Below are 72,089 nucleotides of genomic sequence, written 5' to 3'. Positions count from 1 at the left end.
AAATACTACCTGAAAAGAATCTCGGATATTATTCCTTTAACTAGATCTAGTACTCGAGAGGACATTGCTAAAGCCAGAACTACTTTTGCCAAAAGCATGTGATCAGGTCTGGTCATTAGTGCAGAACCTCAAAGACATATTGGCCACAAGAAAAAGATGCCTGGCGAAAAGGTGAACATTCTGTAGAAACACAAAAGAAAGAGCTACGAATGGAAATGTATTCTTTATTGGATGGGCTAGTTCAAGAAATAATCATCCAATGTGAGCAATATCATGATTTGGTAGTTAAATATGTCGCCATTCCAACTATTGAATCCTCAGATCGAAATTGATCCCAATAATGCTCATAGCGACATTGACAAAACAAATTAATACTGGCTATAGCAATGTCCTCTCGACAACTAGATCTAGTTAAAAACGTTTAAAATGTTTTCATTTTGTCGCAGTTTCTTAAGAAACCTCTGAGCTGCTTGTTAAAATCTTGAGTTAAAATAAAAGATATCGGCTAGATGATTCAGTTCAGTTTGCATATTTCTGACTATTGCGGTAATTGTGGTTCTATGCGAGAGACTTTTTTCAGACTTGATCAAGAATTAATTGCGATCAACGCTGGAAAATTTACGACTCTCTAAATTGGCAGTTGGTGGAATAAAATAGGCCTACATTTCTAAAAAAAAATGGTGATAGTTTTGCGAGCAAGAAAGAACGTACAATTTATTTCTAGTATTTTTTTTGTTAAATTAATATTTTTGTTGCCAATTAGTAATACTTTAACAATGAATACACAATAGTTCGAAAATGGTTTTTCGCTGTTCATTTATTTTATTTTGCTTTTGGGGACTAAAGGAGGGGCATCACGAGGAGCTGCCTCACTGGGCATCTTGTAACCTAGTTACGCCACTGTTCTACACAGACATTTCTTTCTTAGATCCGATACATGAAAACTTTATTTACTATATTACTCTTTAATATAAACTTAAATATCCACTGCTTTAGGAGCTCGGGTTTCTTAATTTTCCCTGGAAAAAAAAATATATATATTGGCCTCCTTTAGTCGTAGAACCACTATGGTTAATCTCGAACACTTTGTATATGGCTGAGGAGCCTATTTTGAAAAGACATTCTATTTCACATATATTGCCGGTATAAGTGGCTTTTGCTTTGGTGATATAGGAACTATTTTCCGTGTGGCACGCTTTTCTTCAAGAGCTGAGGCCCATGTTTTCTCGCTATCCATAGCGTTCTTGTTCACCGTCTCTCTCCAACTAGTTCGGTCTAAGGCTATGTCTTCTCAATGGTCAGTATCAATGTTCACTGATTTTAAATCCCGTTTTATTACATCCACATAACGGAGCGACCAGTTTTTCTTCAGCCAGACGCAAGTTGCCTGTACAGTATGATTTTCGGGATGCGATTGTCCTGCATCTGGCGAACATGTCCGAGCCAGCGCAGGCGGCGTTGCCTCGAGACTGTAAAGATTCTGGGAGGCGGCGTTGCCTCGAGACTGTAAAGATTCTGGGAAGGCCCGTTCTCGCGAGGTTCTCAGTATTACACATTCTTTCTTTCCATGTTATTTTCAAGATCCTTCGAAGACAGCGAAAGTGGAGTGAGTTAAGTTTTCTCTCTTGCTTTGTGTAGGTAGTCCACGACTCACTCATATATATATATATATATATATATATATATATATATATATATATATATATATATATATATATATATAGAGAGAGAGAGAGAGAGAGAGATAGATAGATAGATAGATAGATAGATAGATAGATAGATAGATAGATAGATAGATAGATAGATAGATAGATAGATAGATAGATAGATAGATAGATAGATAGATAGATAGATAGATAGATAGATAGATGGATGGATGGATGGATGGATGGATGGATGGATGGATGGATGGATTGGTGGATGGGTGGATGGATGGATAGATGGATAGATGAATGGATAGATAGATAGATAGATAGATAGATAGATAGATAGATAGATAGATAGATAGATAGATAGATAGATAGATAGATAGATAGATAGATAGATAGATAGGTGTAAATTATTAAATTAAACCATTTTATAACTAATAACAGATTTCCTGCGGCCTCTTGATTTACCAGGAGCTCCTGGAAATTTCCTGAAATTGCAAAATATACGAAAAAGTAAGGGAAATGTCCGGAAATTATTAAAATCTTTTGAAAACTCAAAAAAAAAAAATATTCCTGAAAATATACAGACAAAAATTGTCATTTTGGAGTGTCATTCAAAATGGAAAAAGCCATAGAAAATGACATTATGCTTCTCGCGCCTCAAACTAATGAAGAATTATTTGAGGTCAACAATTCTCGAAGATTGATTGAAACATTTGGTAATTCTTGCTATTGAGCTTGATCTATGTAGGAAACATAATTTTTATGATATACTGTATGGCTTCCCTACACGCATGGCTCGTATAGTAATTCTGTAAGTAGTAAAGAATGAATAAAATGCAAAGACAAATTTATTTTCTAATACAAATTCTTAATTTTCACTTATTATCTGTATCCCTACCCAAACCTGGCCCCGCAAAATCCGTTTCGCTTAGAGCCCAACAACGGTTAAGTTCGGCCCTGCTATTTAGTGACTGGTGAATACAGAGTAGATTACTTGTTCTCTCCTCCCCCACCCCTCTTTTTTTTTCGCCGCTAATGTTACGTGGGGTAACTCTAGTGCGACTTGCAGAAATAAAAGAGTGATCTTTCCATGACTTTTAGGTTGTGAGGTGGGGAGGTGGCAATAGGATCAATCCCGCCCCCCCCCCACCCACCATAAACTTTCGAGTGGGGGGCTGTCCAATTTATTTGTAGAAATCACAGCTTGTTAACAGAATCAATTAAATATCGATATGATATGATAGTTGTTATTGATATTTTTAACCGATCTTTATATTATGACGTTCTTCTGTTAGCCGATTGGGTAGGGTGGAGGGGGGGGCGAATACATCTACTGCCCTTCCCACCTAAGCCCTTTGAGTGGGGGGGGGGGGGCGGTCCTACTTTTATGGAGAAATCATAATTTGTGAACAAAATTAGTTGAATATCTATATAATATAAGCTACACATTGATGTTTTAACCCATTTGTATATTATGTCGCGCACACACTCTAATCTCAAATTTTATCATTTGTAAATGTATATATATATATATATATATATATATATATATATATATATATATATATATATGCTGTACGCGCGTTTATGCATAGGGTTAGGGTTTATTGGGCGTGAGGGTTAGGGTTTGTAATAAAAATTGCCCCCCCCCCCTCTGAAGTCCTGGATCCGCTAGTAGAATGAGAATAACAGACTTGTATATGCACATACAAACAGTGACTTATATTTCGTCTGAGTTTTGAAAGAAAACAAGGGAGAGAAATACAAAGCATGGCTAGGTTGTTGAATTAAGTTTATTCCATAAAGATTTGAACTTTATTTTTCTTATCATTACATTGGTCTACATTGAGATGTGGCTATTCTGGCTTAATACTAGGGCAACGTTTGGCACATTCTTCTGGTGTTTTAAATCTGTTTGCATTCCCCCCACATCCACCGTATATGAACTGAATACACTTGTTCTCCTTGAGGTCGAAGTACCACATTGGCATGTAGGCCTCACAAAGTCCAGGGTCAGCCTGAAGGGAACAAGTATCGCCTGCAACATAGTCAAACGTAAAATTAATAATTGAAACTGGTTGTTTTTTTCCTTTCCTATTATTATTATTAGGGTCTTATCTTATAAAATACAGACGTTACTTCAAAAAAAAAAAAAAGATGATGATTACGTCCTATGCGTCATGCATCTAGTCATGCATGTTAACAATGACTTAAATTCTGCCATGTCATTGGTTTTCCTGGCTAGCTCAGGCAACCCATTCCATGTTCTAATAGCACCAGGGAAGAAAGAGTATTTGTACAAAGTTGTCCTAGCATATGGAAGAAGGAATGTGCCTTTATCTTTGTCTTTCGGTGTATTTTATTAGGTTTTGTTTTTGAAGATTATGGTTCAATGTTTTATGTATAATTGCTACTTTAATTTTAAGTCTTCTATCCTGAAGGGTTTCTAAATTTAGTGATTTTACTAAAGGTGTTACTCTAGTCAAATGTGAATATTCTTTTGTTATGAAACTCACTGCTCTATTTTGTGTCTGTTAAAGTTTCCAGCTTGTTCTATTATTGGCCTACTCAATGTTAAACAACATTTTAGTCCGAGGAAAAAGCCGTGTCCATGTGTCGCACAAAACTTAAAAGCATTTTGGAAAATTTAATATCAGGATTTCAAAATAGCTCCAAAGTTTTGGTTTTAGGAAGGCATTTTATTGTCTTTGTTATATCATGTGTGTGGATACGTATAAACTATTTTCAGAGCATGTTAATAACAATTTCAATTATTGTGCTCAGTTAGGTTTACAGCTATTTACATGATACCCAACGTGTGTTCGCTGTCTTCAATAAAATAGCAAAATTTTTATTGGTATATAGCCATAATACTGGTCTTTTTTCTTTTCTTTTTTTTTTGCCTATTATTGTAAATGCCAGTTTTATGTAAATTAGAACTTTTGTGTGAAGTAATCTGTAAATTAAATTAATTATTGTCTTCAATAAAATGATTGACATTTATTTCAAATGTGTATAAACATATTCGAGTGTAGTTTGATTTTGAAGAACTGAAAACTTCTTTGATGCGCACGAAATGCACTTGAGTTTTGCCATTTTATGGATACATGAATTTGTACTAAAAAAATATGATGATGATTCTTCATTTGAATAACAACTAGAGAACCACGGATGAAAAATTCAAATAGTTAATATAGAAAATGCAGATTTATACTTGAATGCCTTCAACACCTCATACAATGCTGACTTATTTAAACAACCTTTTACTTGAAAGTTCGTTTAAAGTATTTTTTTCAACAGGACTTACTTAGATTTTCAATAAAGCAACTACGATATTTCTACTTTACTTAATAATCATAACTTCTACATTATTAGCTCTTTTTAATAACTAGTTAACTCTGCAACAGCTATATCCTTGATTCAGTAAATACTACTCTACATGAGCTCTACTTAACTTCACTTTTTCATTGATTGATACTTCCGGTCATGATCATCAGTCACACATTTCTTTCATCCTTTACTTACATAAATATGGCTTAGTCAAAGAGTGGTGGCTACACGTTTATATAGCACAACTCTCAACATCATCCAACTTCACACATCTCTCATCATCATCCAACTTCACACATCTCTCATCATCATCCAACTTCACACATCTCTCATCATCATCCAACTTCACACATCTCTCATCATCATCCAACTTCACACATATCTCATCATTATCCAACTTCACACATTTCTCATCATTATCCAACTTCACACATCTCTCATCATCATCCAACTTCACACATCTCTCATCATCATCCAACTTCACACATCTCTCATCATTATCCAACTTCACACATCTCTCATCATTATCCAGGCTCACACATCTCTCATCATTATCCAACTTCACACATCTCTCATCATTATCCAGGCTCACACATCTCTCAACATTATATTATCCAGGCTCACACATCTCTCATCCTTATCCAACTTCACACATCTCTCATCATTATCCAACTTCATACATCTCTCATCATTATCAAGGCTCACACATCTCTCATCATTATCCAACTTCACACATCTCTCATCATTATTCAGGCTCACACATCTCTCATCATTATCCAGGCTCACACATCTTTCATCATCAACCAACTTCACACATCTCTCATCATTATCCAACTTCACACATCTCTCATCATTATCCAACTTCACACATCTCTCATCATTATCCAACTTCACACATCTCTCATCATTATCCAACTTCACATATCTCTCATCATTATCCAACTTCACACATCTCTCATCATTATACAACTTCAGACATCTCTCATCATTATCCAACTTCACACATCTCTCATCATTATCCAACTTCACACATCTCTCATCATTATCCAACTTCACATATCTCTCATCATTATCCAACTTCACACATCTCTCATCATTATACAACTTCAGACATCTCTCATCATTATCCAACTTCACACATCTCTCATCATTATCCAACTTCACACATCTCTCATCATTATCCAACTTCACATATCTCTCATCATTATCCAACTTCACACATCTCTCATCATTATCCAACTTCACACATCTCTCATCATTATCCAACTTCACACATCTCTCATCATTATCCAACTTCACATATCTCTCATCATTATCCAACTGCATACATCTCTCGTCATTATCCAGGCTCACACATCTCTCATCATTATCCAACTTCACACATCTCTCATCATTATCCAGGCTCACACATCTCTCATCATTATACAACTTCACACATCTCTCATCATTATCCAACTTCACACATCTCTCATCATTATCCAGGCTCACACATCTCTCATCATTATCCAACTTCACACATCTCTCATCATTATCCAGGCTCACACATCTCTCATCATTATCCAACTTCACACATCTCTCATCATTATCCAACTTCACATATCTCTCATCATTATCCAGGCTCACACATCTCTCAACATTATATTATCCAGGCTCACACATCTCTCATCATTATCCAACTTCACACATCTCTCATCATTATCCAACTCCCACAGCTGTCATTGTGTTCTATTTGTCACACATAAACGAAAGTCTATGTTGTTAATTTTAGTGTTTGTGTATTCGATGATGAGCTAATATTGTGTTGTCTGTTATTAAAATAGGCACTTTGAGTTTTTCTTTTAACTGGCTGCACTGTTGTATGCCTAATGAACATTCTACTAAACCATCGAGAAATTATAATCGTAACAACCTTCAAATAAATGTCATTAAAAATCGTAAGCATTAATTAACTTGAAAATGTTTCTACAATGTTAAAACTGTGAAAAGAACAAATCTAAATATTAATTCTGTTTCTTGCATTAAAAATAATACTTACCACAATAATTTTCATACGAAGAGACAATCAAAGTAAACAAGACAAGTATAAACATGCACTGTGAAGTAGCCATGATTGACTTTGCACTGAAGTTCACAAGTGTTAATTTATACTTGCAGGAGTGAGTGTAGGTTTCATTGATTTCATTGTCAATATCTCGTCTTTACACTATTCTCTTTATTTAAAGGTGAAGAGTACACTTTAACAGGGGCAGGGTGAATAGTACACTTTCACAGGGGCAAGTTAAAGAGTACACTTTCACAGGGGCAAGGTTAAGAGTACACTTTCACAGGGGCAAGGTTAAGAGTACACTTTCACAGGGGCAAGTTAAAGAGTACACTTTCACAGGGGCAAGATGAATAGTACACTTTCACAGGGGCAAGGTTAAGAGTACACTTTCACAGGGGCAAGGTTAAGAGTACACTTTCACAGGGGCAAGGTTAAGAGTACACTTTCACAGGGGCAGGGTGAAGAGTACACTTTCACAGGGGCAAGGTTAAGAGTACACTTTCACAGGGGCAAGGTTAAGAGTACACTTTCACAGGGGCAGGGTGAAGAGTACACTTTCACAGGGGCAAGGTTAAGAGTACACTTTCACAGGGGCAGGGTGAAGAGTACACTTTCACAGGGGCAAGGTTAAGAGTACACTTTCACAGGGGCAAGGTTAAGAGTACACTTTCACAGGGGCAGGGTGAAGAGTACACTTTCACAGGGGCAAGGTTAAGAGTACACTTTCACAGGGGCAAGGTTAAGAGTACACTTTCACAGGGGCAGGGTGAAGAGTACACTTTCACAGGTGCAGACAAATAAAGGAGAAGCCTTAAAGTCTGTCATTTTTATAAAAAAAAATTCTCTCGAAAATCTCTTCACTTTATTGAAACCCTGCGATACACTAGACTACCAATAATGTAAAGAGCCATCTGGGTGGTCAACAGAGATGAAGCCCGTTGTTAAGATGACTGACTCCACCCATCAATACAGAATATAAAAGACAACATATATAAGATAATGCCCCAATGTCTTTGATTCCGAAGACTACCCAAACACAGTAGTGACCTTCATGTTTTACACATCTAAGGAAGGCAAGACATATTTATATATTTCCTTTATTCACTTGATCAATTTTTAAAGTTGAATATTTATATAACGACAATGTTAAATATCAATAGAAATGTATCATTAAAAAAAAACGCTGATTGAGAAGACTCCCTAAAAATGTCAACTATAGGGACGAACAGACTTTGTACACAGAGATGCAGTACTAGTATTGTATCTGTTACAATGAAATAAAACGGCCTGCCAATTTTGTTTTGATTTTTTAACACCGCGAACGGGAAATAGTTTAATCTCCTACTTTTCGATATGTCGACTTCTTAAAAAAAAAACATTGGATCGAAATTGTGGATAAAGAATTTTTTTGTTAAATTTAACTGCTACTGTTGTTTTAGATCCAAGCTAAGTAATAACAGGTTAATTTTTCGTATTTTTTCATCCACTGCAAGTGGGAGAAATAATGTAAGGTGATTAAAGGCTTTTGTAATACGGATAAAAACAATACAAGTAAATCTACGAAGCGAAAACTCACCAGATTTCATCTTATTGACTGTAAAAGACTGTTCTCTCACACAGGTAACTTATTGACTTGTAAAGACTGTTCTCTCACTAAGGTAATTTATTGACTGTAAAAGACTGTTCTCTCACACAGGTAACTTATTGACTGTAAAAGACTGTTCTCTCACACAGGTAACTTATTGACTGTAAAAGACTGTTCTCTCACACAGGTAACTTATTGACTGTAAAAGACTGTTCTCTCACACAGGTAACTTATTGACTGTAAAAGACTGTTCTCTCACACAGGTAACTTATGTTTGTTTTAAAAATGTTTTACATGTTTCGGATGTTCCTTCCTTTATTGACTGTAAAAGACTGTTCTCTCACACAAGTAACTTATGGAGACACTACACATGACATCGTTCCATTGCTCAATATCTTTGTTGTACTGTACACAGTCTTCATTGTTGTTGAAATTATTTGGTTCATCTGAAAGATGGATAGGAAACAAATATTCTATTGCAAAGATCATGATTCATGTAGAGAATTGGCTTTGCATTACAGCTGTTCAACTTTGTTAGATACCTAAACCTTTTTCCCCCCTGAAGAAATCTCCAATATTATCTAGCAAAACACTTAGAGATGTATTGTTTCAACTAGACCTAGCATTTAAGGCGGTGCACACAGTGCAGGTTCTTAGAGACATACCTCTACATTTATAAATATAAGCAGTGGCGTCAGTGTCACTCGCGCGCCAGGCGCTTTTCTACATTTCTGAGCTTCAGAAACGCTTTTCTCCGGCGTCAACTACGCATTATTTTCTCCTAATACAGGGGTGGGCAACCTTTTTGTATCGAGGGTGGCATTAAAACAAGTTTGGGAATGGCGGGCAGCATATAGCCTATGTATATATCTTAGAAAGATACGCACGCTTACTGTGTAGAATGTCTTTTAATTCATATTTACACTCACTGTATTATAGTCACGTGTCTTTCTTTTTTTTTCACACTCCGCGTTGAAAAATTAGAACAAGAGGTAGCAATTTTTTAAACCAATTTTACGATTTTTTAAAATTCCTGTTGTCTTTTTATATCACAATATCGCCACAAATATACAGTTGTACTTAATGTGCAGTATTTTACTTTTTACACTTGTTCCAGAAATGTAAACTTACCTTACTAGTTGTTACACCTGTGACTGTTGTCAAATTACAGTCAGTCAACATTGACCAGTGACTATACTTGTTTAGTTTCCACAAAAAAATGATTGCTCACTGAATTAGACAATAATATATGTTCATCGCCAAGGCCAGTGCATCCTATGGCAGACTGTCTACAAATGTCTGGAACAGACGCAGTATCACCACACATACAAAGCTAGGGGTCTATAGAGCCGTCATCCTCCCTACATTGCTCTATGCCTTAGAAACATGGACAGTGTACAGAAAACTTGCAAAGAAACTGAACCACTTCCACATGACATGTCTGAGAAAAATACTGAATGTCAAATGGCAAGACAAAATACAAGATACTGAAGTCCTTCTAAGAGCGTGTCTGCAAAGCATCCACACAATCCTGATGCATTCCCAGCTGCGATGGGCAGGTCACGTCTGGAGAATGGAAGACCACCGCATCCCTAAAAGACTCTTGTATGGCCAACTAAGCGAAGGAAAGCGCTCGCAAGGTGGTCAAAGAAAGCGCTTCAGGGACACCCTCAAAGCTTCTATGAAGGCGTTCAGCATAGACCCACGCACCTGGGAGACAGAGGCACATGACAGAGCATCATGGCGTCGCGCTGTGAAAACTGGCGCACAGGTTGCTGAGGAAAAAAGAACAATGCTGGCAGAAGAAAAACGCCAGAGAAGAAAAGCAAGACGCACGACACTAGCTCCAGCTGGAATAACCTGCCCAGTGTGCGGCCGAACATTCCGGGCTCACATAGATCTCACCAGCCACACGAGGAGGCATAAAATCCCAGTGCAAGGCCCTCAGCCCCCTGGATGACAAAGTGGCCATCATCGAACCACGATGGACGAACTATATATAAATATATAAATATAAATATATATATATATATATATATATATGTTCCGGAAGTTAAATGTCGGGACGAGGGAAACCTGCCCTTGTGGAGCATCACCAGAGAACAAGACTCTCCAAAATCTATTCGGAGAACTGCCTGATCTGGAAATTACTGCGCGGTTCATCTCAGATATTTAATTACTGATCTGAACTCTCCAACATGTAAAATGAGAACGAAGAAGAAGAACAGCTGTATGTGTACCCAAATAGTGTGAACAGCAGCAAAGTTTTTTTTTTTTATTTTGAAAATACAGCTTCTGGCACCCATAAGACTTCCGTGGTAGTACTGACTGGAACTTCTCTTTGCTTGGAGTTATGTCCTCAGGAGCTGAATCAGCTTCTGCGATAAATGGTGAGCTGATAATATTGAAAACTGGTTCTTGACGTCTTAAAGTTTGCTTTTTATAAATTGCACAAATAAGGAATCTTAATAAGTGTTGTACTTTTAATCATTTCTGTAAAAGTAGTTTCACTTTCTGCAAAGGAAAATGACAAAAACTATTTTCTTTTGCTTGCCTGTAGAAATGGGAAAGCCTTGTTTGAAAAGATTTAACATGCATTTATATTTCATATATAAACAACAATTTGCAATAGCAGTTATAAAAAACATGAAATCTGTCTTTCACTCTTTATTAGAAATATTAGTAACAAAGTCACAGTCAATGTCCTTCAAGTAACAAAACAATTTCTTCCTAGAGTTTTATATTCTTCTCATTCCCATGCTAAGCTAGCGGATGCATTGTATTATTTTGTTCATAAATCGGAACTACCCGTGGTTGACATTCCTAGATCTAATAATTTTATTACTATGTTTGTACTTTCTATATAGGCCTAATGACGAAATTGTATGCAGCTTTGTGCAAACTTTCCTGTTTAGAGTTTATGGTTGGGATATTTTAAAAAAAATATTTTTCTCAGTCGTGAATCGAGTTCCATAAGTTTTTACACTTGCCATCGTGTTCCAAGCCTACCCAACACTCAAGAGATTGTGTTTTGAATCGAATTTATTGATGTATAGCTAATAAGCATAATCTTCGTTTACTTAAAACTTTTATAATGAGACAGTTTCAATAATTTATATAGATATTATTTTTAATATTTGCATTTTTATATGTATATACCGTGGGCACACCTGATTTTTATAGGTGTCGGCTGGCCGCATAAAACACTTCGGCGGGCCGCATGTGGCCCGCGACCGTAATCTGCCCACCCCTGTCCAAATAGGAAGATTACAAGTCAAATAGAATTCAATTCAGAAGCTTTGGGACATGTTCATGTTAAACTGTTAGAGACATTCGAGGAAATAATTTTTATTTGTAAAAGTTGCACTTAATATAAGTATACTTATTATAGAAAAGATGAAAAATTATATCAAAAGGACAAGTACTCAAATGGGTCATTACTCTATCATTTGTGTGTACATTTTCAATATGTCTTCAATAGAGGGTAGTAGCCTCCCACGGACTTGAATCTGGCGCTGCCTACATGAATACCACATCGAAATAGGAACTTGTTAAACATCCATAACTAGCTACGAAATTGAGATTTCTGACAAACTGAAATCCCTCATTATACCTCTCATGGTTTAAAATAGAATCCCAACATTTTGTGAAATGTGTCAATGTAATCAGCTCAAAATTGACCTTAAATAGCGATTCAATTTGTCCTGAGTTTCCCTTGTGAGAATATCTGTCGCATCAAGTTTGTGTCAATGATTGTTTTATCGTCGTTCCATCTGTAGACGCCCTCTTGTTCTAGATCGCTAAGTCCAATCCAGATTTGACCAAAATAATTTTGAAGAATCCACAACTTTTCTATCGATTTGACAGTGTAAAAGTAAGCTGACATACCTAGAAGTACAAACACACACACAAAACAAATGTTGTTGTTTTGTATCGAAGTTATGTACTTCTCTCTACTTAATATAAAAACTATGAATAAATTCTACGAGAAATGACAAATGTAAAGCTTCCTGCTATAACAAATTATTGCTCTAAATCTCTCTGATTGTGTTGTAAGTTCAATTCCGACTTCGCTGCTTTTATTTACGACGAAATATGTTTTAGTCACTCCTAGGCTGGTCAAGCCTTAACTTAGGCCTACCTAGTTAAAAAAGTAATAATAAAGAAAAACAAACAACATATTTAAAAGGGCAAGAACTCTGCCCTTACAACTATATCTATCAATAATTCCGTATTATTTCCCTTATTCGATATCAAACAAAATAATTATTTACCAATAATGAATTGACTAAATGAGTATTTTTGTTTATTGTTTCATGTTTTGTTAGGCACAATAAATCAACTTGATCGGAGAGTGCGTGAGGAAGAAATAGCGTTAGCAATTATATAATTGGACTAAATCCAACAAATTTAGCCATATCTGAGAATACTGAAGGATTATTTTCCTTTGTTGGTATGAAACAAAATAATTATTTACCAGTAATTATTTGTCTCATTGTTGTTGTTTATTTTAGTGATCCATGTCTAGTCTATGCCAATGAAGGATTGTGCGAAGTTTCAACTTGATCCGAAAATGGGTGTGGAAAAAATAACGTGTAAACACTTTTTACCAGACTGACAGACAGACAGAGTGAGTTGATATAAGCTTTTGGCCAGAGAATTCTAGTATCTATTACGTCGACTTTGGACCGGCCGGTAAATTCGAGTATCCCTCCCCCCCCCCCCCAACTCTCCGCCTTAACAACTAGCTTTATTTACACTACAGTAGAACGTTGATTATTCATATTAATTGGAAACAGAATCTGTCCGGATAATCGATCGCCCGGCCAATTGAATTTGGAATATTAACAGTTCGTTTCACCAACAATATAAAGAAAATTCATATGGGGTATCGTGAAGTACGTAAGTAAAATATACAGAGGAACAATGTTGAAAGTAGTAGCCTACCTTTATTGAGAGAATCACTAGCTGCTTGATTCGCTGCACCAACGTTTATCATCGTACAAGAGCACTTCATTCCAGTACTGTACAACAAAACAGGCAGATCGGATAGTCTACGTTCCGGATAACTGAAGTCCGGATAAACGACGTTCTGCTGTCTCTAGATATTCTTCTTCTTTTCAGTTCTTTTTCTTGTTAGGTTCTATGATATTCTGGGCCCTTTTTGATGCTTATTTAGTGCTCACTTTGGCCTTAACACCTCACCATTTTTTTTTTCACTTTCAATAAAACTGTCCGCATTTCAACCTTCCCCTTTCAGACAGTGTATTCTAATATACTTTTAATTGGAACAGCCCCTTTTAAAACGCCCGCCTAAACACACTGATTTCTGGAGTGTGAAATCTACATCACTTTCTCTCCCAACACCCCCCCCCTTTTTCGCCCAGCCCCCGCTCCTTAAAAACTTTAATTTTAGTAGGCCTACCTGTTGCGTCTAATTAGCACGGACCGCTTTATATCACTCTCCTAAAAATATACTTTTTGCCCATGAATCTGATTACCAATATGGTTTATTCCCCCTCCACTTAACGCCTTGGTGAAAACGTCCTACTTACAACCGAGTCTTCGACTTTTCACATCATAGTTTGGATGATTTCCCCCCCCCCCCCAAATAGAACGCTCCCCAAACCTAATTATGGCCCATAATTGAAAGAATGTGACATTGAATTAGAACGGTCAGCTTTTATCGACCTCCTACAGATAGTCGTGATCACCTAGTGTGCGCTCTGATTCAAATTGCATTAATGGGGACTGGCCATAGAATGTTCATCATCTACCTGTAGGCCATGCATATCCAGATCGTGACAGGGGAGATAGTTACATTAAAATAGTAACAATATAGTGTCTTAATTAGTATCGTAATATGAAAACTTGACAAAGGGAGAATTTATTTTCGAATTGAGATCATGTGATTGGATCGAATGAATGTATGACATACTAGTGTGATGATGCCTATTTATCTTGTAGTTAATTGATGCCTGTCTGATTCCGACAGATTACTCTGCAGATATCTGGATTTCTTGTGTGGGTGTATTTCAAAAACAGACACGTCTAGTTTAACAAGTGGAGAGATCAATCTAAACACTGTTGAACAATTTATATTAAGGTTTAATCCATCAAGAAGGCCACAGTCGATGTCTCTGTCAATAAATACGTTATACCCTCATGAAATACTATCACCACCTGATTTTATGTCTCTAAGTAGCCTCTAACCCAACTAAGTCATAACGTCACTAGTCGCGTTCAGAGTCTGTCAATCATGGTGCGTCTTTAAATAAACTAAAAATACTAACAAAGTGTGTAACTCTAGCGAGTTCAAAATGTACAACATAAGAGAGAGCATTAATATTAGGGAACAAATATTGAGTCTATTGAGCTGGAGTGATTGAAAGTAGTTTCATTTCTACTCATAATCTTTAACTAAAGGACATCTAAATAAAAATATTTTATTGTCAATAATCGACTGACAGAAACACTCCCTTAAAATATATATATAACGATTTTATTAGTCTTTATTGTCCTAGAAAAAAAAAAATAGGCCTAAATATAAGATCAATAATCAGCAATAGGTTACCGTGAAAGAGGCTAAATATCCAAAAGTAAGACACACCTTTTAAAAGAAAGATAATTATGTGTAGTTTTATTCTCCTCTCGTGAACTCATGCAGTTTTCTTACTGAAGAACTATAGGCCTAAAAAAGTGTAACGCTGTGTTACTAAGGGCTTTCGTCACAATTTCACAAACATACATATTTGGAATATGAAAATGATTTATAGTTTGTCAATGTAACCATTGATAAATAATTTAGGTTTCTTTTAAGAAAGATGAGACAAATACATAAGATCAAGCTAGGTAGAAACAAAATAGTCATTTGTTTGAATCTTTCTCAGTATGTGGCTGTCATGCGAAACAATGGTTATTAACGGGTACTTAATCGATGATTTTGTACAAATAGATATATACATACGGTTCACGTTCTGTTTATATCTTGTTCAAGGGTAGAAAAAGTTTTTGAATACTTATTTATTTCATTGGCGTAGCCGGAGGGGGGGGGGGGGGGGGGAGGCACGGTTAGGCCTAATAAATTAACCCCCTCCCCCCACCAAAAAAAAATGACACATTTTCCTGACAGTCGCTGGGCTATATTACTAAAGTAAATCTATTCGAAGTAAAGCCTGTGAAAAAACAAAAGGAAACTAGTCACCAAAGTCCAGAAGTATGATAATCAACCCCCCCTTCCCCCCCCCCCCCAAATAAAACATTTCAACAAAACTATTCGGCATATCTAATTCCATGAACGTAGCTGGGATCCATTAATTACGTACTTCTACAGGAATTCAACCAACAACCTGAGCAAAACTAAAGCAAACTACGATCAACCCAATTCCAAGTGCGTAGGTTCAGCACCCTCCCTCTAGTTAGATTTTTTACTCATTGATCTTTTTTTCCTTCCAGTCGCTGGTGTCCATTAATAAAACTCAGTGAATAGCAGATTGGGTCATGAAGCCCATTCAAGATATTTTCTAGTTCTCTAGTCAAATTAAAAATGTACTTTTTATACTGTAAAAATTATAACGGTCAAACGAGTTTTCCCAGTGTGGCCAACGAGCTAGTCATTCTTTTCCCAACAATGCACATTAACTGGAAAATCGTTGGATCCGAGGTTTTGCCCATGAATTTGTGACCTGAATAGAGGTATTGTAAAAAATATAGCACGCCTACATCGATTTAGTTGAAATCGGCGCCATAATCCCGTTGATTGTTAGAAAGGCTTTTATCCAACAACCAGGCCTGGACATGGGGCTCTTCACCCCCCGTCCTGTTGTACTTGATGTTTGGAGCTAGAAACCAACGACCGAGCATCAACACACCAAAACAAAACAGAGGAAATAATTTATGGTTTTGGGTAGGGTTACCTGGGTTTGTATATTTCTTATGTGATGGAGAAAAAAGGGCGCATTAATTTATGGTTTGAGTTTTGATTTTTTAATGTTCACAAGAAAAGTTTGTTCAAGTTATTGAAAGTTTTAACAATATTATATGCCTACATCGATTTAGTTGTATCTATGGTTGTACCGTACTAGATTGTTAGAAGCACTGACAACTTTCTAGACCTGAATGTCACAAAAACTAAAGAACTTTTAATAGATTTCAGAAAGAAAAAAAACACACGATACACAAACTGCAGATAAACACGACATCTATAGAACAAGTGAAGGCATATACATAAACACTACATCTATAGAACAAGTGAAGGCATATACATCAACACTACATCTATAGAACAAGTGAAGGCATATACATTAACACTACATCTATAGAACAAGTGAAGGCATATACATCAACACTACATCTATAGAACAAGTGAAGGCATATACATCAACACTACATCTAAAGAACAAGTGAAGGCATATACATAAACACTACATCTATAGAACAAGTGAAGGCATATACATAAACACTACATCTATAGAACAAGTGAAGGCATATACATCAACACTACATCTATAGAACAAGTGAAGGCATATACATCAACACTACATCTATAGAACAAGTGAAGGCATATACATCAACACTACATCTATAGAACAAGTGAAGGCATATACATAAACACGACATCTATAGAACAAGTGAAGGCATATACATCAACACTACATCTATAGAACACGTGAAGGCATATACATCAACACTACATCTATAGAACACGTGAAGGCATATACATCAACACTACATCTATAGAACACGTGAAGGCATATACATCAACACTACATCTATAGAACACGTGAAGGCATATACATCAACACTACATCTATAGAACAAGTGAAGGCATATACATCAACACTACATCTATAGAACACGTGAAGGCATATACATCAACACTACATCTATAGAACACGTGAAGGCATATACATCAACACTACATCTATAGAACACGTGAAGGCATATACATCAACACTACATCTATAGAACACGTGAAGGCATATACATCAACACTACATCTATAGAACACGTGAAGGCATATACATCAACACTACATCTATAGAACACGTGAAGGCATATACATCAACACTACATCTATAGAACACGTGAAGGCATATACATCAACACTACATCTATAGAACACGTGAAGGCATATACATCAACACTACATCTATAGAACACGTGAAGGCATATACATATCTAGGCGTCATCATTGATAACAAGCTTTCATGTGTAGACAACCTTGGAATTCTGACAAAGAAGACAGCCCAGTGACTTTTTTTCTATACAAAGTCATTAGCTTTAAACTAAATAAGAAGATCCTAGATACTATTTACGCGCGACTATGCTAAATCAGCTAACATAACTTGTTGGCAAATCAACGCTTCATCTAAATTGTTGCGCCGTCTAGAAAACACCATAAAAAGGGCATCAAAAATCACACTCACAACATCAGCATATTTAAATGAACTTTTTGAACAAAAATGTCTAAGAAAGATCGGAAAAATCTCGGAAGACAACAGCCACCCGCTCCATTAGAACTACGTCAGGTCGTCGCGAAGTGGAGCAAGAACAGAGCGGTATAAAAACACATTATTACTTTACTCTGTCAGGCTATATCAACACCACTCGTTGATCAGGAAACATAAAAAAGGACCAAGTAGTCTTTATATGAGAAAAGAGTCCTTGTAAAAACAACAAATTTCCATAAGGATCAATAAAGCAGTCTTAGTCTTAAAAGCCAACGATAGATCATTTGATATTATTACGTGTTATTAATTGACCTGATTTCATTAGTTTCATCTGACACTAATACTAATATTTAAGCCGAACTTCTGGCAAGCAACAGATAGTTTGTCAACCAGAGACTGAGCTGAGTATCAGAATCAACCACAATAGCTGCACCATCAGCATACAGGAGTTCCCTGATAAGTACCTTCCTAACCTTTGGTTTTTGCCCGCAGCCTTGATACATTAAACAGTATGAAGAAATACACCTTAGTTGATATCGTTGTACGCATAATGCAGTAGACAGAAGAATATGCCAAACAGAGTAGGTGCGAGCACACATCCCTGCTTGACACCACTGCAAACCTCAAAAGGTGCTGATTGGGCTCCATTGAATTTGACAGTACATTTTGTTTCCTCGTGAAAACACTCTATGAACTTCAGTGGTTTGGGAGGGCAACCTATTTTCCTAAGGAGTTTGAAAAGGCCACTTCTGCTGACCATGTCAAAGGCTTTAATCAGATCAACAAAAACGATGAAATTTTCTCTCCCTCTCTGAATTTCTCCTGCAGTAGTCGTAGAGAGGATATCATGTTTTTGGTGGATCTACCTACCACTCCTGAATCCACATTGAGACTCTGGGTAGACTCTAGAAGCTATCACTTGCAGCCTGGATAGTGCCACTCTAGCAAAGATTTTGCCAATTGTGGAGAGAGATACCCCTATCGTCAAAGCAATGGGCATTGGGCACCATGTCACGGTTGCAAAAAAGAGAACAATATTAAAGCCTTAGTCTACCGACCTGTGTAATGGGCACTTTGTTATCAGCAGCAGACGTCTTGGCTGGCTTGGCCACGTTCGTAGAATGCCAGTAGGTCGACTTCCACAGGACATCCTGTATGGCGATCTAACAGAAGGCAGGAGCGCCGCTGGTCGCCAACTTTTACGGTACCGGTATACGGATGTATGCAAACGCGACATGAAGCTCTTCAAAATCGACACTAGCAGCTGGGAAAAAGTAGCACTGGATAGATCCACATGGAGAGAGCATAAGGGACGGGTCTCGGATTGCAGATGCCATACACAACAGCAGCAGAAAGAAAGGTGAAAATGTAATGATGGCGCCTGTTGATTACATATGCCCAACCTGTGTATCAAGGATTGGCCTTGCTAAGGGTAAAGATCATCTGTGAAATCCTAAAGAATACTAATAGTCAATACATTCGTTCACTTTTCAAGCCGATAATTCTTTTTCACACCCTTTCTCTACATTTTTACGTTCCCTTTACTCTGACAGCATATGTTGAATTTGTTCCCTTTTAGTTCTGTTCACAGTTTACCTATGTTGATCGGTCTAAATAGGTATGTACAGTACAGATAGCATAAAAGGGAGGGATGTGGTTTACAAAGCCTTAATAATGTTAATGACTTTTTTTAAGTATACCATTTCGCAGGTGGTTCTGAAACATCTTACTGAACAATGGATTATATATTGAAGAGCTATTCAAGAACAAACTACTACTAGTTAAGCAACTCAAAGCAGAGATGATAGTTGTGTATCAGCACATAAAACTGATAGTGTATTCTTGAACCTCAAAAATGACTAAAAATCAAAAGCTGACCAAAAAAAAAACAAAAAAAACAAGGTTACAAAAGACAGTTTGTGTGGAAACACAAACTCAAAATCGGCCCCCGAAGTAAAATGTTTTACATAATTCGGATAATTCTTCAGAGTTGAAGATAGTTTACTTCCTAGTCCAAACCTCCCGCAGGACGACGGAGGATGGGAGCAGGCAGGGTTTGAACCTTCGATCGTCGATAAATCCAAATGACAGTCCAGCGTGCAAACCGCACCACCAGTGGTCCACCCAGGTAGGCTTCAATATTTTCAGAAAGAAAATCCGAATGAAATTATATCAAAGACAAATGAGAGATAAGAATGGAGAAAGAAGGTTAACAGATCTTGTGTAGTGCCCCAACCGTCCCGCAGATCAAAGGATACGTGAAAGTGAATGTAAAGTTAGATGTGAACCTGGCCTAACTAGTTTGTGGTCTATAGGGCAGATGATGTAAAGTTCATGTTTTCTGTGGCCTACGGTTAACGAGGGTGTCATGTAGCCAGCACAACGACCAACCGCCTTTGCTTTTCCCCAACTAATGTCAGGTACCCATTAGAGCTGGGTAGACTCAGAAGTTGAAAATCCCAGTCTTCACCAGAATTCGAACCCGGGACCCTCGGTTCGAACTAAATAAGTTAATTGTTTTGAAAAGGCTCAATCTCATATTCGAATCCTTAAAAAAAAAAAAAAAAAAAAAAAAAAAAAAAGTTTCCGCTATATAGAAAAAATGTTCACGAAAATGATGTTTATAAGATTACTATTCGTCTTAAATTAGGTCTAACATATAATGCATACTAATTAGCTTCTTCTTATAAAAAACTGCTTGCATAATTAATTTTAAAAATTAGAATTTTCGCTCTCAGGAAAAAAAAAAGTAGCCGTTGCATCAGAACTTTGAATGGTCTAAAATATTGTGAAGTCAGATTTTCAATATCTCTTCTAGTTAACGAGTTCTAAACGGGACGGACGGACAGACATTTCGCACAAAACTAATAGCGTCTTTTCCCCTTTCGGGGGCCGCTAATTAGACCTAAAGCTCTATTTTTGCTTCAAAACTGTTTCATACCCATTTTTAGAGGATTTTTATTTGTGCCAGGAAATGTTTTACTTTTACTTTGTCATTTTGATATTTGATTGATTAGTGAAAATACAAATTAAGAAATTATTATAAAGAATACAAATGCATGACCTCAAAATGGACACCAGACTTTCCAATAACATACTATAAAAAAAAAACTTTTTTAAAAAAGAAAATTCAATAGTTTTTAATATTCAAATAATATATCATAAGAGCAACTACACAGATCAAATATAAAAGTTACATTCACACACTTTACACCTATAGACAGCTTTACATTGTCAACTCCTGAAAGAAAAAAAAATAAAATGAGTTATTAAAATTAACAAGAAAAACATTTAAGATATATATTTTTGAAAAAAAAATTCTCCTTTATTAAACTTCAAATACAATAAAATAATTTAAAAATTTTTTGGTTTTATTCGGGTATCAAACTATGACACCTTCAGCTGCTAAGACTTTCGCATTTTTTTTATTTGACTAGTTATATTTGTGAGATTTTTATTGGCATGTTCATTATATGGGCATCTAGATCTAACACTAGAACTTAAGTTCTGTTTAGAACTTATGAAAGTCTGGTCTAGATCTAGATGTAATCTATATTAAATTTACGTAAAAATATAAGCAATTTTTATAAACTTCAATAAAACAGAAGTAACTTTAAATTTACTATTATCTCATAATTACGATAATACCCATGACTAGGCCATGTTGGCACTAGACTTAGATATACATCTCCAGCCAAATTTACTTTTATTTATATTTTACTTTGAAAAATTATAAGGACGAAACTAGATTTTCCCCCGAAATCAAACAATAAAGGACACTGAAATTTTTATAAACTTCAATAAAACAGAAGTAACTTTAAATTTTCTATTATCTCATAATTACGATAATACCCATGACTAGGCCATGTAGGCACTAGACTTAGATATACATCTCCAGCCAAATTTACTTTTATTTATATTTTACTTTGAAAAATTATAAGGACGAAACTAGATTTCCCCCCGAAATCAAACAATAAAGGACACTGAAACGCACAGTTAAGCTCTAGATGAAAAGGAAAGTAGTTCCTTAAGTATACAAATACAATATGCCACTATGCCTAACTAGATGGTGGTAGGTTAGTGAAAAATGTTTGTAGTTTACTGCATTTATAAAAGAACAAGTTTTAAAAGGTTAATATTTCAATACATATATTTAGAATGTGTACAGTGTTGCTGGGCTAGAGATAATATACCTAAATAAGCTCATGAGACAATACAATTAAGATATTTGAAAAAGTAATTATTGTTTACTTGTCAATATAGTAAAAAAATTACTAGAAGTGTATTTTTAAAAATCTAAATAGTGATTTACAGAGACAATTTCTTTAATCCCAAAGATTGTTTTTAATGAACGTCTTAAACACCAAAAACTTGCAAACATCAAATCAGTTTGGTCTTGAACCAAGTCTTGGGGTCAATTATAGAATATAGTGCATACTATAAGTCTAGATAAGATAAACTTTCTTTTTCATCATTTACATTTTTTATTATATGAAGTAGACATCTCTTCTAGGATCAAATTAGTCTTTAAATAAATAACAATCTTTATCTAAACATGACCACCCAAAGCAATGATTAGAGATATTGCTGAAATAAAAAGCAGATCACAAAACATTTTCTTTTTTTTTATTTTTCGCCTCTGTTTTAACAAAAATAAATTTACAGTAAGCTCTCTTGGCATCTCTTAGTAACGCATTTAGTGAGGTTTTTAACTTCACTGGCAATAAAATTGTTGTCATATAGAAGATTGAAGACCAGGTGCTAAGCAACCGTTATGGTATTGAGTGAGGTAAATAAGTAGGAGGACTGTCTCACCACATTTTTGAAAGGATATTAAAAGCTCAATGCAAGATTATAAATTATAATACCGTAATTCTAGTAAACAAAGCTGTCTTGTGTGATAATTTTTAAAATAAGATTTTGTAGAAAATCAATAACAAAAAAACTCACCATAATAGCATTGACAATATCATTATTATTATTTTTGAGAGCTTTGACTGCTTTTGCTTTGGAGACATTGGCTTGTGACATGACAAGCTCGATATCCTTTTGTTCAACACCAGTTTCATCAATCTGAAACAAAATCATGGAAGAATAACACCAGTGGGCATAATTCTTTATACTTCATATCCTTTTAATTCTATAGCCACAACCATGCCCCTACACAATACATCCAGGATCTAGCAACAGTTTAAATGAAAATCATTTCCCCTACTGGTGGCATGCAGACTGGAGAGGGAAAGATGAATTTTAATATCACAAGAAACCCTGAATTTCTATTATTACTATACGCACCAACAAAAGTAAAAGAACAAATGATTGTTAAGCTTCACATTCAGACTTAGCGTTTGTTTCATAAACACTGATGGGAACAGATTTTACAAAAATTTTAGGACATTTTTTAAACGACCTCCCCCCCCACTATTTTTTAAACTGGCCTGTCGCTGCGACTTAAAAAAAAAGATTTTGCTAATTTTTAAAAAATTAATTAATGTTGTATTACATAATAATTACACTGAATAAGCTTTACTGCACACAAAATGCATGCAAGGAACTATTGGTTGTACATATAGATGAGAGGAGAAAGCTTTTTGCAGATGCTTTATATCTGGGTTCAGGCAGTCTGAGCATTCTATAATAGGTAACTGCTTTACTGGTATTGTAACAAATTCTCTCTCAAACAGCTATTAAGAATAAATGTGTTAGAAAATCTAAACATGCTTGAGTTTTGGAAATACTTCAAAAGTATGAGCTACACTTCTGTTTGTTTCACAGATTATTAAATTTTGTACAGGAGAAACTGTTTATTTAACTTTGCTCATGAAGCCCACAAAAAATGCTTTGAAAAGCAATTGAGAGAAAGCTGCTGAATCTCTGCTGAGTTCTTAAGCAAGACAAGCAAGAACAAGCAGATGAGGAGCAATGCTTAGAGGAATAGAATGCTAAGCAATAAAACTGCATAACCCAAACCCCAAACCCTAACCCTAACAATAGATCCAATATATTATTATTAGTTATTATTAGATCTATATTTTATCAGACTTATTGTTATTATACTCAGTAACTCACTATAACTATATCTAATCTAGTAGTACTAGAACTAGCTAGATCTAGGTCAGTACTAGATCTAGATCTTCTTATAATCTAATTCTTATAATAGATCTAGATGTCTAAATCTAATCCCATTTGAACTCATGGAAGTCAGTAGGCAGGGTTCAAATTAGAAAAATCTAAGGACCATCATATCAACAGAGGGTTTGCTAGAAAATCGGATCAGAAGAAATTTTCAGAATTCCGATAATTGTCGGAAAATTCCCATCACAAAATCGGGGGGAGGAGAAAAAGCGAGCAAGGGGTTGACTTACTTGTAAGAAGTGATAAAAAAAAGAAGAAAAGGGGGGGGGGGGGGCAAGAGGGGGTAATTTTATAATCAAGTTGATGAGAAATAATATGGCAAGGTATTGATGAAGTTTATAGGTCAAGTATGGTTTGGAAAAATGTAACTGCAACATATAGAGAACTCTGCTATTATTGAACCCTTTCAAGCTAAATGTTGAAAGTTTGATAAATAAAAAAAAAAAACAATTTTCACATGGGTATTAAATATAATACTACTAGCTTAAGAGTCACTTCTGTACAAACACTATATAAAAATACAATTACCTCCTCCTCTTCTTCCTCAGACTCTTCTTGGATGGGTTGAGAGACAGTGCTGGCCTGTTCTCCAGCAGCTCCTGAGTCAAATGTCTTGAATTTGTTAGCAGCAGCAACTTGAGCTTGTTGATTAAGATCTTCAATCTACAAATCATTTGAAGCATACTAGATATATTTTCATACACAGAAAGATATCAAAACCATTAATGTGTCTATATAATGTCAGCAGCATAATACTTCTCTATGAGCAAGAACTAATTAATTTAAACCTTTGAACAAAGTAACCCTTTAACACTCAATTTCTTCGACTCACTGCTTATCTGTTTTTGACATTCAAAGCACATTGTACACATACCTTGGCTTCACCAAATACAATATATGTGTCTGAAGCTGGACTCTTAAATACATCTGGTCGACTTATCACAAATAAAATATTCTTGGCTTTCCTGATAGTAACTCGTGTTACACCGGGTACTGGTTTTAGGCCTGATAAAAAAGAATAACAAAATTTAAATGCTGAAACACGTAGAAGCTAATAATTTAATAATAATAATAAAAAGAACAAAAATATTACCAAGTTTTGACATAGCCTTTCTGGCTTTCTTTTCACTACGACTTTGCTTAGCTTTTGACACTAGTTCTTCTGGTAGTCCAGCTGCAGCAGCAACCTGCAGAAAATGTTCAAATAAATTATTAAAAATAAGTATCTAACATATTTTCAACATATTTATATATAATTAACATGTATTAAAAAGCGTGGTCAAGAGGCCAAGTGCACTTGAACTTGGCTCGGCTACTTAAACATTTGATACCACTATGATTTGTTTTCTTTTTAGCACTTGCATCTAGCTTTACACCTGGTCCAGGAATAACATTGGAAGTGGTAAGGTGGGGAAAATGTGTACAAAATTGCTACTGCTAGTCTAGCAGGTCTAAAACCCTTTTATAACTGGACCTTTTCCCTTTACTAATTAATGTTCTTAATTTACTTAAGACTTAAAATAGAATACTATATAACCAGCATAATGCAATCAGCACAAACCTGACTTTGCTGTTGCATAGCTGCTGCATCATGCTCCTCAAGCTCTGGTGGAGTGTCATCATCATCAGAATCTGACGAGGCTGTATCTTCAGCAGGCTTAGATTCTTCTATGGGTTTCTCAACAGCTTCGATAGGCATTATGATGTGTGGTTATAACTATTGAAGTTGTAACACCAAACTGGCAGCCCACTGATATCCTACGGACATAAATTTGCACATGTAAGTAATGGCTCTCAAATACAGCAATTTTGGCATCAATTTTATTGATTTGCTGCTTAAGGTAACCCCACACAGGGTCATAGGTAGCCTTTCTGCACTGAGAAACACACTATTGATAGTGAGCCAGAAAGGAATACAAAACAGGCCTTCTTGGTTTCATTTAGCTAGATTATTTCTAGATCTTTATTCTTGTGTAAAAGCAGAGTAACCTATGTTTTTGTTTGAAATCTTTACTTTGGTGTTTATGGCACAACTACAATATTGGTACCACTAGAACTCACTAGTTTGATTTTGGCAATTACATTACACTTCAGTGACTGAGCTGCAGTTATTACCATTGAAGCTAGTTTCAGTAGTTGTCACAATACGATAAGTACGATACAGGGTTAGTAGCACTTTCCATAACAAAATTTTAGGAGTTTTTTTTTATGATGAAATGTATGATATATGTATAAATATATATATATATATATATATATATATATATATATATATATATATATATTATATATATATGTAAGTGTGTGTGTTTGTTTGTCCTGCCCGTTTGTGTAATACATTGTAAAACATACACAAAACTAAGCATTTATCAAATCAAATATTGTTACTTGATTTAGGAAATAATAAATATCTTGCCAACATCCCACCCAGAACAGAAACGATGTCATCAGATGTGGTATGTCCACAGAAAATGTAATGAAAGTTATCTTTTAATCAAGTAACAACTTGACTGTCATCCCAAAACCTCAAACAACCATTTTTTTTTTCAAAGATTTATTTAAAAACATTACAAATGGTTGCTATTCCATTTTTTTTAAAGTAAGAAACATCCTTAGAGATGCCTTCATAATGTGTATTCTCTGAGATGGAAATGAACATTTTTAGTTCCTATGTGTAGGCCTATCTTATATAGTCACTAAAAATGTGTAGGCCTATATTATATAGATTAGAAGTAATGTTTTATTCTTTTATTAACTGTGCTGTGTGCGAAATATTTTCCTTAAATCTACTGTAGATGTAGACTCTTGATCTAAGTCAGTGATGTCCAAAATACGGCCAGCGGGCCATATCCGGCAAGCCGAAATCTCGATACACGTTGTTGAAACCCCCCCCTTCATTTAAAAAAAAAAATTGCTTCAAAAATGTAAACCGTTAAAAAGAAATAAAGTTCCCCTTTCAGCCCTTGTGGTCTATAGGGCTGGTGATGTAAAGGTTATCTGTTTCTATGGCCTATGGTTCGAAATGTAAGGGTGTCATGTGGCCAGCACAACGACCAACCGTCATTACTTTTCCCCAACTAATGTCAGGTACCCATTAGAGCTGGGTGGACTCAGAGGCGCCCAAAGATCCCAGTCTTCAGGATTCGAACCCGGGACCCTCGGTCCGGAAGCCAAGCGCTTTACCGCTCAGCCACCGCGCCTCCTTTACATACCTTAGGGCTCTAAATTTTTCTCTGATCATCTGATGGATTGGTCAAAGACATTTAAACCTAGTAGGTTTATGCAAATGGGAAAGCCGAAGAAACTAAAAGTCAAAAAGTGGACTCTGAATTTAGAATCTACCAGGAAAAGTGTATGGATCTTTACGTATTTTTCGTGGAACATGATAATAAACCAGCATATTTATTTTGTTTCAGTTTTTTCATAGGCCAGACCATTACGAATCATGAACTTGGTTGATGTACTCTGTATATTTTTAAAATGTTTGTGAAATTAAAATCTTTTAAAAATAGAGGAGCAACAGCAATGGAAATATAGGAAGACATGGCCATTCTCCTCTTTGTTGTTCAACCCTCATGTGACTAAGCTTAAAGTAGGTCAGAAATCCTGAACAACCCCATGCCATTATTTATTATTATGCTAAAAAAAACAACAACAAATTAACAGTTGTTCTGTAATCATCAATCATTTGAATCATTCATTGATTCAATGGTGTCCCAGTGTTGAGATGTACCTGAAATGCAAAAGTGGCTACTAGGTCTAGACCCCTTTAACAGTTTAAACTTTATCCAGTACCACTGCTATGGAAATGTAGATTATTGTAGATCTATGACTATGTATTCCAATAAATATTCTATGGATAAATTCTTGTCTTAAAGTACAGTGAGTAACAGTGGCTAAAGAAGTGAATCACTGAATACACTTGACTTGAAACCGAAAACTTCCACTTTATTTTTTATTGACTTAAACTTGTTAAACTTAAAATTTTTAGCCTAATTTAGGCATAATCTAGTCTAATGAGCTCTAATGTGACACTTTTTGACAGTCTAGAATCTACCGGTACTGGAGTAACACTCATATTTCAATCGACTCAATATCAAAGGCTAGTTAAAATAAATTAAATTTGATTTGGAATCTAGATGTCTACATTTTATATAGACTATAATCTAGGTCTAGTATAAACAATTTAATGCAGATCTAGATCTAGGTTCATTTTAAAGTGTGGAGAATTTTCAATGACCTAGTTTCTAATTGAGCTATTTAATATTCGAAAATACTAATTGATTGATTGTGTAGATTAAAATTACAATTTATGTATTTATTATTGTGTTTTTAAATAACTGATTAATCAGATTGAAACGATTAACATTACCTTTTTTTATTTCTTCTGTAAAGTCACTGCCATTGACAGGAAAAGGAATACAACAAGCACTTCCGATTCGGTATTCTTTAGTTTAGGAACATAATATTATGGTCCAAATGAAACCGCTGACTGCTATGTTGATCTATATAGTCAATAAATCTATATTCTAGGATCAATATATATAGATCAATTTTAAAAAAATAAGAAAAACAAAAATTGTAGGCCTTTTTGTTTGTTTGATTACGTGAATTTTTTTTGTTATTGCCAGTCGCTGTACAATTTTAAAATAAAAGAGACAGCACACAAAAATGATAATAATTTTGAAAATGAGAAGACATTGGTTAGCAAGTAAAATATACAACATAATACAACTTAAATCATTGACATGTACATTTATTTAGGGGAACTCATGGATGGATCCATGGGCGTAGCCAGGGGGGGGGGGGGTTCTTGGGGTTCAAACCCCCCCGAAATGAAATCCCCCGGGGGGGGGGGGGGACGGAATTTAGTGACTGATTTTTGCTTTCATTTTGTTTATTTTAGGTGAGATTTTAATACTAAATCATCACTTACCACAGCACAGCCGAGGCAGTTTTGAGTTAAAAACCCTCTACCAGGGGGTTTTGAGTTTAAATCCCCCTACCAGGGGGTTTTGAGATTTTAAAAACCCCTATCAGGGGGTTTTGAGATACAAATCCCTCTACCAGGGGGCTTTGAGTTTAAAACCCCCTACAGGGGGTTTTGAATTTTAAACCCCCTACCAGAGGTTTTTGCAGTTAAATCCCCCTCTTCTATAAAACAAAACAAAAAAAAAGGAAAAAACAATCCCCAAATTCCAACAGCACAGTTGAGGAAGATTTTGATTTTAAAACCCCCGCCAAAATTTACGATAAACCCCATCTTCAAAATAAAAAAAGCAAATTACACACTCAAAATTCTATGAGCGTAGCCAAAGGGGTTTTGAGTTTCAACCCCCCCCCCTCCAGTTGGGGTTTGAAGCTAAAAAGTACCTCTTCAATATAAAAAAAAAAGCAAATTACACACTATAAAATCTATGAGCGTAGCCAAAGGGGTTTTGAGTGTAAATCCCCCTCCTCCAGATGGTTTTGAGTTTAAAATTCCCCTACAGAGCGTTTAGATTTGAAACCTCTCTCTTCAATATTATTTTAAAGCAAACTATAGTCACCAAATTCTATGATCGTAGCTAAATGGAGTTTTGAATTAAAAACAAAACAAAAAAAAACTCCAGAGATTTCTTTGTTTAAAACCCCTCAACAGATGATTTGACGAAAAAACTTTCCTTTTCGATATAAAATCTAAAACGAAATACAGGCAATTAATTCCAAGAGCGTAGTCAAGAAAGGTTACAAATTTTTACCAGTGGCTTGGGCTCCATTAATAAAGTGTGAATAGTCTTCTGCCGAAATTGAAAATCATTAAATGTATCTCAACAAAGATGGCTAAGACAGATTTTAGGAGTCAGTCATAGAGATCGGGTCTAAATCAAAGAAATCATATGCCGAACTGGGAGTCGAATCCTTAGTAAGGTTGTGACAGAGCGTCGCATGAGGTTTTGCGGGACATGTTCTCACACAAAATGAATTACGCAAAATAAGAGTTGCGGAAACAGCTTGCCGGAAAATACGCCGAACGGCGCGAGAGGCTCTAAGTCAGTAATAATAGCACATTAGGTTTTTGAACTTTTTAATAGCAAGATAATGCACTGTAGATACCTCAGAATATGCATTTTGTTGGCTTTCAATACCAGAAATAGTGCCGGCGGCGGGGATTCGCCCCGCGATGGGGGAGCGCTGCGAACTCCCCCAGACCCTCTTGCTAGCAAGGGCGGGGAGTCTACAATGAACAATAAACGTCTTCCGAAAGGTCAGATGTAATAAAGATTAATTATGTGTGTGTGTACACACACACACACACACACACACACATATACATATATATATATATATATATATATATATATATATATATATATATATATATATATAATTTTTTTTTCCGCGAGGGGGGGGGAGATCGGGAGATTCCCCCCCCCCCCAAAACCCTCCCCGAAAAAAAATCCTGGCTTCGCCCATGGACGGATCTATATATATTTATACTTAGATCTAGGTCTTATTTAGATTCTTTTTGTGGAGATTTAAAAAAAAATTTTATGGCCGGAGCATGAGGTTTTAGAGTTGGAGATTTTGGTGCTAAATATTTTGAACAGCTTGATAAGATACAGTCCCAAGAACTAAGATTTGTCTGCGGAACCATTTATGACAAGCCCATCAAATACAGCCGAAAAAATAGCTAATGTAGGTTCACTAAAATTTAGGAGGGAACTGTCAATACTGACTTGCGTTGAGCGGTATAAAAGGCTGGATGAATACCTTCCATCTAGAAAACTAGGGGATGGTTGGAGATGTAGAAGATGTTTATAGATGTAGTCTTTTATGCATCATGCCACTAAACTATCTGATTAAGCTGGCCTTTCCACCAACCGACAAAACATTCAACGTTTTCATTGCCTTCCCCCCTGGTGTCGCCCAAGGATCCCAGACATACGATTGGAACTAGTAGACCCTAACGACACTAATCTAAGTCATTCATCTAACGACCTTCAAATTCTAGCACTAGAGACCACCAATGCCTACAAACTCAGTGCCATTTCTGCATAAACTGATGGGTCGCCAGGTCGGCATCGATAGACTCTGGAAGTGCAGGCTATGGAGCCTACCTCGAGTTTCTTGGCTATGACGCAATTAAAATCTTAGGACTATGTAGTAACGTTTGCAGTTTTGATGCGAGGCCATGTCAATCAGTGTAGTCGTTATTTTTCAACGTGGCGAAGAACATTGGGGGGGGGGGGGGGAACACAGATTGTTGTGGTCACTGACTCTAAACCTTTACTACAGGCTTTGCAAAGCTCTGGACCATACCCCTCCCTCCCCAATATCGACTTTGTCCTCATGGCTTCACACAACATTTGAAAACATATATCACTTTTTCTCATGTCCAACATCACAATGTATCCAACAGGGTGATTACATCAGATTGAACACGAGTGGAAGTCTCTTATGGAATTAAAATTAGCATAACGAGAATTTAAAGGACAGACCAAGTCATGCAATTAGTAATTATTTCTAGGTGAAAATATTAATTAGCTAAAATAATGTAAAAAAAATGAAAATTTACAGAAAATCTTTTTTTAACGTCCCTCTGCCTGTTGCACCCCCCACCCTGAGGATAGCGCCTGGGGTATCGTGCCACCTTGCCCTCCCCCACCCTGAGGATAGCGCCTGGGGTATCGTGCCACCTTGCCCTCCCCCACCCTGAGGATAGCGCCTGGGGTATCGTGCCACCTTGCTCCACTCCCTTACTACGCCTCTGGTGAGAGCATGTACAAGATCGTGGTCTCAGGTAAGAATGTGACCTAACATCGTTTGCGATATTATTCATGAAATAGTCAAAACCTTTATTAATTTTGTTTTTGGAGGTTGGGGGTGAGAATGTAAACGTATATACTATAATGTAAACTAACCTATATATACTCTACATATATTATAACTTTTGTGTTCAGATCTTATAACGCTAAAATAGCAAATGTTAAAACTTGTGTGCCAAAACTTTCCATACAGGAAAAATATACATACCCCCCCATCTCTCTCTCTATTTTGCAAGTCGAGAGGCTGATGAGGAGGACAATGAAACTATAAGGCGTTGCCTCAAGAGCCGTGAACCCGAAAAAAAGCGGATGTGATTAAATTGTTTGCTCGTTGATCGGGGGACTGTCAAAGGGTTCTCGTGTTATTTAGTAGTGGCACCCGGGCGTATCCTATCACTAGACCTAACCAGAAGCTTTTGAGACATATTTTGTTTGTGCACAATATGTTAAATAAGTGGTGGCCAAACAATTAATTGCGCATGCGCCAACAAACACGTTAGCACGGTATCAAGTGGGTCCCTATTCACCCGAAATAATTTGAGAACAAGAATTCCTCCTCGTAAAAAGCATAAGACTTTCTATGACGATGAGGAACGTGTTCAACAATGTGTCAACAAAATGTGCAAAATGTCTTGGGGATAAAAGAATTGAAAGAAAGGTAAATGCTATTGCTCTCTCTCAAGGCAGACAATTACAAGACGCATTGATGATCTTTTTCATTCTGTAACAGAGCAACTGAAAGATCTTGTCAACGCATGAACGCATCTGGTGATTGAAATTCTAAATCCAAATTAATATTACATTTGTTTCAGTTATTAAAATAATCTAATAACAGCTAAAAAATAAAGTTCAATATCTTCGAAACTCACAACCCTAACCCTAAACGAATGTTTGATTGTTATTATATCAAATTTAAACATTCTTTATGCATACATTCGAAACATATTACAGTAAGTTAAAACTGATTGCTGATGATTATATTTATTTTATTACGGTTTTAAATAGAAACAAATATTTGAGAAAATTACAGCAAATCACAAAATGGCATAAACAATTGAGTCTGTTTAGCATATATTAGCAGATATTAAAAAGCATTAAAAGAAAAGTAAAAGAAATTGCGCGTGTGTTCCGGCCAGACTACACACTCATTACCTACAAGACTGAGTACAGTATCAACTATACGAGTTATACAGTCTTACATGTTATTTTACTATATTTACCAACAAATTTACGTTCCATAGATCTATATGGCAGCCGTAGGCACACTTATTCGGGCATGTGAGACTATATGAATGGCAGCTAAATCATTATTCTAGTTTTTAGACAATCGGCTTTCCCGAACAGGTAATTATAGAGCGATTCCTTCATTCATTCTCCCTCTCTCTCTCTCTCCCTCTCTGTAAAGCGATACTACATAAAACACTGTTACGCTCTATGCTTGCCAAACAAAACTACTTTAATTTAGTCACTATAAAACGTAATGGTTTCACTGGTTCTAGGAAAAGTTTATAAGCAAATTCTGTGTTTTTGCTTTCTGTGTCAAGGTCGAGATTTAGTTTCTGCAATACCTGGGAAGTGAAAATAAACCAAAAGTCAAGAACAGAAAACAAAATCTGATGGAAAAGTAGAGATCAATACACTGCATGAAATAGAGATTTGTTACAAAGTAGTGCGGGTTATCTTTGACGTATTTTTGGCTATCAATTGTTAAGGCAAAGTAGGCCTAAATAAGGAGCAATAATATGTATGAGATTCTTATCAAATGGCTTCAAAGCCGTAAATATCAAGTTTTTTGGTGTAATCAGTGTACAGTATATGAAAGTATGGATAAACTAGGCCTAAGCTTTTTTTAAAAATTATTTAAAGATTGTATTCGATGTAATTGTTTAAAATTGATATATCTACCCCATTAAGTCATGTAGATAGAAAAAAAACCCAGGATGGGTCAAATTAAATATTTATTGATATGTCTGCTTCTGTCTTGAGGGATATTATTACATATAGCGGTACAAAACATGCTTTTCTTCTTACTGTCAAGATAAAAGCTGATCGTTGTTTTTTTGTTTTGTTTGTTTTTTTGCTCTTTGGTCAACATACCTTTACAGTTGCTATATACATTTCTTGCATTGCCAGCCGCTGACCCAAACAGCTTCTTGGACCATGTCCAAAAGGAGAAATGATTAGATTACTGGCTGCATCAGACTTTCGGTCCTGGTTCGACCTCAGCCACCTCTCAGGTGTGAACGCCAGCTGGTCTGCATACTCGAGTTTAAGCGCTCGGGGATTCATCATGAGAATGTTGGTCTTGGGAGAGAAATAGAACGTGGCTTTAGAGGAAAGTAGAAATAACTAATGTGTGTCTTAGCGTGAAGTAGTATGTGTCTTTAGAGTGAAGTAGTATGTGTCTTTAGAGTGAGGTAGTATGTGTCTTTATAGTAGGGCAGATAAGCTTTCAAAGGCAAGATCATCTATGGAACAACCAGATAGACCTGTTAACTACCTCACCCTAAGGTCAATGTTAATCAACAACCACAAAGGGGAGTGGCTCAACCAATGGGCAACAGGAAACACAGGAAGAGCCATGTACAAAGAAATGAACATGCCAAACAAACTGGACAGTATTAACTTCCTCAACCGCAAAGAGCAATCTACAATCTTCCAACTAAGAACAGGACACACACCTCTGTTTAATTACCATCTCAATAAAATAAATTCCACACAACTCCCGTTTGTAGACACTGCGCCCACCGTTATGAAACGGTAAACCATATCCTTTTTGAATGCTCCTTCCTAATCCACCTTAATAAGCAGACCCTACTACCACTCCAGCCCAACATAACCAACACCCTGTACGGCAGTGCTGAACAACTGAAGAAAACAGCACACTTTTTTTCCTTGGCACAGTCTGCAAAGAGCTGACAGCCCAGCAGCAAAAAGCTGGCTAGAAGAAGAAGTGTTTTTATAGTGAAGTAGTAGGCCTATGGGTCTTTAGAGTGAAGTAGTATGTGTCTTTACAGTGAAGTAGTATGTTTCTGTGGAGTGAAGTAGTATGTGTCTTTAGAGTAAAGTAGTATGTGTCTTTAGAGTGAAATAGTATGTATCTTTAGAGTGAAGTTGTATGTGTCATTATAATGAGGTAGTATGTGTCTTTAGAGGAAGGAAGTATTTGCGTGAACGTGGCAAACTATGTAGGTCGCAGCTGGGTCTGAGTAGCCACGGAAAGTACTGTATTCCTCATTAATCTTCGGACTCAAAAAAAAAGACAATCCTAACTATTATATGTCTTTAGAGAGAGGTAGTATGTGTCTTTAGAGATAGGAAGTATGTGTCTTTAGCGAGAAGTACAATGTATCTTTAGAGAGAGGTATGTGTGTCTTTATAGACATATATTATGTGTCTTTAGAGAGAGGTAGTATGTCTTTACAGTGAAGTAATGTGGGTCTTTAACGAGAAGTACAATGTATCTTTAGAGAGAGGTAGTATGTATTTTTAGAGACAGGTAGTATGTGTCTTTAGCGAGAGGTAGTATATCTTTACAGTGAAGTAATGTGGGTCTTTAGAGAGTGGAAAATGTGTCTTTAGAGACAGTGAAGTAGTATGTGTCTTTAGAGAACGGTACTATGTGTCTTTATAGTGAGGTAGTTTGTGTCTTGAGAGAAATGTAGTATGTGTCTTTAGAGTGAAGTAGTATGTTTCTGTGGAGTGAAGTAGTATGTGTCTTTACAGTGAAATAGTAGAGAGAGGTAATATGTGTCTTTAGAGAGAGGTAGTATGTCTTTAAAGACAGGTAGTATGTGTCTTTAGGGACAGGTAGTATGTGACTTAAGAGAGAGGTGGTATGTGTCTTTAGAGAGAGGGAATGAGTTTCTTTAGATAGTATGCTGTCATGTGGTAATACTTTTATGAAACCTTGACAGGATTTGTTGAATAACATCTATGTATTATTGTATGAATTTTATATTGTTAGAAATATCTATAAAGAATATTTCTGGTTATTCAAAGTCGAGAACGTATTGAAGACTTTTTAAAACGAATCAGACATTTCTGAGTTGTTGTGTTTTGCATTCGATAACTGGAGTTAACTTTATGTTTCTTACTATTATACAACCTACTTGGTGCCTTGAACCTTTTTTTTCAATAATAAAAACAAGCAAAATATAAAAAAAAACTTTAAAAAAAAAAGCTTACCTAAAGGTGAAGAACGCCGCCCTTACAACTATACTTATAATTAATGTACAAGCTATTTTCCTTATTCCATATCAAACAAAATAATTAATCACCAATAATTAATTGACTAATTGTTTTTTTTTTAGTTGATTCTTGTTTTGTTATTTAAATAAATAATCAACCTGATCGGATAATGCGTGAAAAAGAAATAGCGCTAATAATAATTTAAGGGGAAACAATCAAACAAATTAATCCATATCTGTGAATACTGAAAGGTTAGTTTCCCTTGTTCGTATCAAACAAATTAATTAATTAAAGAATAGGTTACTTTTTTATAATTGATATATGTCTTGTCTATGCCGACGAATAATTGTGTGAGGTTTCAATTTCATATGAGAATGATTGTGGGAGAAATAACGTGTACACACTTTTACCAGACACACAGTTTGAGTTGATATAAACTTTGTAAGAAAGAGTACTTGCTATTTCAAATCTGTTCTTTAACACATTTTTTTAAACGTCAGCGATTGATTAACTTTTTGCTACACTAGGTCACACATATATAGTTCTACACTAAACAAAAATCGACTGTATTTTACTTGGACCCTATTACAAAACTTGTACCAGATCTACTTACCCCAGCAGGAACTTTGTAACCACTCAACACACAGTCATTTGGTAAGGCTCTGTTACGTCCGGCAAACATTGGGAACTTAACCCTGAAGTAGAGAGGAGACCTATAGCTTACTACTAGAATAATAATTAATAATAATTTGTTTTATACTGCGCTATTAACAAACATAGTGTAAGCTCAATGCGTTATGAGAACAAACACGAGAGTTAAACATAGGGCCAACGAATCTAAATACGTTTTGAACAGGTAGGTCTACATGGAAGGAAGAATCTGGTTGGTCTGAGCTCAGTGGGGTGTGAATTCAAAACTTTGGTCCATGCGATGAAAATGCACAGGAAAACGCGACACAACTAAGAGCGTTGAGTCCATGGAGCGCATGGCTCTCTGAGGGAATATGGATTGATCAGTTCACTAAGGCACGATGGCATTTCACTGATGACTAAGTCTATTTTTGCATTTACAGGAAGCCAATAGAGTCTACGTAAGAGAGAAGAGAGTCGGGTCTTCTTTGTTTAGAACTAACTGTGTAGCGTTGTTTTGAATTCCTTGCATTGTGTGTATGTGTGTATGTATCTGATATATGCTACATAATGCTTACTTTGATTTAATAAAAGAATATTTAGTGTTAAAGTGTGTGGGTGTCTTTTCAACCTTGTGAAAGAACTAAAATATTTCAGTCTATAATGTCTGTATTTCTTTGAAGTTTTGATATAAACAGTTATATCTACCTAAAGGGTGTAAACAGTTATATCTACCTAAAGGGTGTAAACAGTTATATCTACCTAAAGGATGTAAACAGTTTTATCTACCTAAAGGGTGTAAACAGTTATATCTACCTAAAGGATCATGATGTAAACAGTTATATCTACCTAAAGGATGTAAACAGTTATATCTACCCAAAGGATGTAAACAGTTATATCTACCTAAAGGATGTAAACAGTTATATCTACCTAAAGGATCATAATGTTAACAGTTATATCTCATAAAGGATGTAAACAGTTATATCTACCTAAAGGGTGTAAACAGTTATATCTACCTAATGGATGTAAACAGTTATATCTACCTAAAGGATCATGATGCAAACAGTTATATCTACTTAAAGGATGTAAACAGTTATATCTACCTAAAGGATGTAAACAGTTATATCTACCTAAAGGATCATGATGTTAACAGTTATATCTCATAAAGGATGTAAACAGTTATATCTACCTAAAGGGTGTAAACAGTTATATCTACCTAAAGGATGTAAACAGTTTTATCTACCTAAAGGGTGTAAACAGTTATATCTACCTAAAGGATCATGATGTAAACAGTTGTATCTACCTAAAGGATGTAAACAGTTATATCTACCTAAAGGATGTAAACAGTTATATCTACCTAAAGGATGTAAACAGTTATATCTACCTAAAGGATCATGATGTTAACAGTTATATCTCATAAAGGATGTAAACAGTTATATCTACCTAAAGGGTGTAAACAGTTATATCTACCTGCTGGATGTAAACAGTTATATCTACCTAAAGGATCATGATGCAAACAGTTATATCTACTTAAAGGATGTAAACAGTTATATCTACCTAAAGGATGTAAACAGTTATATCTACCTAAAGGATCATGATGTTAACAGTTATATCTCATAAAGGATGTAAACAGTTATATCTACCTAAAGGGTGTAAACAGTTATATCTACCTAATGGATGTAAACAGTTATATCTACCTAAAGGATCATGATGTAAACAGTTATATCTAACTAAAGGATGTAAACAGTTATATCTACCCTAAAGGGTGTAAACAGTTATATCTACCTAAAGGATTCCTTGACACATGCTTTTAAGTACGACATTTGAGCCAATGCTGAAGCTGTCAATGGGCCGTCACTCCCAATAAGGGAGATGATCTCCTTTCTTAACAGTTCTTGCTTGTCTGGATATACGGCCAAGTTGAATAGCAAGAGCTCCAGGGACTTGGAGGTCTGTACAGATTCAAGAGACGGGAAAAAGAATAGAACAAAAATGTTTATACCTTCTGCTATTTAGTAAAAGTATTGATGTAGTTATGTTTCAAACAAATGTGAGTAGGCTAATATCACTTAGGTTTTGTTTTTCAGCCCGAAGAAATAATGATTCAGGACAGAGTAACTGCTTTATTTAAATATTTATTCTTTAAAAAAGCATCAAAACTATAAAAACACGCAAAAGAAAAAAAAGATTACTTTAGTTTAAAACAAAGAAAGCTTATCAAAGGGGAAGAACCGCTAATTACTGCCATTTATATGAAAATGGCATGGCTTAGCTCCCTTTCTGCAATATAAAACAAAATAAAAAACTTTTTACTAGACCGAGAGACAGGAGTGAATGGATATAAGCTTTGTAAAAAGAAATCTTAATAAATTATATGTATTAATGTTAATAAAACAAATGTACACATTTAATCCTGAGAATAAATATAAAATATAATCTGATTAATTGCAGATATTTTGCAGTATAAACGTGAAACCATTATTAAGGGACTTAAGAGGCTGAAATATTGGGGACAAAATATGTAACAATAACGCCGAATTATCGAGACTTTTGTGATCAGGTTGTATTGTTGGAAGTCGTTTGTATCTTCGGGTATTTAGGTATTCTTTAGGTATTTAGGTATTCTTTAGGTATTTAGAATGTAGCTGTTACAGAGGTTTTTCACTCACATTCAGCTATACAAAGCGTATATAAGGAGGAACTGTACGATTTCTACTTCTCTATAAGTATTTAGTTTATTTATTCCAACGTACCGAGTCAGCCCCTCCGATGTACATGGAAGACAAAATATTATTGGCTTCATCGTCAGTTAAAGATTTTTCTTTGATGAGAGACAGAAGTAAATTTCGTTCGTCGGATTGCAGTGTTCCTTCTTTCTCCCTTTTCTCAACTTCCGCTTTGGCAATGTAATAATCTTGACTGGCACGTCTGTTGAAATAAACAAAACACAGGCGAGGTTATTCTTGCGATGTTTTATGCTGTCTGCTGTGCTAAGACTGTTTTTAGGACATCAATGTTTTATGCTGTCTGCTGTGCTAAGACTGTTTTTAGGACATCAATGTTTTATGCTGTCTGCTGTGCTAAGACTGTTTTTAGGACATCAATGTTTTATGCTATCTAGAGTGCTAAGACTGTTAATATTTTATGCTATCTAGAGTGCTAAGACTGTTAATATTTTATGCTATCTAGAGTGCTTAGACTGTTAATGTTTTATGCTATCTAGAGTGCTAAGACTGTTTTTAGGACATCAATGTTTTATGCTATCTAGAGTGCTAAGACTGTTAATGTTTAATGCTATCTAGAGTGCTAAGACTGTTTTTAGGACATCAATGTTTTATGCTGTCTGCTGTGCTAAGACTGTTTTTAGGACATTAATGTTTTATGCTGTCTGCTGTGCTAAGACTGTTTTTAGGACATCAATGTTTTATGCTATCTAGAGTGCTAAGACTGTTAATATTTTATGCTATCTAGAGTGCTAAGACTGTTAATATTTTATGCTATCTAGAGTGCTTAGACTGTTAATGTTTTATGCTATCTAGAGTGCTAAGACTGTTTTTAGGACATCAATGTTTTATGCTATCTAGAGTGCTAAGACTGTTAATGTTTAATGCTATCTAGAGTGCTAAGACTGTTTTTAGGACATCAATGTTTTACGCTATCTAGAGTGCTAAGACTGTTTTTAGGACATCAATACTTTATGCTATCTAGAGTGCTAAGACTGTTTTCGGGACATCAATGTTTTATGCTATCTAGATTGCTACGTTTGGACGTTTGATTCTAAAAACACCTTTAGTGTTTGAGGGCCAGGTTTTATATATAAAAAGTATCTTACAGTTTATAAATATTTAACTACTAAGTTTAACTATGCTATCTAGAGTGCTAAGACTGTTTTCGGGACATCAATGTTGTATGCTATCTAGAGTGCTAAGACTGTTTTCGGGACATCAATGTTTTACGCTATCTAGAGTGCTAAGACTGTTTTCGGGACATCAATGTTGTATGGTATCTAGAGTGCTAAGACTGTTTTCGAGACATCAATGTTGTATGCTATCTCGATTGCTACGTTTGGACGTTTGATTCTAAAAACACCTTTAGTGTTTGAGGGTCAGGTTTCATAAATAAAAAAGTATCTTACAGTTTATAAATATTTAACTAAGTTTGATTACATACTGTGCATTGGATCGTCACTCGAAGAGTGGGGGGGGGGGGGGGAAATCAGCAATCGCCCCCCTCCTCTTCCACTCCATCGATTCGGCCAACATACCAGAAGAACCAACATAATAAAAAGGAGGGGGGGCGATATAATATATAAATTGTTTAACACTTAAACATTTCTACTATATTATTATTATGATAAGTAAAGAATTATGTATACAAATTGTGTGATTTCTCAAAATAAAAAAAATTAGCAATCCCCACGTCCTGCAGAAGGGGAGGGGGAGACGGTCAAGTGGAGTGGTCAACCCTACCTCCTCGTACTGGATCCACCAGTGGCTATAGTGGCTAACTGGTTTTTTAATAAACTGCATTTTTCTAGTGGAAAAATGGCATAAACCAAATGTTGTAAATTTTTTTTTTTACCATTGATGAAAAAGAGACAGAATTATTCTTCATAGTAGATATAGTAAACATGAAAGACCATATAGAAATAAAGAGATGTACATGTATTTGGATATTTCTTAAAAGCGTATAATTAAAACAATTACTTTCTTATTTTAAGATAAGAGTCTTCAAAATCCCGGTAGGTTTTGTTTCTGAAGTAACTGTGCATCACTGACTTCCCACTCTCAGCCTCTGCTATAAGTTCTCCAACATTCCTTGTAGCCGTGAAGATGTCCAGCATCTCTGGACTGACATTACTGGCTAGCAGCCCTAGCCTTTTATTAAATACCACTACACTGATACCTGGAGTTACGAAATGAAAATGTTATTACGCATAGACTAATTCAGCTAAACTTATTTTCTTTATATATTGTTGACAATTTCGATAAAAAAGGGGGTTAAACATCGACATGAATGAAAGGTTGATTTCATTCAATTAAAAAGCAAGAAAAACATAAAAAGTACTTTAAAAAATAACAAAGCTTACATTGAGTGTAAGTGTATCAATTTGGATCAGTCATGTAATCTATATTATAAAGTAGAATGTGAGGGGTATGTATGTATGTATGTATGTATGTATGTTACTTATAGACATCAAAACCGCTTGACCAATCTTGATAAAACTAGGCAGGAATGTTCCATGGGTACCAACTTAGACCTTAGTGAATGTATTGTAGCCCTAAAACAAATGTAAGACCCTCAAAAAAAATAAAGTTGTCCGACTCTATTACAGCTATAGTATTTTATGGATCTAGGCCATGTCTACAATGTTGACATGAGAAAAGATAGAAAGGATTTAGACCTAGATCTAATTTTAAGAAATACACTTTGCGCAGATAGTTTTTTACTTTGACACATGAAAAGACAAAAGAAGATCCATTGATTTCATTATATAATTAAATTAACCTTCAATTTTGTGTTTCAAAAGCATTTTTTACATTAATTAGTTCCTTATATCTGTGATTACAGATTTCCTGACGAACATTCTTTCATTAGACAATACCGTAATGAATCGCGTACTAAAAATTAATTCGTTTAATTGTTTACTTTATAATCCCATCCCTAGATCTAAAACTCTAATTCAACTCTAAGATGATAAAACTTCTCTTCGCACAGATAGTTTTATACTTTAACACATAAACATATTAATTAAAGTCCATTCATTTCATATTTTGATCAAATAAACATTCAAATTTGGTTTTCTAAAGCTACATTCGTTTACGAAAGCTGCGAAGCCGAGTTGAGATAGGCCTAGATCTATATTCATTCATGACTCGCGTACTAAAAATTATTTCGTTTAATTGTTCACTTTATAATCCCATTTATTTAACAAAGCTATCGCTCTTTTCGTTTTTAATAGATAAGAATGTATCGACTTCGGGTAAACCATTTTCGCAAAACTAATTTTATTTTCGTAGCGAAAGAGAAATAACGTGAAAGGATCATTAGCTACGTTTAACATACATCTAAATCCAATCCACTAGATTATTCAAAAGCAAATGTTTTAATTTTAAAAAAAATGGATTTAAGCCTATTATCTATTTTGATTTGATAGCTTCATTCACAATATTTTTACATTGACACATTCGCTTTACTTATTACATTATTATTTCGTTTAATTGTTTACAAAACACTCTCAGTGACTATATCGACAGTAATGCGCAAATAAAGACTCGCGGGTCGCGGGAAACATATGTCTAGTTACATATATAACTGACCTAGTTATAATAAATGTGTGCGATTAGAAATATTTCTACCCATTGTTTTTGTTTAGCTTTTAACCTTCTCAGTGCGCCTTGATCCTATCACCTGTGTGGACCAGTTGTGAAAGGGGGAGGGAAGAGAAGGGTATCTTGGGGAATGTTTACATGACCTTTTTTTAAAGGCATACAAAATGTTTACTCAGCACTCAAGAGTCCTCACGGGAGCTAATTACATTTCTACCACCACATCTGCCAAGTACAATTTCCTTCCCTTGTTGAAGCTACAAGTAAACAAACTACCTCACTATAACAGAGGAACGAGCTGTTCTCTACTTACTCTCAGTGGTGTAACGAAATAACAGATCATTGTCCATATTTCCCTGCTGGGTTAAAACTTTCACCAAATCGTCAGCTATCTCATTCTGTGTGGATAAATAATGTAAAGCTGAGTCCGCTTTCAAAAGGTATTTGTTGGCTGCATTTCTCAAGCTGTACCATTCTTCACCTTGCCTATTGGCCGTTAAGAAACAAAATAAGCACTGTACATTTCAAATAAATCCAATTCTATTATTTTTTTAACCTATAGTGTCAATGAAAATTATTTTCAAAATATATTTTAAGTTGCACATTTGATACATTCGAATATTAGTACGCAAACAGTCCTATACAGAGGCTCTTGGCTTTGAAACCAATGGGTCTTCCAGTTCAGATGCCGGTGACGACTGGGATTTTTATCTTCGGTGATTACTGGGACTGCCCTGAGTTTAACCAACTGCAATGGTTATCTGCCCTGATTTTAACCAACTGCAATGTTTATCTGCCCTGAGTTTAACCAACTGCAATGGTTATCTGCCCTCAGTTCAACCAACTGCAATGGTTTTCTGCCCTCAGTTCAACCAACTGCACAGGTTATCTGCCCTGAGTTTAACCAACTGCCATGGTTATCTGCCCTGAGTTTAACCAAATGCAATATTTATCCGACATACGTTGGAAAACTAAAACCCTTTGGTGGCTGTGATGGCCACATGATTCCCTCGTTAACCGTCGGTTACTGAAACAGAAGAGCTTTTTATCATCTGCCCCAGTATATGGCAAAGCCTTAAACAGAAACTAGAAAATGATACACTTTTGTGCCATTTCTAGATATAATTCAGCGCATACAAATATTGTTTACAAAGGGTGAGAACGTTAGACTAAAATATTCACACAAAAAATGGCCATGTATCCGTCTTTTACTGCTTTTAATCTCCGGATGCTAGTATGGTCAGCTGATCACTTATTTAACTCCGATTAGAGAAAAGATAATCAGAATGTCCATTTCAGTGATTCATATTAGTTTTATTTTGTGACATAAAGAATAAAGAAATCAATAAATTCAATGATATTGTGTGACAATGACTTCAATATGTACGAAACACACAATTTGTCTGTTATTATTAACATGAACAAATGCAATGAATGGTTCATTTGTTACTGTGACGGGACGTCCGCTGAACACAAACACTCGACCTTCACTGAAACACACACACACACGATTTCTCTCTTTATTTCTGGCTGTGTAAAACAATCTAACACATGTGATCTCCTGTCCATCTCTCGTCTTCATCGCCAGACTTCTCGACCTTAGCTGAAAATGATCTTAAAACACATATAGTGTAGTCAAACCATCCACATTAGTTGAAAATGATCTTAAAACACATATAGTGTGGTCACACCATGGACCTTAGCTAAAAATGATCATTAACACATATAGTGTGGTCACATCATGGACCTTGGCGGAAGATGAACATTCACAAATATAGTGTGGTCACATCATGGACCTTGGCGGAAGATGAACATTCACACATATAGTGTGGTCACATCATGAACCTTGGCTGAAAAGGAACATTCCCACATATAGTGTGGTCACATCATGTACCTTGGCGAAGATGAACATTCCCACATACAGTGTGGTTACATCATGGACCTTGAATGAAGATGAACATTCACACGAACAGTGTGGTCATTCCGTGGAGCCACATTTACTCCTAACTCTTATGTTCCTTATCAAGACCCTCCCTCCTCGGAGTTAAGTTTAATTGCGTCGCCGTGGCGTAATACTTCCTGTGAGGAAGATGACCCCTATATAAAGAGGGTAGATCGGAAGAATTTGAAATCCCTTTCTGCTTCAGCAACATCTTCCCCTGTTACTCGGATATTTTGTGTTTGCGACATTCTTCTTCCCAGTGTGGTGAGTTTGACACCTTGGCAAGCATTTCATGCAATTTATTTATGTATATGTTAAATCAACAATATTAACTTATGTAAAGTGATTTGTTACGCTTACATCGATGCATCATATTATAACAATTCACGCTCAAGTTCGTGTATATATTTATTTCATTAATATTTTTATTATTGATGTATGAATAGAAAGATCTAGGTGCAGATGAAATATATTTGTACTTTAATCATATATCAATGTGCGCTATCACGTGTACTTTCATTTTAACATTGCACTTTTTCATTACTGTACCCCCCCCCCCCACCCCCCATAACAGTGATTCCGAAAGTGGTCTATATAGACCCCGAGGGTTTTATCTACGAATAGGAAAATTAAATTGGAGTCTATGAAATGTCCACAGGGGTCTAGGATAATGGATTTCATTGAAGCAGGTCGGACCTTGAATTTGTACAACCCATTAATGTTATTACTTATTACGCTAATATAGGATTTGCACCTGAGTTAATACTTTAAATATTAATCCTGCTATTCAAATGAAAAATTGTTGTATTTAATTTCAATACTTATTTAAAGAGCTTGATTTGTTTACATGTAATTAATGTTAACAAAAATAAATGCAGATTGTGCAGCGTTGATTGTTTAAAGTTTGGATTCATTCCTTCCTTGTCAAACAAGCGGTTGCCTAAGTGCATTTTTATGACGATATGAACTCAATTACGCTGGAGGATCACCCTGATAAAAAGATAAAGGTCTTCAAAAGTCTCGAACACTCAAAGATAAAGTTCAGAACAGAATCTCTTTTCGACATCATTTAGAGAAGATGAAGGTTTGTGAGCGTTCTACAATATCTCTTTGCATATAGAGCCAACAAAATAAACGAAGCCATTCAAACCATATAAAGAAGACCTTGCACCTATAAAAAGTAAAGATAAAAAAGTAAAGTTCCCCTTTCAGACCTTGTGGTATATAGGGCAGATGATGTAAAGGCCATCTGTTTCTGTAGCCTACTTTTAACGAGGGTATCATGTGGCCAGTAAAACGACCAACCGCCTTTACTTTTCCCCAACTAATGTCAGGTACCCATTAGAGCTGGTTGGACTCAGGGGCGCCCGAAGGTCCCGAAATAAAAAAATCCCTGTCTTCACCAGGATTCAACCCCGGACCTCGGAAGCAAAGCGCTTTACCGCTCAGCCACAGCGCCTCCACCAATAAAGTAACCGAAATAATACTAAAAAAAAAATAAATGAGAACGTGACTTACAAATTGATCATGGGTTCTTTTAGACCTTGTCTCTTGCTGAAGGCATTGATGATAGAGATGTTTGGGCGACTGGGGGATTTCCCTTCATTTCTAAATACAGTTTCAAAATCTTTAGGGTTTGAGAGAACTACATGAGTTTCAAACAACTGGACCTTAAATATTGGTCCATAGAGGTCGAACAATCGATCAAATACTTTCTGAGCTCCATCACCTGTAAGTATTTAAAAAACGTGTACACTTAGAGATTAGAAATGGCTGCTTGGTCGTGTGATATGCGCTCAGGATTGACGTCTGGGTGATGTTTGGGCTAGGTTGTAGTCATCTAAAAACTGAAGGAACATCCGAAATATGTCAAACAAACATAAATATATCGATATATCAATATGTACTATTTAAGTTAGTTATTTGTGCCATTGTTAAACCTGGGTAAATCATTTACGTGAAATAATCAATATCTTAATTTTGCTGTTTTAAAAAAAGCAGCGTCCTAATTAATATGTGGAGTTTAAATTGTTTTATATTTCTAATACGATCAAATTTACTTTACGATCCATCTACAATAGAAGGTAGTTTTCCAACTAAACTTCACACTGGTATCAATGTCTGCCTTTAGTGCTTCAACTGGAATGCTGTCAGATCCTGCAGATTTGCTATTCTTTAATTGCTTGATTGCGCTACGAATCTCTTCCTTGGTGGGTGCACTGCACTTTATAGGTAGCTCTCTTGTAGCTGGCGGTATATCTGGTGGGTTTGCAGCAGTAGGTCTGTTAAGAAGCTCCTGGAAATGCTCGATCCATCTCTTCTTTTGTCCTCTTCCATCTGTTATCACGTCACCATTTTTGTCCTTTACTGTCTCTCTCTGACATGGCAAATTTTCCATATATATCTTTTTGATGACTGAGTACAGGTCTTTGGTGTTGTTCTGAAGGGTGGCTTCTTTTGCTTCTTTTGCCAGTGCTTCAATGTAGTTTCGCCTGTCTGTTCTGAAGGGCTGCTTCTTTTGCCAGTGCTTCAATGTAGTTTCGCCTGTCTGTTCTGAAAGGCTGCTTCTTTTGCCAGTGCTTCAATGTAGTTCTGCCTCTCTGTTCTGAAGGGCTGCTTCTTTTGCTTCTTTTGCCAGTGCTTCAATGTAGTTTCCCTGTCTGTTCTGAAGGGCTGCTTCTTTTGCTTCTTTTGCCAGTGCTTCAATGTAGTTTCCCTGTCTGTTCTGAAGGGCTGCTTCTTTTGCTTCTTTTGCCAGTGCTTCAATGTAGTTCCGCCTGTCTGTTCTGAAGGGCTGCTTCTTTTGCTTCTTTTGCGAGTGCTTCAATGTAGTTCCGCCTGTCTGTTCTGATGCTACGCTTGACATTCCTATCTATTTCAGCATATTTTTTGTGCTTTTCATTTTGCTGTCCTTGTTTTACTGTTCTTCACTCCTGCTTTCTTCTCTCTTCTTTCCTTGATCTTCTGAAGAGTTTCTGATGAAATCCACTCCATTTGGGTGTATGACTTGGGACCCAGAATTTTTCTTGGCATGTGAAAGTGACTGTTTCTTTCACTTTCTGCCTCGTTCGTTCTACTGTCTCCTCTTTTAGCAGCTCTTCTAGGAGCTGGAACTTGTTAGATCGTTGAACTCTTCCTGTTTTTTTGCAGTCTTTCAGAGCAATAGTATTGTTGTTTTGGCGTTGGCTGGGTCCACTTGTCCAAGTTCTCTTCAGCTTCTGTTTCACTGGAGCGCAAAAAAGATGATGATCTGAAGCAACATCTGCTCCTCGCCTGACACGTACATCCTAAAGAGATCGGCGGAATTTCTTCCCAATAGAGACATGGTCTATTTGGTTCTCTGTTGATTGGTCTAGTGATATCCACGTTGCTTTGTGTATTCGTTTGTGCAGGAAGACAGTTCCTCCAATCACTAATTTGATAGTGGTACATTTATCTGAAAAACTCTCTCCATTTTCATTCATCTCACCTAGTCCATGTTTTCCCATGACCTCTTCATATCCTCTGTTGTGATTGCCATCCTTAGCATTGAAGTCGCCCATTATGATTAGGATGTTCCTTTTTGGTCTGTCATGTAGGATGGTAGTCAGCCTATAGTAGAAATTGTCCTTCTCCTCCTCTTCACTTTTATCTGTTGGGGTGTAGCATTGGGCAATGTCTAAGTTAATCCTCTTCTGCACTGTGTGGAATGTGGCTGTTATTATCCGTGGTCCATGCGATTCCCATTCCATAAGTGCTCTCTGAGCCTGCTTAGACAGCATCAGGGCTACTCCCTGAGTGTGTGTAGCCTCTTGCTCATGTCCTGAGTATAAAAGTAGCTTACCCGAAGTCAGTCTTTTCTGCCCGAACCAGTCCATCTTGACTCAATGATTTCTAAGATGATGAGCGTGTACCTTTTCATCTTGGTCCGGACGTTCCATGTACCGATGGTGGTAGAGATGATGGTCTTCGGCCTGTCAGCTTCCAAATCACTCTGGCTTTCACTGACATGCGTTTTAAATCTTCCAGATGGAGGTCCATCCTCTCCCAGGTCCGTGACTTCTGTTGATTAACTGTTTGGTGTTGCTGTAGCTAGTGGTTTTGCTATAACCATCCTCCTTTCATAGCCGGCTTGGGACTGTCACATGGCGGAGTATCATAGACCACCATGAAGGAACAGATGCAGATGTCAGAATCCGCATTGGTAAAGCTCGAGAAGCCTTCTATCAGATGAAGAACACCTGGGGATCTAGGGAAATAAGCACCACCACCAAGATTAGGCTCTTTAACACCATTGTTAAGCCGATACTACTTTATGGAGCAGAGACCTGGAAAACCACTATCACCACCATGAATAAAAATCCAGGTATTCATCAATACCTGCCTGAGGAATATTCTTATGATCCACTGGCCAGACAAGATCTCGAATGAGGAACTGTGGCAAAGAACAAAACAGCAGCCCATTGAAGTAGATATTCTTCGGAGACGCTGGAGATGGATAGGTCACACGCTTTGCAAGCCTGCATCCAACATAACAAGGCAAGCCCTAACCTGGAACCCCCAAGGAAAGAGGAAGAGGGAACGGCCGAGGAATACATGGAGCCGCGACTTGGAAGCAGATGCCAAGCAGATGGGCAAGACGTGGGGACAGTTGGAGAGACTCGCCCAGAACCGAGATTCCTGGAGGAAGCTGGTTGGTAGCCTATGCCAAAGAAGGGACTACAAGCAGAGATGTTGATGAGATGATTTGTATCTTCTTTCCCCCCTTTAAAAAACTTTCGAATAATTATGTTTTTATTAATAAATAATAGACAAATGCTTTATAATATTCATTATTAAAATTCTAAAATAAATATATAGACCTAAATTCATGTTCAACTTAAATAGAAAGTTTGTTAAGAACTGTAGCGACACAGCATATGCAGAACTATTATTAAAAAAAATCAAAGTAAATTTTAATTATTATTTGACAATTACAGTTCTTCTTATATCGTAAATGCGCTTACCACTTGATCCAAAGAGTAACAAAGGGCCGATAATAGGCCATTTATATATTCCTCCGGGGCCAGGAATTTCTTGAAATGGTTTTATATCCGTCTCATCCGCCGGCCTAGTCGTGTTCTGGAAGTCGGTAGATCTATGTCTCAGTGCAACAGACTTACAAAGGGAGAGCACTGGATGTTGACGTTTCCACATAGTCAACATTTTTTCCTTTGTAACTATAGAATTTCTACACACACCAACTATACACTATTTTAAAGAAAGTCCATTTTACACCCTTCCATGTCCAAGGAAACTGAATTAATATAAATATAAATATAAATATAAATATATATGTACATATGTACATAGGGTGTCCCCCGTCAGACTTGGCGAGTCAAAGCTTGAAGAGCTGGACAAGTTCACGTACCTTGGCAGCATCATAACAAATGATGGAGATGCTTACCATGATGTAGCGTGCCGAATAGGAAAGACAGGGAGCATTTTCCAAAGCCTATTTGGACTAGTAAAGCCATTGGACTCGAGACAAAATACACCTTCTCAACACAATCGTCATTCCAACTGCTACAAATGCATGTGAGACGTGGAAGTCATCTGTCAAAATTGAGAAAAGACTAAATGTGGCTCAACAGAGATGGCTGATACGGATTTTGGGAGTCAGTTACACAGATCGGGTCTCAAACAAGGAAATCCGATGCCAAACTGGGAGTCGAACACTTAGTGAGGTTGTGACTGAGCGTCGCATGAGGTTTGCGGAACATGTTCTACGTCAAAATGAATTACGCACACCAAGAGTTGCGATAACATGGAAGCCAAAACGAGGAAAGCGCAAACAGGGACGTCCTCGTATTACTTGGCGACACACCTTCATGGAGGACCTCAGAACAGTGGACACCAGATGGGAGGAGGCTTCAGACATTGCCAGTGACAGATCTTTATGGAGACAGCTTGCCGCCCAATGCGCCGAACGGCGCGGGAGGACCTAAGTAAGTAACTAAGTAAAAGTAATGTACATATGTGTATATATGTATATATTGTAATGACCATGTTCTGTAGCGACTCTATGGTTGCGCGCCAGCGCACGAGGATGGACTAAATGAACGGGGAGAGAGGAAGAGGAAGTGCGAGAAGATTGGAACGGTCCTTGTTTTGGTGATCTATGTTTATTAAACTTTGTATTGTCTTTGTTCCCATACCTCGTTGAGTTGCCTCCTTTAAATGTTGTAACATTGGTGTCAGAAGGCCAGCGAAGCCCTTGTGTACGCTCTGTCCTATGAAGCCGCCAAGAACGCATCCAACAAAATTCATCATGGTCGGAGACTGGAAGTCCAGGAAGAAGATCTAACACAAGTACTAAGACGGATGACGGAGGTCCTCGAGTATAAGCCAAGCCGGTAGCAGGGAGTTCATCGTGTGACTAGTGTCCTGTGTTGGAACTGTGGTGAATCTGGCATATACAATGAATGTGTAGAAGAACACCTAATCGGCAACCGGCGATTCAGCACAGATCAGAGACGGGTGCGCGACCTGGAGCCTATGACTACCAGGAAAACTGAACATTCGCCGGCTTCAAGGGGCAGAAACCGGCGATCCAGGAAATGGGAGCCCCTGTCAATGTCACTCCAATAGCTGTGCTGGGACAGAGTAGGAGTCTTATGGTAGAAGGAAGGTATGGAATTCGGAATATCGGTTTTTCATAGACACTGGTGCTTCACGTTCAGTCATTCGGCCAAATGTCGCAAACAGCAATAATACTACAAATGTGAGCCTTTTCTCCCTGAAAACAGCCAGTGGAGAACTGATGCCCAAAAAAGGACTGGCGGACTTAGGATTTGAGCTCGGATGTCAGTCATTCGTGCATGAATTTTTTATAGCAAACATAACTGATGATTGCATTTTAGGTCTAGATTTTCTACAGAAATTTGGATTTTCCATTAACATTAGCGGAGGAACTTTGTTGTATAGAAATGTGGAGATTCCTTTGTTAGGTGATAGCGAAGAAAAAAACAATCGAATGATGAAAATACTATTGACGGAGGATACAAGTCTGCCTGCACAGTCCGAATCAATTATTTGGGGAAAGTTAGAGAACGGACATGAAAAGTCGGGAACGGCGCTAATCGAAGGAACGGAAGACAATTACGACGGAGTGGCTGTAGGGAAAACGCTGGTCATGATTGGTAAAGATCATCAGAGAGTACCTGTCAGAATCATGAACCTTGGTTTGAGGGAGAAGCATCTACGAAGGGATAGTTACATTGCTAAAAGCCATACAATCGACCTAATTAAGCATTGCAACATTAACAACGTTTCTTTTACGCCCACTGAATCGGTCAACCCTCACATTACCAGGCTTTTAACAGAAACCAAGGCGAACCTATCTGAAGAGCAGTATAGCAAAGCCAAAGAGTTGATAATGAAATTTGCAGACATCTTCCCATCTGATGAGTCAAAATGCGGAAGAACAGACATGGTACAACATAGGATCGATACTGGAATAAATAGACCGATTCGGCAGCCACCACGACGCCTTCCTCTCGCAAAACAACAGGAGGCTACAGACCTTATAGAACAAATGAGACAGCAAGGGGTCATAGAGCCCTCTAATAGCCCTTGGTGTTCACCAATCGTCCTAGTGAAAAAAGGATGGATCCATGCAATTTTGTATAGACTGCAGAAGATGGTCATTACAATATGTATATAAGGCGTGGGCGTGGTTTTCTTTTTAGCACAAAAAATTGTGATATTTGCACCGAATTTGAGAACAAATTAGAGGAAGCTTTTAAAAACTTCTCAGAGCTGCACGTAACAATGCCCAAAGAGTAGCGAGACAGTGTACTAACAAATACTGGCAGGAGCTATGCGAAGATATTCAATCTTGTGCCGACTGTGGTAACATAAGAGGGCATGAGAAAAGCCTTTGGACCTCACACCAGCAAGTGTGCTCCGCTCAAGTCAAAATATGGCTCAATCATCAGCGATCGTGCGCTGCAAATGGAGCGATGTGTAGAGCACTATGCAGAACTTTACCAGACTGAAAACGCAATCTCACCAAATGCTGTTTCCAACTTCCCATCACTTCCAGTTTTGACGGAATTAGACAAAAAGCCCTCAGTAAAGGAGCTGAGCATAGCCATTGACATGCTTGCACATGGGAAAGCACCCAGAGGAGATGACATTCCTGCTGAAGTCATTCAGGCTGGAAAACATGCCCTAATCAAACCACTCCATGAACTGCTAAGCTTGTGCTGGGAAAAAGGAATGGTCCCCCAGGAATTGAAAGACTCCAACATAGTTACAATTTATAAAAATAAAGGCGACTGCTCTGCTTGTAACAATTATAGAGGCATCTTACTACTTAGCATAGTCGGAAAGGCTTTTGCTAGAGTATTACTAAAGCGATCACAGATCCTGGCAGAATGTGTTTATCCAGAGTCGCAGTGTGGCTTTAGGGCAGGTAGATATGATTTTCTCTCAGCGGCAGCTACAGGAAAAGAGCAGAGAACAAAAGCACCCCCTCTTCATAGCATTTATTGATTTGACCAAGGCCCTTGACCTTGTTAGCAGAAGCGGTCTGTTTGCTGTACTAGAGAGAATCGGCTGCCCTAATAAATTAAGAAAACTAGTGTCAGCTTTTCACGAAAATATGCAGGGCACTGTTCAGTTTGAAAATTCTTCCTCCAGGCCATTCTCCATCAAGAGCGGTGTAAAACAAGGATGTGTACTGGCCCCTACACTATTTGGCATCTTCTTCTCAGTTGTACTAACCAGTGCTTTTAAATCTCTGGAAGACGGAATATATATCTCCATAGCAGATCCGATGGAAGGCTCTTTAACCTGGCACGTCTTAAAGCCAAAACGAAAAGACGCCGTATCTTGATAAGTGAGCTGCTGTTTGCTGATGACGCGGCACTCGTATCTCACTCACAAAGAGGTCTACAGAAGCTAGTGAACGCCTTAGCAGCTGCTTGTCAAGAGTTTAGCCTTACTATAAGCCTAAAATACATATTGGGAACCACACCCTTTCAGTGGTGCAGGAATTTACCTACTTGGGTTCAACAATTGTCAGTAACCTAGATTTAGATATCAAGCTGACAAAAAGGATAGGAAAAGCTACCACAGCATTGGCAAAACTCTCTGAGCGTGTCTGGGAAAATGGTAAATTGACCAAAGCGACCAAAATCCTAGTCTACAATTCTTGTGTTGTGAGCACTCTCCTTTATGGTAGTGAAAGCTGGTCAACATACATGAACCAAGAGCACAGATTAAATAGTTTCCACTTGCGCTGCCTGAGACGCATAATGGGCATCTCTTGAAGGGACCATGTCTCCAATCAGGAAGTTTTGAGATTGGCTAATATAAACAGCATGTATGCTCTCCTGACACAAAGAAGATTACGCCGGCTCGGACAAGTCACCCGCATGCCAGATGGTAGAATCCCGAAAGATATCTTATATGCTGAGCTTGTGGAAGGAGTCAGACACAAGGGCCGCCCAAGACTAACATATAGAGATGTCTGCAAGCGAGACATAAGAGCCACAGGCATCAGCGAAAGTATGTGAGAAAACATAGCCAATGACCGGAGTGCATGGAGACAGACTGTGAGTGCTGGGACAACCCTCGATGAGAACAAAAGAATTGAAGCGGCCTTAATCAAGAGGGAAAAAAAGAAAGCTGTCCTGTCCGCAAGCCCTGAATCAGAGGCATACACATGTATGAATTGTGGCAAAGTCTGCCGTTCTAGTATTAGCTTGCTTAGCCACACAAGATTCTGCCCCGTCTCAATATTAAGCCAAAACCAGTGACTCATTTGGGCGCATCCATTGCCTTTCGAGACAAAAGGAACCATATTATATATATTATATACATATATATATATATATATATATATATATATATATATATATATATATTGTTACGAATCTCACTATCCAGGCAGTTGCCTGGTCAGGACTGTGGCTGCACAAACAGTGGTGATGGAGGCGCTGGAGATTGGAGCGCCGTCTGTGACTGTGTTGTGGGCAAGTCTGTCGGGGGTGACTTTCAAGGCGAGAAACGTGACGACGACTGCTTCGACGATCTGAACGGAATGTTTCAAATCGAAAGGAAAGAAACAAATGAAGAAACAAGAGAAGTCTGTTATGTGCCTGAAGTGTTTGTTCCTGTTGCACCTGTTACCAGTATCTCGGTGAGCCGGACAGATCAAGACAACGTTGGGTCTGCGTCTAAGCTTTCTGCTGTGGACCTTAAAGACCTCTGTTTATCTGTCAGTACCTTTGGCGAGAATTCAAACCATGAAAGCCTAAAGACCGTTTCTTATTCCTTGCCTTGGATGTCGTCGGGTGAAATTACGAATACGGGCCCCAACAATGGCCGAGACAGAAACAACGAATTGGACTTTGGCAGCTGCATAAGAAAGAACTCGATGCTTGGCAGCTGCATCCAGGCGATTGACTTGAACTGTATATGCGGCGCCATGCGGGGATAGTGCCCATGCCAAGAAACCCAGCTACAAGATCTGAACTTGAAAGAAATGTGTACTTCTGCCCACTTCAGTGAGAATGACTTGAACGGTGGTGATGTAGTGATGGATGAACATTACAAGGATGCTTCATGGGCATACCTTACAGATGAAGCTGAGAAAGACTATGTGCTTGAAACCATGGCTAGCTGTGGGCCTAAAACTGTGTCACAACACATCCATGTAAAAGGTCCGCTGACTCAGCGTCTTAGAACAACAAACCTGGAATCTACGGTGATCACCACAACATCCGTTTGTGTTACGTGGCTGGCAACCCTGACCTCCACCAACTCTCCCTGTTTCAGCTGGCTGGCATCAGCAACTATCGTCATGAGGTCGAAGCAGCGACCACGATATCACCTCAAGCGTAGACTTGCCAACTGGAAGAAGAGGAAGCGACGACCATGGGAAACTGTGCAGATGGCTTTGTGGGCAACAGACACCCTAACGTCTGTGGTTCCCACCGATCGACCTCCACCTGAACTGTCAAAGCTCCACTGCAGTGTTTCTTTTCGGGACGAAAAGTGCTAAGACGGGGGCAATGTTATGACTTTGCCATGCGCACCACCATCCAGGCTAGTGCAGAGATGCGCACTTCTAGTAACCAAACTAGAACAGGATGTTGACCAGGAGACTAACGATTTCCGCCCAAGTAGAGAGCCAATATGGAGATGATGTACTCAAGGCAGATGCCCTTTGTGTTTTTCATGTCTCTATGTAAATAAACGTCTATGTCCTCGTTGAGTTGCCTCACTTAAGTTATTACAATATATTCGACATAGAGCATAGATTGTGAGGTTTTGTCGAAAAAATTCCAACTTCGTAAAAAAAATAAAATCTAATTGATCGAAATCTTGCTTTTCTGTAATGTTTTGAAGCAAGATATCGTATGTAGATCTTAGTAAGTCTAGAATTACTCTTCAATGCCATTTATGAGAAAATAAAAAAAATGACTGCCCCCCCCCCCCTCACCGCAAAAAAAAAAAAACAAGACTCACACATTTCACTACACATGTAGAAAAATGAATAATTACGGATTGGCTATTGAATGTATACACTTTCGATGTTCTACATATGAAAAAGAAAAAGGTTAGAGATTATGTTGTAGATTCACATTCAAAACTAGTTTATTAAAAAAAAATGTAATACTCCAGGTATTTATGAAATGAACGTGAAATAATGCATCCAACTTTACAATGAATTATGTAATATGTGCCTCCTTGAAGATTTCGTTGAAACAAACAATCTAGATGATTTTAAGAAACGAAACCTTGCAAGACGTCTTGTTTATCAAATGAAAGTTTCCACAGGTTACGTTCCCCTTTGTGACTTTAGGTGAAAGGCGTACTACGACCTACTTGTTTAAATTTAGTACAAAGAAACTTTCTAGGTCCAAGTTCTGACTATAAGTACTAAGATATATATATATATATTCTTTTCACAGCGACCAACGACTTACATAATCTAATATATAAAGTTAGAATGTTTGTCGTATGTATGTATGTATGTATGTATGTATGTATGTATGTATGTATGTATGTATGTATGTATGTATGTATGTATGTATGTATGTATGTATGTATGTATGTACCCGTATAGAAATAAAAACCGCTTGACCAATCTTGATAAAACTTGGCAGAAATGTTCCTTAGGTACCAATTTAGACCGTAGTGTTTTGTATTGTGGCCCTAAAACAAACTTAAGACCCTCAAAAAAAAAAAAGAACAACTTTATTACAGCTATAGTATTTTATTGATCTAGGCCATGTTTACAATGTTGACATGAGAAAAGATCGAAAGGATTTAGATCTAGATCTAATTTTAAGAACTAAACTTTGCACTTATAGTGTTGTTGTTTTTTTGACACATGAAAATACAAAATATAGTTTATTGATTTCATTATTTAATAAAATTAACTTTCAAATTTGTGTTTCAAAAGCATTTTTACATTAATTCGTTATTTATATCTGCGAATTTAGATATCTTGATGCACATTCTTTCATTAGACATTACCAAATGGTTACACATTAACACATCTCTCTACTGAGTCTATTCCTAGGTCTAAAACTCTTATTGAACTCTAAGATGATAAAACTTCTTTTCGCAAAGATAGTTTTATGCTTTAACACATAAACATACTAATTATTGTCCATTCTTTTCATATTTTAATCAAATTAGCATTCAAATTTGTTTTTCTAAAGCATTTTTAATACATTCGTTCGCTGTTCGCTAAAGCTGCGCAGCCGTGTTGAGATAGGCCTATATCATGCCGCCTATATTCATACATTAAAAAAAGGTCACGCATGCGCAGAGCAAAGCCTTCACGCAGCACGCACAGAATTAACTCTATAAAAGCCAATTTTTAACTCTAGATTAGTCTAGATTTAGATCTACTTTATACTTTAACACATGAACATACAAATTTAAGTCTATTCATTTCAAATTTTAGTCAAATATATGTAGGCCTACAAGCAAATGATTTAATTAAAAAAAATTGATTTAAGTAGATTAGCTATTTTGATTTTATGGCGTCATTCATACTATTTTTACATTTACACATTCGCTATATTTATTACATTATTATTTCATTTAAATGTTTTAAAAACACACCCAGTGACTATATCGACAGTAACACGCAAATAAAGACCCGCGGGTTGCGTGTAAAATATGTCTTTTACAAAAGGAACCATATTTTATATATATATATATATTATATATATATATATATTGTTACGAATCTCACTATCCAGGCTCTTAGTAAACTGCACCATACACCACCAACTTAAAGAACTTGATAACTCAGGGCTCCAAAGTAAAGTAACACTTTAATAGTTGAATAAATAACAGCCGATACTGTACAATTGGCAGCACGTACACTGTACAAATATCACTCCGATAACACCGTACCGCCGTATCAACTCTTGCACTAGTCTCTCCGTCTCGTTCCGGGCTTGCACTGGGTTCAACAGTTCAGGACTGACTTCACACACTGGGCTCGTTGTGTCGGACTCGATCACAGACCAAGTTCAAGACGCCGGTCGTCTTAACTGTACTTGACAGTACTCCGCACTGAACCGTCGTAATGCTCCGTACAGAACCACACCGTTGAACTGTGCTGTAGTCGACCGTGAACCCCTTTTCTCAACCGTCTTGACTGCGACACCTCCGCTCTTATATAGGGCCCCTACTGGCCTTCTTGAACCGGACAGAACGCCGCTCGACGTTTCTAGGTGGTCAGATAACTGCAACTCTCGTGACGCCCCTGAGCTCTGTTCACGACGTCGATCCTTCCCGAACCGTCCTGTTGACACTCGACTCGGCTGACCGTCGTAACTCGTCACGGTTAATCGCTCGTCTAGCGCAGGCCTGGGGCGATTTGCGTCGGCTGACTACACACACACCACTACCCCCATTTGTGCCGCTACCTATTGTGCAATGTGTGCACTGCACGCAGGAGGTCGAATGTCGTTATTCAAAGGTTCCTTTTTTTAAAATAGATTTTTGGTTTAATAATACAAAAATATGCTTAAATATTTTATATAAATTCTAATAATTCCATTATCATTTAAAAACGTTCGGGAAAAAAAAACAATATTCGTACAAAACGAATTTACTGTGGAAACTTTATAAAAAAAATTAGCTAAATAAATAAAACAGAGCGGCGCGCGTAAGATTCCCACTGGTTTTGCCATAGGCGCCGGCTCATTTCTGGCCTTGAATTTTTTTTTCCGGGTTAATTGTAATATCTGGAAATGGGTATGTTGTCCTAACACAAAAAGGGTGTCATTAAGTGTATGTGTTTTCTAGGCGAAAGTAAGAATATGTTAAGTGATTGAATGGTGGATATGTATTGAGGAAATTAGCGTAATGCAAATGTAACACGACAGACAATCTTAAGACATATAAAAGTAATGTTTTGTTATGAGCTTGATTTTGTTTAAATATCAGTTTATTTCATTACTATTAAATCTATATCTCATCTAAAATTAAATCTGTGAAAATTGTAATAACAGTTATATTGAGATTTCATTCACATAAAAAGTTTGTTCAAGTTATTTGAAACTTATTTACTAAGTTTAAGTTAAATATTTTTTTACGAGTCGACCCTTCTGCCAATCTAATTGCTCGCAAGCGGAAAGTAAAGTCTAAGTACGTCAAGTCAGCGATTTTCGCAGCAAGACCCTCCCAGAAAGATTAAGACGGTTAAGTCTACGTTTAAATATTTTTTTACAAGGCGAAACCTCGTTGGACGCTCGCTACGGATAAGGTCGACTACACCTACTCATCTAATTGCTCGCAAGCGGAAAGTCAAGTCTCAGTACGTCAAGTCAGCGCTTTTCGCAGCAAGACCCTCCCAGAAAGATTAAGACGGTTAAGTCTACGTTTAAATATTTTTTTACGAGGCGACCCTCCCGCCCGCCCGCCTCGTCGGACGCTCGCTACGGATAAGTTCGACAACGCCTACACATTTAATTGCTCGCAAGCGGAAGGTCAAGTCTCAGTACGTCAAGTCAGCGATTTTCGCAGCAAGACCCTCCCAGAAAGATTAAGACGGTTAAGTCTACGTTTAAATATTTTTTTACGAGGCGACCCTCCCACCCGCCCTCCTCGTCGGACACTCGCTAAGGATAAGGTCAATTACGCCTACCCATCTAATTGCTCGCATACGGAAAGTCAAGTCTCAGTACGTCAAGTAAGTGCTTTTCGCAGCAAGACTCTCCCAGAAAGATTAAGACGGTTAAGTCTACGTTTAAATATTTCTTTAAGAGGCGAAACCTCGTCGGACGCTCGCTACGGATAAGTTCGACAACGCCTACCCATTTAATTGCTCGCAAGCGGAAGGTCAAGTCTCAGTACGTCAAGTCAGCGATTTTCGCAGCAAGACCCTCCCAGAAAGATTAAGACGGTTAAGTCTACGTTTAAATATTTTTTTACGAGGCGACCCTCCCACCCGCCCGCCTCGTCGGACACTCGCTAAGGATAAGGTCACTTACGCCTACCCATTTAATTGCTCGCAAGCGGAAGGTCAAGTCTCAGTACGTCAAGTCAGCGATTTTCGCAGCAAGACCCTCCCAGAAAGATTAAGACGGTTAAGTCTACGTTTAAATATTTTTTTTGAGGCGACCCTCCCGCCCGCCCGCCTCGTCGGACGCTCGCTACGGATAAAGTCGACTACACCTACCCATCTAATTGCTCGCAAGCGGAAAGTCAAGTCTCAGTACGTCATATCAGCGCTTTTCGCAGCAAGACCCTCTCAGAAAGATAAAGACGGTTAAGTGTACGTTTAAATATTTTTTTACGAGGCGACCCTCCCGCCTAGTCGGACGCTCGCTACGGATAAGGTCGACAACGCCTAGCCATCTAATTGCTCGCAAGCGGAATTTCAAGTCTAAGTACGTCAAGTCAGCGATTTTCGCATCAAGACCCTCCCAGAAAGAATTAGACGGTTAAGTCTACGTTTAAATATTTTTTTACGAGGCGACCCTCCCATACGCCACGCCCGCCTAGTCGGACGCTCGCTACGGATAAGTTCGACAACGCCTTCCCATCAAATTGCTCTCCAGCGGAAAGTCAAGTCTAAGTACGTCAAGTCAGCGCTTATCGCCGCAAGACCCTCCCAGAAAGATTAAGACCGTTAAGTCTACGTTTAAATATTTTTTTACGAGACGACCCTCCCTCCCGCCCGCCTCGTCGGACGCTCGCAACGGATATAGTCGTTAAAGCCTACCCATCTAATTGCTCGCAAGCGGAAAGTCAAGTCTCAGTACGTCAATTCAGCGCTTTCAGCAGCAAAACCCTCCAAGAAAGATTAAGACAGTTAAGTCTACGTTTAAATATTTTTTTACGACGCGACCCTCCCGCCCGCCCGCCTCCTCGGAAGCTTGCTACGGATAAGGTCGACTACACCTACCCATCTAATTGCTCGCAAGTGGAAAGTCAAGTCTCAGTAAGTCAAGTCAGCGCTTTTTGCAGCAAGACCCTCCAAGAAAGATTAAGACGGTTAAGTCTACGTTTGAATATTTTTTACGAGGCGACCCTCCCGCCCGCCCGCCTAGTCGGACGCTCGCTACGGATAAGTTCGACAACGCCTTCCCATCAAATTGCTCTCCAGCGGAAAGTCAAGTCTCAGTACGTCAAGTCAGCGCTTTTCGCAGTAAGACCCTCCCAGAAAGATTTAGACGGTTAAGTCTACGTTTAAATATTTTTTTTAAAGGCGACCCTCCCGCCCGCCCGCCTCGTCGGACGCTCGCTACGGATAAGGTCGACAACGCCTACCCATTTAATTGCTCGCAAGCGGAAGGTTAAGTCTCAGTACGTCAAGTCAGTGCTTTTCGCAGCAAGACCATCCCAGAAAGATTAAGACGGTTAAATCTACGTTTAAATATTTTTTTACGAGGCGACCCTCCCGCCCGCCCGCCTCGTCGGACGCTCGCTACGGATAAGGTCGACAACGCCTACCCATCTAATTGCTCGCAAGCGAAAGGTCAAGTCTCAGTACGTCAAGTCAGCGCTTTTCGCAGCAAGACCCTCCCATAAAGATTAAGACGGTTAAATCTACGTTTAAATATTTTTTTACGAAGCGACCCTCCCGCCCGCCCACCTCGTCGGACGCTCGCTACGGATAAGGTCGACAACGCCTACCCATTTAATTGCTCGCAAGCGTAAGGTCAAGTCTCAGTACGTCAAGTAAGCGCTTTTTTGCAGCAAGACCCTCCCAGAAAGATTAAGACGGTTAAATCTACGTTTAAATATTTTTTTTACGAGGCGACCCTCCCGCCCGCCTCGTCGGACGCTCGCTACGGATAAGGTAGTTAACGCATACCCATCAAATTGCGCGCAAGCGGAAAGTCAAGTCTCAGTACGTCAAGTCAGCGCTTTTCGCAGCAAGACCCTCCCAGAAAGATTAAAACGATTAAATCTACGTTTAAATATTTTTTTACGAGGCGACCCTCCAGCCCGCCACGTCGGACGCTCGCTACGGATAAGGTCGACAACGCCTACCCATCTAATTGCTCGCAAGCGGAAAGTCAAGTCTCAGTACGTCAAGTCAGCGCTTTTCGCAGCAAGACCCTACCAGAAAGATTAAGACGATTAAGTCTACTATGTTTAAATATTTTTTTTACGAGGCGACCCTCCCGCCCGCCTGCCTCGTCGGACGCTCGCTACGGATAAGGTCGACAACGCCTACCCATCTAATTGCTTGCAAGCGGAAAGTCAAGTCTCAGTACGTCAAGTCAGCGCTTTTCGCAGCAAGACCCTCCCAGAAAGATTAAGACGGTTAAATCTACGTTTAAATATTTTTTTACGAGGCGACCCTCCCGCCCGCCCGCCTCGTCGGACGCTCGCTACGGATAAGGTCGACAACGCCTACCCATCTAATTGCTTGCAAGCGGAAAGTCAAGTTTCAGTACGTCAAGTCAGCGCTTTTCTCAGCAAGACCCTCCCAGAAAGATTAAGACGGTTAAATCTACGTTTAAACATTTTTTTACGAGGCGACGCTCCCGCCCGCCCGCCTCGTCTGACGCTCGCTACGGATAAGGTCAACAACGCCTACCCATCTAATTGCTCGCAAGCGGAAAGTCAAGTCTCAGTACGTCAAGTCAGCGCTTTTCGCAGCAAGACGCTCCCAGAAAGATTAAGACGGTTAAGTCTACGTTTAAATATTTTTTTACGAGGCGACCCTCCCGCCCGCCCTTCTCGTCGGACGCTCGCTACGGATAAGGTCGACAACGCCTACCCATCTAATTGCTCGCAAGCGGAAAGTCAAGTCTCAGTACGTCAAGTCAGCACTTTTCGCAGCAAGATCCTCCCATAAAGATTAAGACGGTTAAATCTACGTTTAAATATTTTTTTTACGAGGCGACCCTCCCGCCCGCCCGCCTCATCGGACGCTCGCTACGGATAATGTCGTTAAAGCCTACCCATCTAATTGCTCGCAAGCGGAAAGTCAAGTCTCAGTACGTCAAGTCAGAGCTTTTCGAAGAAAGACCCTACAAGAAAGATTAAGACGGTTAAGTCTACGTTTAAATATTTTTTTTACGAGGCGACCCTCCCGCCCGCCTGCCTCGTCGGACGCTCGCTACGGATAAGGTCGACAACGCCTACATATCTAATTGCTCGCAAGCGGAAAGTCAAGTCTCAGTACGTCAAGTCAGCGCTTTTCGCAGCAAGACTTTCCCAGAAAGTTTAAGACGGTAAAGTCTACGTTTAAATATTTTTTTACAAGGCGACCCTCCCGCCCGCCCGCCTCGTCGGACGCTCGATACGGATTAGTTCGACAACGCCAACCCATCTAATTGCTCGCAAGCGGAAGGTCAAGTCTCAGTACGTCAAGTAAGCGCTTTTCGCAGCAAGACCCTCCCAGAAGGAGTAAAACGGTTAAATCTACGTTTAAATATTTTTTTACGAGGCGACCCTCCCGCCCGCCCGCCTCGTCGGATACTCGCTACGGATAAGGTAGTTAACGCCTACCCATCTAATTGCTTGCAAGCGGAAAGTCAAGTCTCAGTACGTCAAGTCAGCGCTTTTCGCAGCAAGACCCTAACAGAAAGATTAAGACGGTTAAATCTACGTTTAAATATTTTTTTACGAGGCGACCCTCCCGCCCGCCCGCCTCGTCGGACGCTCGATACGGATAAGGTCGACAACGCCTACCCATCTAATTGCTTGCAAGCGGAAAGTCAAGTCTCAGTATGTCAAGTCAGCGCTTTTCGCAGCAAGACCCTCCCAGAAAGATTAAGACGGGTAAATCTACGTTTAAATATTTTTTTTACGAGGCAACACTCCCGCCCGCCCGCCTCGTCGGACGCATGCTATGGATAAGGTCGACAACGCCTACCCATCTAATTGCTTGCAAGCGGAAAGTCAAGTCTCAGTACGTCTAGTCAGCGCTTTTCGCATAAAGATCCTCCCAGAAAGATTAAGACGGTTAAATCTACGTTTAAATATTTTTTTACGAGGCGACCCTCACGCCCGCCCGCCTCGTCGGAAGCTCGCTACGGATAAGGTAGTTAACGCATACCCATCTAATTGCGCGCAAGCGGAAAATCAAGTCTCAGTACGTCAAGTCAGCGCTTTTCGCAGGAAAACCCTCCCAGAAAGATTAAGACGGTTAAATCTACGTTTAAATATATTTTTACGAGGCGACCCTCCCGCCCGCCCGCCTCGTCGGACGCATGCTACGGATAAGGTCGACAACGCCTACCCATCTAATTGCTTGCAAGCGGAAAGTCAAGTCTCAGTACGTCAAGTCAGCGCTTTTCGCAGCAAGACCCTCCCAGAAAAATTAAGACGGTTAAATCTACGTTTAAATATTTTTTTACGAGGCGACCCTCCCACCCGCCTGCCTCGTCGGACGCTCGCTACGGATAAGGTCGACAACGCCTACCCATCTATTTGCTCGCAAGCGGAAAGTCAAGTCTCAGTACGTCAAGTCAGCGCTTTTCGCAGCAAGACCCTCCCAGAAAGATTAAGACGGTTAAATCTACGTTTAAATATTTTTTTATGAGACGACACTCCCGCCCGCCCGCCTCATCGGACGCTCGCTACGGATAATGTCGTTAACGCATACCCATCTAATTGCGCGCAAGCGGAAAATCAAGTCTTATTACGTCAAGTCAGCGCTTTTCGCAGCAAAACCCTCCCAGAAAGATTAAGACGGTTAAATCTACGTTTAAATATTTTTTTACGAAGCGACCCTCCCGCCCGCCCGCCTCGTCGGACGCATGCTACGGATAAGTTCGACAACGCCTACCCATCTAATTGCTTGCAAGCGGAAAGTCAAGTCTCAGTACGTCAAGTCAGCGCTTTTCGCAGCAAGACCCTCCCAGAAAGATTAAGACGGTTAAATCTACGTTTAAATATTTTTTTACGAGGCGACCCTCCCGCCCGCCCGCCTCGTCGGACGCTCGCTACGGATAAGGTCGTTAACGCCTACCCATCTAATTGCGCGCAAGCGTAAAGTCAAGTCTCAGTACGTCAAGTCAGCGCTTTTCGCAGCAAGACCCTCCCAGAAAAATTAAGACGGTTAAATCTACGTTTAAATATTTTTTTACGAGGCGACCCTCCCACCCGCCCGCCTCGTCGGACGCTCGCTACGGATAAGGTCGACAACGCCTACCCATCTAATTGCTCGCAAGCGGAAAGTCAAGTCTCAGTACGTCAAGTCAGCGCTTTTCGCAGCAAGACCCTCCCAGAAAGATTAAGACGGTAAAGTCTACGTTTAAATATTTTTTTACGAGGCGACCCTCCCGCCCGCCCGGCTCGTCGGACGCTCGCTACGGATTAGTTCGACAACGCCTACCCATCTAATTGCTCGCAAGCGGAAGGTCAAGTCTCAGTACGTCAAGTCAGCGCATTTCGCAGTATGACCCTCCCAGAAAGATTTAGACGGTTAAGTCTACGTTTAAATATTTTTTTACGAGGCGACCCTCCCGCCCGCCCGCCTCGTCGGACGCTCGCTACGGATAATGTCGTTAACGCCTACCCATCTAATTGCTCGCAAGCGGAAAGTCAAGTCTCAGTACGTCAAGTCAGAGCTTTTCGCAGCAAGACCCTCCCAGAAAGATTAAGACGGTTAAATCTACGTTTAAATATTTTTTTACGAGGCGACCCTCCCGCCCGCCCGCCTCGTCGGACGCTCGCTACGGATAATGTCGTTAACGTCTACCCATCTAATTGCTCGCAAGCGGAAAGTCAAGTCTCAGTACGTCAAGTCAGAGCTTTTCGCAGCAAGACCCTCCCAGAAAGATTAAGACGGTTAAATCTACGTTTAAATATTTTTTTACGAGGCGACCCTCCGGCCCGCCCGCATCGTCGGACGCTCGCTACGGATAAGGTAGTTAACGCTTACCCATCTAATTGCGCGCAAGCGGAAAATCAAGTCTCAGTACGTCAAGTCAGCGCTTTTCGCAGGAAGACCCTCCGAGAAAGATTAAGACGGTTAAATCTACGTTTAAATATTTTTTTACGAGGCGACCCTCCCACCCGCCTGCCTCGTCGGACGCTCGCTACGGATAAGGTCGACAACGCCTATCCATCTAATTGCTCGCAAGCGGAAAGTCAAGTCTCAGTACGTCAAGTCAGCGCTTTTCGAAGCAAGACCCTCCCAGAAAGATTAAGACGGTTAAATCTACGTTTAAATATTTTTTTACGAGGCGACCCTCCCACCCGCCCGCCTCGTTAGACGCTCGATACGGATAAGGTCGACAACGCATACCCATCTAATTGCTCGCAAGCGGAAAGTCAAGTCGCAGAACGTCAAGTCAGCGCTTTTCGCAGCAAGACCCTCCCAGAAAGATTAAGACGGTAAAGTCTACGTTTAAATATTTTTTTACGAGGCGACCCTCCCGCCCTCCCGCCTCGTGGGACGCTCGCTACGGATTAGTTCGACAACGCCTACCCATCTAATTGCTCGCAAGCGGAAGATCAAGTCTTAGAACGTCAAGTCAGCGCATTTCGCAGTAAGACCCTCCCAGAAAGATTTAGACGGTTAAGTCTACGTTTAAATATTTTTATACGAGGCGACCCTCACGCCCGCCCTCCACGTCGGACGCTCGCTACGGATAAGGTCGTTAACGCCTACCCATCTAATTGCGCGCAAGCGGAAAGATAAGTCTCTGTACGTCAAGTCAGCGCTTTTCGCAGCAAGACCCTTCCAGAAAGATTAAGACGGTTAAATCTACGTTTAAATATTTTTTTACGAGACGACACTTTCGCCCGCCCGCCTCATCGGACGCTCGCTACGGATAATGTCGTTAAGCCTACCCATCTAATTGCTCGCAAATGGAAAGTCAAGTCTCAGTACGTCAAGTCAGCGCTTTTCGCAGCAAGACCCTCCCAGAAAGATTAAGACGGTTAAATCTACGTTTAAATATTTTTTTACGAGGCGACCCTCCCGCCCGCCCGCCTCGTCGGACGCTCGCTACGGATAAGGTCGACAACGCCTACCCATCTAATTGCTCGCAAGCGGAAAGTCAAGTCTCAGTACGTCAAGTCAGCGCTTTTCGCAGCAAGACCCTCCCAGAAAGATTAAGACGGTAAAGTCTACGTTTAAATATTTTTTTACGAGGCGACCCTCCCGCCCGCCCGGCTCGTCGGACGCTCGCTACGGATTAGTTCGACAACGCCTACCCATCTAATTGCTCGCAAGCGGAAGGTCAAGTCTCAGTACGTCAAGTCAGCGCATTTCGCAGTAAGACCCTCCCAGAAAGATTTAGACGGTTAAGTCTACGTTTAAATATTTTTTTACGAGGCGACCCTCCCGCCCGCCCGCCTCGTCGGACGCTCGCTACGGATAATGTCGTTAACGCCTACCCATCTAATTGCTCGCAAGCGGAAAGTCAAGTCTCAGTACGTCAAGTCAGAGCTTTTCGCAGCAAGACCCTCCCAGAAAGATTAAGACGGTTAAATCTACGTTTAAATATTTTTTTACGAGGCGACCCTCCCGCCCGCCCGCCTCGTCGGACGCTCGCTACGGATAATGTCGTTAACGTCTACCCATCTAATTGCTTGCAAGCGGAAAGTCAAGTCTCAGTACGTCAAGTCAGAGCTTTTCGCAGCAAGACCCTCCCAGAAAGATTAAGACGGTTAAATCTACGTTTAAATATTTTTTTACGAGGCGACCCTCCGGCCCGCCCGCATCGTCGGACGCTCGCTACGGATAAGGTAGTTAACGCTTACCCATCTAATTGCGCGCAAGCGGAAAATCAAGTCTCAGTACGTTAAGTCAGCGCTTTTCGCAGGAAGACCCTCCGAGAAAGATTAAGACGGTTAAATCTACGTTTAAATATTTTTTTACGAGGCGACCCTCCCGCCCGCCCGCCTCGTCGGACGCATGCTACGGATAAGGTCGACAACGCCTACCCATCTAATTGCTTGCAAGCGGAAAGTCAAGTCTCAGTACGTCAAGTCAGCGCTTTTCGCAGCAAGACCCTCCCAGAAAGATTAAGACGGTTAAATCTACGTTTAAATATTTTTTTACGAGGCGACCCTCCCACCCGCCTGCCTCGTCGGACGCTCGCTACGGATAAGGTCGACAACGCCTATCCATCTAATTGCTCGCAAGCGGAAAGTCAAGTCTCAGTACGTCAAGTCAGCGCTTTTCGAAGCAAGACCCTCCCAGAAAGATTAAGACGGTTAAATCTACGTTTAAATATTTTTTTACGAGGCGACCCTCCCACCCGCCCGCCTCGTTAGACGCTCGATACGGATAAGGTCGACAACGCATACCCATCTAATTGCTCGCAAGCGGAAAGTCAAGTCGCAGAACGTCAAGTCAGCGCTTTTCGCAGCAAGACCCTCCCAGAAAGATTAAGACGGTAAAGTCTACGTTTAAATATTTTTTTACGAGGCGACCCTCCCGCCCTCCCGCCTCGTGGGACGCTCGCTACGGATTAGTTCGACAACGCCTACCCATCTAATTGCTCGCAAGCGGAAGATCAAGTCTTAGAACGTCAAGTCAGTGCATTTCGCAGTAAGACCCTCCCAGAAAGATTTAGACGGTTAAGTCTACGTTTAAATATTTTTATACGAGGCGACCCTCACGCCCGCCCTCCACGTCGGACGCTCGCTACGGATAAGGTCGTTAACGCCTACCCATCTAATTGCGCGCAAGCGGAAAGATAAGTCTCTGTACGTCAAGTCAGCGCTTTTCGCAGCAAGACCCTTCCAGAAAGATTAAGACGGTTAAATCTACGTTTAAATATTTTTTTACGAGACGACACTTTCGCCCGCCCGCCTCATCGGACGCTTGCTACGGATAATGTCGTTAAGCCTACCCATCTAATTGCTCGCAAATGGAAAGTCAAGTCTCAGTACGTCAAGTCAGCGCTTTTCGCAGCAAGACCCTCCCAGAAAGATTAAGACGGTTAAATCTACGTTTAAATATTTTTTTACGAGGCGACCCTCCCGCCCGCCCGCCTTGTCGGACGCTCGCTACGGATAAGGTCGACAACGCCTACCCATCTAATTGCTCGCAAGCGGAAAGTCAAGTCTCAGTACGTCAAGTCAGCGCTTTTCGCAGCAAGACCCTCCCAGAAAGATTAAGACGGTTAAATCTACGTTTAAATATTTTAACGAGGCCACCCTCTCGCCTGCCCGCCTCATCGGACGCTCGCTACGGATAATGTCGTTAAGCCTACCCATCTAATTGCTCGCAAATGGAAAGTCAAGTCTCATTACGTCAAGTCAGCGCTTTTCGCAGCAAGACCCTCCCAGAAAGATTAAGACGGTTAAATCTACGTTTAAATATTTTTTTACGAGGCGACCCTCCCGCCCGCCCGCCTCGTCGGACGCTCGCTACGGATAAGGTCGACAACTCCTACCCATCTAATTGCTTGCAAGCGGAAAGTCAAGTCTCAGTACGTCAAGTCAGCGCTTTTCGCAGCAAGACCCTCCCAGAAAGATTAAGACGGTTAAATCTACGTTTTAATATTTTTTTACGAGGCGACCCTCCCGCCCGCCCGCCTCGTCGGACGCTCGCTACGGATAAGGTAGTTAACGCATACCCATCTAATTGCTCGCAAGCGGAAAGTCAAGTCTCAGTACGTCAAGTCAGCGCTTTTCGCAGCAAGACCCTCCCAGAAAGATAAAGACGGTAAAGTCTACGTTTAAATATTTTTTTACGAGGCGACCCTCTCGCCCGCCCGCCTCGTCGGACGCTCGCTACGGATTAGTTCGACAACGCCTACCCATCTAATTGCTCGCAAGCGGAAGGTCAAGTCTCAGTACGTCAAGTCAGCGCATTTCGCAGTAAGACCCTCCCAGAAAGATTTAGACGGTTAAGTCTACGTTTAAATATTTTTATACGAGGCGACCCTCCCGCCTGCCCGCCACGTCGAACGCTCGCTACGGATAAGGTCGTTAACGCCTACCCATCTAATTGCGCGCAAGCGGAAAGATAAGTCTCTGTACGTCAAGTCAGCGCTTTTCGCAGCAAGACCCTTTCAGAAAGATTAAGACGGTTAAATCTACGTTTAAATATTTTTTTACGAGACGACACTTTCGCCCGCCCGCCTCATCGGACGCTCGCTACGGATAATGTCGTTAAAGCCTACCCATCTAATTGCTCGCAAGTGGAAAGTCAAGTCTCAGTACTTCAAGTCAGCGCTTTTCGCAGCAAGACCCTCCCAGAAAGATTAAGACGGTTAAATCTACGTTTAAAAATTTTTCACGAGGTGACCCTCCCGCCCGCCCGCCTCGTCGGACGCTCGCTACGGATATGGTCGACAACGCCTACCCATTTAATTGCTCGCAAGCGGAAAGTCAAGTCTCAGTACGTCAAGTTAGCGCTTTTCGCAGCAAGACCCTCCCAGAAAGATTAAGACGGTTAAATCTACGTTTAAATATTTTTTACGAGGCGACCCTCTCGCCAGCCCGCCTCGTCGGATGCTCGCTACGGATAATGTCGTTAACGCCTACCCATCTAATTGCGCGCAAGCGGAAAGTCAAGTCTCAGTACGTCAAGTCAGCGCTTTTCGCAGCAAGACCCTCCCAGAAAGATTAAGACGGTTAAATCTACGTTAAAATATTTTTTACGAGGCGACCCTCCCACCCGCCCGCCTCGTCGGACGCTCGCTACGGATTAGTTCGACAACGCCTACCCATCTAATTGCTCGCAAGCGGAAGGTCAAGTCTCAGTACGTCAAGTCAGCGCATTTCGCAGTAAGACCCTCCTAGAAAGATTTAGACGGTTAAGTCGACGTTTAAATATTTTTATACGAGGCGACCCTCCCGCCCGCCCGCCACATCGGACGCTCGCTACGGATAAGGTCGTTAAAGCCTACCCATCTAATTGCTCGCAAGTGGAAAGTCAAGTCTCAGTACGTCAAGTCAGCGCTTTTCGCAGGAAGACCCTCCCAGAAAGATTAAGACGGTTAAATCTACGTTTAAATATTTTTTTACGAGGCGACCCTCCCGCCCGCCCGCCTCGTCGGACGCTCGCTACGGATAAGGTCGACAACGCCTACCCATTTAATTGCTCGCAAGCGGAAAGTCATATCTCAGTACTTCAAGTCAGCGCTTTTCGCAGCAAGACCCTCCCAGAAAGATTAAGACGGTTAAATCTACGTTTAAATATTTTTTTACGAGGCGACCCTCCCGCCCGCCCGCCTCGTCGGACGCTCGCTTCGTATAAGGTCGACAACGCCTACCCATCTAATTGCTTGCAAGCGGAAAGTCAAGTCTCAGTATGTCAAGTCAGCGCTTTTCGCAGCAAGACCCTCCCAGAAATATTAAGACGGTTAAATCTACGTTTAAATATTTTTTACGAGGCGACGCTCCCGCCCGCCCGCCTCGTCGGACGCTCGCTACGGATAAGGTCGACAACGCCTACCCATCTAATTGCGCGCAAGCGGAAAGTCAAGTCTCAGTACGTCAAGTCAGCGCTTTTCGCAGCAAAACCCTCCCAGAAAGATTAAGACGGTTAAATCTACGTTTAAATATTTTTTTACGAGGCAACCCTCCCTCCCGCCCGCCTCGTAAGACGCTCGC

General features: G+C 39.1%; 3 protein-coding genes across 9 annotated transcripts in view; all 3 read right to left on the bottom strand.

Moving 5' to 3' along the window:
- The window catches only part of LOC106079344 (BPTI/Kunitz domain-containing protein-like), a 15,672-nt gene extending 8,501 nt beyond the window's left edge, over positions 1–7,171 (bottom strand). The window contains exons 1-2 of the mRNA XM_056045542.1: positions 7,018–7,171; positions 3,510–3,690 (exon numbers count right to left, since the gene is read on the bottom strand). Coding sequence (XP_055901517.1) covers positions 3,510–3,690; positions 7,018–7,090 — 254 coding nt within the window. The 5' untranslated portion in view covers positions 7,091–7,171. The remainder of the gene's footprint in view (positions 1–3,509; positions 3,691–7,017) is intronic.
- Positions 7,172–21,175: 14,004 nt separating this feature from the next.
- Positions 21,176–28,719, bottom strand: LOC106053992 (nascent polypeptide-associated complex subunit alpha-like). 2 transcript variants are annotated; one of them, XM_013209692.2, is made up of 7 exons: positions 28,571–28,719; positions 25,760–25,956; positions 25,292–25,385; positions 25,073–25,203; positions 24,727–24,861; positions 23,014–23,136; positions 21,176–21,304 (listed from the first exon to the last, which is right to left on the bottom strand). In XM_013209692.2, exons 2-7 carry the CDS (start codon positions 25,895–25,897, stop codon positions 21,290–21,292), a joined length of 636 nt encoding a protein of 211 aa, XP_013065146.1. In that variant the 5' UTR covers positions 25,898–25,956; positions 28,571–28,719; the 3' UTR covers positions 21,176–21,289. The 2 variants fall into 2 exon arrangements, with proteins under 2 accessions (XP_013065146.1, XP_013065147.1); XM_013209693.2 differs by having other exon boundaries at positions 25,760–25,915.
- A 4,256-nt stretch (positions 28,720–32,975) lies between these two features.
- On the bottom strand, positions 32,976–56,938 carry LOC106053991 (probable cytochrome P450 12a5, mitochondrial). 6 transcript variants are annotated; one of them, XM_056045507.1, is made up of 10 exons: positions 56,795–56,938; positions 50,084–50,373; positions 46,617–46,827; positions 43,470–43,642; positions 41,534–41,732; positions 39,581–39,755; positions 38,613–38,779; positions 36,811–36,892; positions 34,104–34,310; positions 32,976–33,574 (listed from the first exon to the last, which is right to left on the bottom strand). In XM_056045507.1, the coding sequence occupies exons 2-10, from the start codon at positions 50,280–50,282 to the stop codon at positions 33,458–33,460; spliced, it is 1,530 nt and encodes a 509-aa protein (XP_055901482.1). In that variant the 5' UTR covers positions 50,283–50,373; positions 56,795–56,938; the 3' UTR covers positions 32,976–33,457. The 6 variants fall into 6 exon arrangements, with proteins under 6 accessions (XP_055901482.1, XP_055901483.1, XP_055901481.1 ...); XM_056045508.1 differs by having other exon boundaries at positions 56,790–56,931; XM_056045506.1 differs by having other exon boundaries at positions 56,749–56,919.
- Positions 56,939–72,089: the final 15,151 nt, after the last annotated feature.

The sequence above is a fragment of the Biomphalaria glabrata genome, chromosome 11, assembly GCF_947242115.1.
Source record: "Biomphalaria glabrata chromosome 11, xgBioGlab47.1, whole genome shotgun sequence".
Taxonomy (NCBI): Eukaryota; Metazoa; Mollusca; class Gastropoda; family Planorbidae; genus Biomphalaria; species Biomphalaria glabrata.
The sequence above is the reverse complement of the archived record's forward strand: the minus strand, read 5'-3'. Positions and strand labels throughout refer to the sequence as shown.

Coding starts and splice junctions, on each gene's coding strand:
- LOC106053991 (XM_056045507.1), bottom strand. CDS start 50,282: ATGTTGACTATGTGGAAACGTCAACATCCAGTGCTCTCCCTTTGTAAG. Junction 39,756..41,533: donor TCTTATCTTAAAATAAGAAA/GTAATTGTTTTA, acceptor TTATTTCAACAG/ACGTGCCAGTCAAGATTATT. Junction 34,311..36,810: donor GTTACAAAGTTCCTGCTGGG/GTAAGTAGATCT, acceptor TTCTCTCCCAAG/ACCAACATTCTCATGATGAA.
- LOC106053992 (XM_013209692.2), bottom strand. CDS start 25,897: ATGCCTATCGAAGCTGTTGAGAAACCCATAGAAGAATCTAAGCCTGCT. Junction 25,386..25,759: donor CTATGCAACAGCAAAGTCAG/GTTTGTGCTGAT, acceptor CATTTTCTGCAG/GTTGCTGCTGCAGCTGGACT. Junction 24,862..25,072: donor TTGTATTTGGTGAAGCCAAG/GTATGTGTACAA, acceptor AATGATTTGTAG/ATTGAAGATCTTAATCAACA.